The sequence below is a fragment of the Mercurialis annua genome, linkage group LG6 (assembly GCF_937616625.2).
Source record: "Mercurialis annua linkage group LG6, ddMerAnnu1.2, whole genome shotgun sequence".
NCBI classification, from domain to species: Eukaryota; Viridiplantae; Streptophyta; class Magnoliopsida; order Malpighiales; family Euphorbiaceae; genus Mercurialis; species Mercurialis annua.
This window is the reverse complement of record NC_065575.1, coordinates 44,048,419-44,118,018: the sequence shown is the minus strand read 5'-3', so window position 1 is coordinate 44,118,018 and position 69,600 is coordinate 44,048,419. Positions and strand designations below refer to the sequence as shown.

Genomic DNA, 69,600 nt, shown 5'->3' with positions numbered 1-69,600 from the left:
TGTGTTGCCTTTATCATTATTAAAACGACTTGAACCAAAATGCATACCTGCCTCAGCTATCCCATCTACTTTGACATTGTTGCCAAAGTCAGAAACAGATTCTGATTTGCCTGGAGCAGACTTTAGATCTCCACTAATTGTTAGCTTTGATTCATCTGATAATCTCCGTACTGCAGGAAGTTCCTCTTCCATTATAATGGAAGTATATCTCTCCTTATTAGGAGCTACAGTACTTGTCCATTCTTTGGTGGAATTGGCACTCATATCACTAGTAATTTTATAGTTTCCTTGATTACTGTTAAAGTTTGCTTTATGATCTAATTTGACAACAGATTGAGGATGCTTTTTAACTTCTGAAGGAAAATGAGCACTGGGGGAAGCATTTGAGTTGCCATCAATACCATTCAAATTAACCTCCTTGCGGTGAATCTTTTTTGAGACTTTTAAAGCCCTCAAAGCTTCATTCTCTTTTACTTCCACAATCATCTCAAGTTCTTGGATCTTCGTCTAAAAAGATACAGTTGGTTCATATAAAAATTATTTTGTGTGCCACAAAGATGAAAGAAATAATGTTTCTCCTAATGACATTTCCTAGAGATACTTGAACAAAGTTCTCAGAGATTTACCTTCAGTTTGCTTATCTTTTCTTTTGCCTTCTCAAGCTTTTTACAATAACGTGCTTCCCCTCTTCCATGTTGATTACATTTGGCCATTAATTCTTTGTAACTCCTATAAAAAGATTAGCAAGTATGGATTTCATCGAAAGCAAAACGCAATAAATAAGAGACATACAAATAGCTAAATTAGTGAAAGAATCAATGGAAAATCCTGAAAAGTTGCATAATAAGCAATTATCATATAGAAGGAGCAGTGACAAGTCTTTATCCATCAACAGATACAAGCAAAAACAAAGTTGCTACTACGAGAAGCCAAAAGGAAAACTAAATATTGCTCGCTTTTTTTTTTGTAAGTTGTATATAAACTAATAAAATTTCATGTAAGAGCCAAAGAATCAAACAATTTTCTATTTCCTCGAAACAATGCCGAAATAATTGGATAGATGGACAACTTACTTATTTCGGATAACCAATGAATTCCTTAGAATGTCTATGGTATCTTTATTATTGGCTTCATTTCCAAAAGATGCAAACTTCAGAATTTCATCCTCTCCCAGGTTCAAATCTGATACTCTGAACATAAACCATTATAATTTATACCACATTAGTAACCAGAAATCATAGCAAGAATATGATAAGCAAACACAAGTTCACTTACAATTTCAAAGCTGCAAGCTCTTTGGCCAATGCCATGTTCCTCTCCTGCAATTTCGAGCAGTCTAACTTCACAGCATCAAGCTCCTACAATTAAATCAACCAAACTTTACGATAAAACACTCCTAACACACCAATTCACCGCAAGGAAAACCAGAAACTAAGATTTGAACAACTACAATAGAAGAATAACACACCTCGAATTTTGAACAAAGCAGCCGCTGAAATGTGGATTTTTGTTCAATTGCATCATTTTTCAATATCACTTCTTTTTTCAATTGGTCCTTACAGCAATACAACTGAAATACACAAACAAAAAAAGTCTAGTAAACCAATACTTAAGTTATACTATATGAAGTTAAAATCAAAGAAATAATTTTCTTCACCTCCTCATTAAGCTGTTTAAGTTCCTTTTCATGACTCTCCAAATTCGTACTGAGACCTGTCACTTTAATCTCCAATCTCTTAACCTCGCCGCGCAAAAGCTCAGGATCGTCCCTGAACTCGGTTACCTTCTGGGACAACAGAGACTCGTTTTGATCCCCTAGGGATTGAAAATAAAGCCGCATCACATCGCTTCCTGTGCAGCTCTGCTTGCACACGGGACAGGTGCACTTCTTTGAATTTGAACAGTACTCGAACCATTGCTGCAAACTAGGGTTTCAAAAACACAAATTAGATTATTAATCTTGAATTAGAAAGTAAATTAAACGAAACAGAAATTATTATGTACCAGAGCTCGTGAAACACGTGGCCGCAAACAGAGATGCCTTGGAGATCTTCAACGATTGGCTTGAGATCTTCGTAGCATATTGAGCATATGGTCTTCGCAAATGAACTTGCATTTGTGACCATCGTTTTTCTTGTCGTTTTTTCGGTTCTTGTTTGAGTGGCCTGTCGTTTTGGCCTCTGCTTTGCATCACTGATTCTTTAGTTAATGGAGAAATGAGAGCGCAAATTGAAGCAGATAAAATTCGTTATAGCGGGAAAATGGAAACCTTCGAAATTTAGAGAGATCACTAATTCGTGCCACGTGTTCGTTTAATCACGTGCAATTCACGTGTAATTGTATCGTTGAGCTATTTGTGCTGAAATTTACGATTTTCTCCCCAAACACAGCACGAAAAATTTTAAAAAACAAAATGAAATGGACACAATACATCTACATTCTGTGGATGACGGAGAGCATAGTAGCGGACCAGCGGTGCTGTGTTCCTTTTGTGGGATCATCAATGGCGTGACCGCAAGAGATTTTGGGCAATATCATGCACCCAGAATTTGTTTTTATTGAATTTTGTTACCATGAAAATGGATAACTTTCAAAATTAACAAAAAAAAAGGCATAAAATGTAGATGCATCCTTCAACTTTTGATGAAATAATATTTATACTTTAAATTTTAATTATGTTCAACTGGATCCTTAAGTTATATATTGGGTACAAATAAACCCCTTATCCAACAACAAAATAAATAAAAGTAGTTTGAAGAACTGATTTGTGTTAATTTTATAAAAATTGAAGGATTGAGTTCCACCGAATTAAAATTTAAAAGTACAAACATTTTTTCATGAAAATTTAACTATGTATCTACATCTTCAACAAATTAAATTAATTAAAAATTAACATTATTTTAAATATAAACAGGAATTGATTATATTGCTGAAATATAATAATTAATTATCTCTAAGTCATTAATAAAAAACAAATCTTAGTGAATCGATTGAATGGATTGGTCTATTTGAAGACTTACTATCTAATTTTAAGAGGTATTTTTGTCAAATACCAAAAAACGATAAAATATTCTCAAAAATACTACCTCAAAATTTATTTTTGAAAAATATAATTTACATTTTAAAAAAAAAATGACTTTTGTTATCCTCAAAAATATTTTTTAAATTTCAAAAATATGATTCTGGTTAATCAATTGTATACTAACAAGTTACCAAACGGTATATTAGAAAACAATTTATGTTTTATATGCATGATTCAAGTTTACTAATAAAAATTATTAACGATGTACTAAAAAATAATTAACTATAAGTTTATCAACGATTTACTCGCAGTTCACTAACGGTATTCTAAAAAACAAATTTACTATCTATCTATCTATCTATACTATATATAAAAGCACGGATGGAGGGGACAGGCAAATTTACTGAATAATCCTTTTTCAGTTTTGTATTAAATAAAGGTCTTATAATTATTAACTAATTAGTTATTTAATTAATCACTATTGTAATTAAAATCCTAATCCTAATTAGAATAGGTAGCTAAATTATCTCCAATTTAGTTTTTAGCTAGTATATGAAAAATAACTAAATTATCTCCAAATTAGTAGGAATACCTATCTTTTAGTTTGATTTAACTACAAAATTAAAATACTATATTTGGTCAATATATTATTATTTAAATTTCTATCTTATTATTTTTAAATATATTATTAATAAAATTAAGTTAATTCTTCAATTATGGTTATTATAAAACCAAAAAAAGAATAAATTCATTATGAAAAAATTTTAATACTAAATATATTATATTTACTTTTACAAAATTTTTTAACTAATTTAATATTAGTTATAAATAAAAAATTGATATAATTATAATAAATTTACTAATATGTACATTACGAGCCACGTGCATAGCACGTAATGCGAAACTAGTTTTTTAAAAAGTATAGTTTGGTTAAAATACACAATTCAAATTTACCAACGGTTAACCCAACGTCTACTAACAGTGTACTAAAAAACAAAGTTATTGGTGTACCATTAGTACACCATCAGTTAACTAGCAACAAAAATAAAATTCAACAACAATTTACTAACGATTTTATCAATGATATATTCAAAATAAATTTTATTACAAGTTAACCAACGGTTTACCCAATATTAACCATTGGTTACCCAACACCCAATATTACAGACATCAAGAGATATTCTCATAAGCATTTCTTCAAACACCTAGAGAACAGGATGTGCAGCACCAAAAAATCGAACCACCACCATATCACCACCGTCGTTCACAAACGAAAAAATAAGAAATGGATTAACCAACACTCAGATTCATCCAAATAACTCCAAATTTAAAAAAATAAACATCAAATCTTATTTTTAATGGAACAACCAAATGATGTGCGATGGTGTACGATGGCGGAGGGCTTGCGACGGCGGCGAACTTGAGGTTGGCGGCGATGAAAAAAAGACGAGAAATACTAGTAGCAAACAGAAAATAGTAGTGAAAAAGTGAGCTATGTTGATCTCTTTAAACCGCTGATCGGAGATGACGAGAGTGTTTTAGTAAGATGAAGATGAATTGCGGTGGAAAAAAGGAGAAAAGGTAGAGAATTGACATGTAAGGTTAGGGTTTAATGTGGTTGTGATTGTAATTGAAAAATATATCGTATTTATCAAAAATAAAAAATATAGAAATCAAAAAGGAAAAGATGAAATCGTAATTATCTAAACTGAAAACAACAGTCGTAGTATTGAGGATATTTTGAGCTAAGCCCGTGTTATTTGTAATTAAGTCTAATTTTAAAGGCTTAATTGCTATTTTTACGGGGATTCAAATAATTATGAGCTTCAACGTGTTTTCTAATTACGGCACGGACTTTAAAACTTGAAAAATTAGTTTATTACTTTTAACTCTAACACTACACGACTGTTTTAATGAAAACACGACACGATATGATTAACATGTTAAAACAAACGAATGAGGTAAACAAATAATACAATTAATACGATTAGCACAACTAACTTGACATATAAAACTATTTAAAGCATAAAAAATATAAATATAAATTTATCGATTTATTCAAATAATAAAATTTAATATAATTCATTTGATTCATATACTAATATAATTATATTTTATTTGTTTTTATTTAATAATTTTAGTTTTGTGTTTTGTAGAAATATAGCCGTTTATTTTTGGCGTCATGGTAAAAACACTATCAACCTTTTAAGCTCTTTTCAATTTCACCCTACCACTTTCGTCAATTGCACACAAATTTATACTTTTGGACTTCGATACCACTCTCAAAATTAAATTGGACTTGTTTTTTTGGAAGAAAAAAAATCATAAAAATCTTTATAAAACACCTATTTGAATTCTTTTACACTGAAAAAAATACGAATGACTTGTTTGAACTTTTCTGAATGAAAAAAAATATGAATTTACTACTTGAAGGTGGAATTGAAATACAAAGGTGTGAATTTCGGTACAATTAATGAAATTGCAACGTCGTGGTGAAATTGAAAAGGAGCTAAAAGGTGAATGATTTTTTTGATTAATAAGCTTTTATTTTAATATATTTACAAATAGTATAATTTGTAAACGGTTTAGACGGATTAGGAAGTCAACTCATAACACGACTTATTTATTGTGTGTAACGGATGAATACATTACATTTTGAATACGAACTCGTTAGACTTCAATCCGAATTTGCTAAAATTCATGTGTTAGCGGATGAAATTACAGTGTCATAATACATTTTGGCATCCTCTAAATTTAAGTAAAACAATATTGAAATTTATCCTATTAGTCAGTCCTATCCTAAAGTTTTTTTTAAAGGAAGTCCTATGCTAAAGTTAAATATTAAAATATTATTATTTAAAATAATAATAATACATAATCCTCTTATTTATATCACTTTCTATATTTCTTCTTACGCGATAATATTAATATTTTATAAGGATTATCAAAAAAATAATAGTTAAATATATAAACTTTTTAATTACCACCTCAAATATTACAATACAAACAATTAAAAAGATGGATTAACTAATATTCCTTTTTTTTTTAAAGAAAAGTTGTTCTTGTTATTTATGCTGGATGATAACATTGTCATTAACAAATAAGTGCATGAAAGAATGTTGAGCTTTTAATTTGATTCGATACAAAACAAAATTACGCAATTCCAAAATTACCCAACCCGACACCCTCCATTTCTACAGCGCCGAGAGACCAAAATCGTAACTCCGTCAATCAATAAAAAATTCGTCATTGTAGTTTTCGTTGAAGAACAGTCTGTTTTGTTCTCTATTTTTCCTTCTCATTCACAGCTCGATCTACCCAAAACCACAACGAACCGCAAAATACACAAAACCAAACTATCATAGTTATTGCCATTAACAGCATCTCCTGCTCATCGAATCAATACTGAGGTAGGCATTTTCACAATTTTGCCCCTCTCGTTTTCATAGCTCGCTGCATTATGTTCTCATTTTTATTCCGTAGATTCGTGATTTTGTTATTGTTCGGTGTAATTTAGCTGAATTTTTGTTTTAATGGACTGATGTTATAGTAATTCCGTCGGTATTTTTGATTGATTGATCTATTTTATTACTGATTTGAGCTGTAATTGAAAGTGAGGGTTAGGTAATTAGTAAGCTTAATTGAATTAGAATATTGTGTTTTATTGCTTCTTTACGGTTATTGAGATGCTAAGAAATGATATCCGTAGAATCATTTTTTATAATTTGGACTGTTAAAACTTGGCTGTGTATATTTCTCTTTTATAAATGATGACTTTAAATGTTAATTATAATCCAGCATAAGTTGTATAGAATAGCATTTGAACTAAATCCAGCAGAAGTTTTATAGAATAGCATATAAACTCGATTACATGAAATATTAGATGAAAGACAGTAAAGACGGCGATAGAATGTCCAAATCTACAGCAGTTGGCGCCCTTCCACTACTTAGTACTGATTGAGCTGTAATTGAGAGTGAGGGTTAGATAATAAGTAAGCTTAATTGAATTAGAATTTTGTATTTTATTGCTTCTTAGGGTTATTGAAATGCAAAAAAATGATATTCATAGAATCATTTTACTTGGATTGTTAAAACTTGGTCTGTGTATCTCTCTTTTATATATGAAGATTTTCAATGTCAATTATAATCCAGCATAGTTTTATAGAATAGAATTTAAACTCAATTATATGAAATATTAGATGAAAGACAGTAGAGATGGTGATAGAGTGTCAAAATCTCCATCAGTTGGCGCCCTTCCACTGATTCTTGATGTCGATGACTTTAAGGTAAAGAAATTGATACAAAAGTTTTTAATTATATTTTTTAATTTGGTTATTCTGTAAAAGCTAAATGAATATTTGAAATTTGAATTGAATTCCTAGGGCGAATTCTCGTTTGATGCATTATTTGGCAACTTAGTGAATGAACTGCTCCCATCTTTCCAAGAAGAAGAAGCAGATTCAGCAGAAGGGCATGGGAATATTGGCGGGAATGATGTTTTAGCAAATGGACATAATAGAGTGCCTTCCGATGCTGGAAAATTTTCACAAGGGCATTCACCTTTATTTCCTGAAGTAGATTCTCTCTTATCCTTGTTTAGAGATTCTTGTAGAGAGTTAATTGATCTTCGAAAACAGGTAGGAGATCTATACTATTCTCTTCGAGCTCATTGATTGGTCTTTCTCTTATGGGGGCTTTGTTTGGCTTGAAGGTTGATGGAAAGCTTTCTAATCTAAGAAAGGATGTTTCTGTCCAAGATTCTAAGCATCGTAAGACACTTGCTGAAGTAAGTTAGAGTGTTTATGTTTAACTTTTGAATTATTTAGACGCTGGATCAAGAATTTATTATAATGGTAATTATTAATCCCGGGGAAAAGAATTTTGGTTGCTCTTCTTTGAGACGTAGTCTTTCTATCAATTTTTGGGTGGGATAGGAAGAGTACCAGTGCTGATACAATGCTATTTATAGAAGAACATGGAAATTGAGACAATTTTCTTATTCTTGCTATACTACAAGTGACATGTGAGTTCAAATCTGATATTGTGTTTTTCTCAGCTGGAAAAAGGTGTAGATGGGTTGTTCGATAGCTTTGCAAGGTTGGATTCACGTATTTCAAGTGTTGGACAGACTGCTGCAAAAATTGGAGACCATTTGCAGGTAAATTTTGCAACTGATGGTAAGTATTTACTTTATCTTAACATATTTTTTGTTATATCATTGGTTCATTTGTGCTCTTATCAGAGTGCAGATGCTCAGCGGGACACAGCCAGCCAAACAATGGAGCTCATAAAGGTATGTTGGTGAAATTAGTTAGTAGGTTTTCCTTGGTTAAAACATGCTAACATCTTGCTATTTGAACACCTGCAGTACTTGATGGAGTTCAATGGAAGTCCAGGCGATTTAATGGAACTTTCGCCTTTGTTTTCAGATGACAGCCGTGTTGCTGAGGCTGCCACAATTGCGCAGAAATTACGTAAGATGACAATATTCTCCATAAAGCTATGTAGTTGCAAAACTTAACTGGGCCAACTTCTTGTCCTTTTGGATGAGTTGGATGATTGTTGCACTAAACTCACTGTTTATGCTAACTGGTTTTTTGAGGTCCATTTTGAATAACCTCTAATTAAGTGGCAGTCCATGCTCTTTATCAATTAGCACCTGTTTTGAACCACATGCGCTGGTTCGTATGAATCCAATGTCATTGCCTCTTTCTGTATGTCTATTGTTGTTGTATTACAAATGCATCTGAAGGCATCTACAACTATGGCAAGGAAAATTAAATGAACTTGAACTTATCCTACTTCTTAAAGTTCAGGAACAGGTACAATACAGGAGAATTTTTCGTTTAAATTGTCCTCTTATATATATATATATATATATATATATATATATATATATATAATTTTTTAGGATTATATATCATTCTTAGCAAGCTAGAAATGGTGGGACATCTATTCTGATGGAGTAGGAATGTTATATTGATAATTTAAACGTGTCGACTTAATTCTGGAACAAGTAAAAAGCAATAAATAATTGATGCATTTATTGACTCACAGGGAACAAGGATGTTTTGCATGCTGATCTTACAATATTCAATGAATTGTTTCAATAATATGTGCGTTTTGTTGCTTTTATTTTCATTATTTTCAGGCCAAAATGAGTGATCATACTATTTCTGGTGGATTTTAGGTTCCTTCGCTGAGGAGGATATTGGAAGACAAGGCATTTCTGTAGCATCGGATATGGGGAATGCAACTGCCAGCAGAGGATTAGAAGTTGCAGTTGCTAATCTTCAGGATTACTGCAATGGTAGGGTATTTTAAGTGCCTTGTTATTAAGGATTCTGTATTCTCATGTATTTGTTGTCCAGATATTAGCCCAATGAGTGTGTAGCATTTGCATTATTAGGTCTTATCGTTTAAAGTAGTCTACGTACTAATTCATTAATATTTAGCAACTCAAAAGAAAAAAAAAAGTTTTTTTCACTCTTCGCTTTTCGATGTTGAACTGATGATTTTTATCTCTGTGATATATTTCTTTTTTATGTAGAATTGGAGAATAGATTGTTGGCTCGTTTTGATGCAGCATCACAGAGAAGAGAGTTATCTACCATGGCAGAATGTGCTAAAATTTTATCTCAGGTGAATTTTGTTTCCCATGTGATTAGACATAGTCCATCTGTCATTGACATTCAACTTATGGCTGTACTGATTTTCAGTATCATCTTTTAGTTTCCTTTGTTTATTTTTGGTATTTTCATTTTACAATGTGAATTTATTAATCACTGAGGATATATTGCACGTTATTGCTAATTGTTATCTATAATAGGCATTTATGTATGCTTATGTTCAGTTAGCTGATAAAAAAGGAAAAGTTGGCTCTATAGATGGGTTCTTATATCCTTATGAAATGGCTCGAAATGATGGAAGAGCAAAAAAGGTTTAGTTGAGTTGAGTTATAAATGGGTTCATATCAGCTCATCAAGTTGAGTGCCCAACGAGATCCTTCTCTTTTGGGTCATTTGTCATTTGTCATTATGATTATAATCATTACCACCTTGTATTTGGACTTCCAGACCTGTTTCATTATTAACATGGTGTAGCCTTCTTGGGTCACCATTTTATTTCAGTTTGGCTTATGCACCTACTGTGCCTTCTGATTATAATTTATGTATGCATTATTTCTGGTCCGTAGAGTAGCTTTGTGAAGATTAACTGAAGTATAAGTTTGTTGCGTATTATGGTTGTTTAGGGTTTTCTTCCCAATTATTCACCTGGCTGTGATACCTGCATGGCTGGGAAATCATATTTTTTATGTAATGTTCGTAGTGATCTTATTCTTGAGTTGAACTATCAAATCCTAGTTTGTGATACATAAAATATGTTACTTAGGGGATGCTTGAAATATTTATTTGATTAAAATTTGTAGTATGTCTATTAATGTTGGGAACATTCTTGTTAAGCGCCTATTACGAAGCTAAAAGGTCCAATACTGTTGTAGGAATTAGGAAGTGATGTGAGAATGGCCGCATAACTGGTCTTTTGTTTTGATGTGTTTATGAGATAATAGGGTGTAGCTTCAATTGTACATATCTTTGCTATTTCCTTTTTCAGGAATTCACTTTTTATGATGTTTTTCATTCTTTTTTAAAATCGCAGTGGCTAGTGGGTTTCTGTCTTCAAGGCAAGGGAGTGGAGGATCTTTTTCTAATTATTGTCATTGGCTTGCCTTTTCCTTGCAGTTCAACAGGGGCACCAGTGCTATGCAACATTATGTTGCGACACGTCCGATGTTCATTGATGTGGAAGTTATGAATGCAGACACCAGATTGGTTCTCGGTGACCAGGGTTCTCAAGCAAGCCCCAGTAATGTTGCTCGTGGTCTTTCTTCATTGTACAAAGAAATTACAGGTTTAACAAATAGTAACTCATGCTAATGCAATTATAAGGGAATGAAAGCTTCAGTGCTCTTTTTAAACTTCTCTTTTGTTGAACAGATATTGTTCGTAAAGAAGCAGCCATGATTACAGCAGTATTTCCTTCTCCTAATGATGTCATGTCAATTTTAGTCCAGGTACTATGGGATGCAGTTTAGTTTTCACTTGTTTTATGTAGCTGAATATATTGGCATGCTAAAATTCTGTTTGTGAACTCATTACAATGACTAGTTTTTCTATTATGCAGAGAGTTTTAGAGCAGCGAGTTACAGCTCTCTTGGACAAATTATTAGTAAAACCGTCTCTCATGAATTTACCTCCATTGGAAGAAGGCGGACTTCTATTAGTAAGTGGAGCCATTTTCCCCTACGTTAGTGTCAGTAGCAAGTGATTTTAAATATCCTGATTGAATTTACAATTGACTTGTGAAACTTCAGTATCTTAGAATGTTAGCAGTGGCATATGAAAAGACTCAAGAACTTGCTAGAGACCTACGAGCTGTGGGGTGTGGTGACTTGGATGTTGAGGGTAATAAAGCAACTTTTGATCTATAAATTTTAGTTGCAGAAATTAGAATTCCTTGCAAACAATTTAGAACTATGACTTTACAGCAAGTCAGCAACCTTGTTTATTTTTTGTGAAACAAACTAAATGTACGCATGCCTTTCTTATAACTGTATGTTTTTGTGTATTGATTATTAATTGATTATGCATGTGGTAACTTTGGGCCATTGATCTGCAAAACTGGGGCAAAGGGTTTTAATGCTGAATGGGGGATGATTTATAAGCCATAGCTGGTTTAATTGTAACTTCTTCTGTTGATACAGGTCTCACAGAATCTCTGTTTTCTTCTCATAAGGATGATTATCCTGAACAGGAACAGGCTTCTCTTAGACAGCTATATCGAGCAAAGGTTGGCAATTGTTGCATCATCTTGACCACATTTACAAAACATACTTTTACCTGATAGCAATATTTTGCATCACGCATTGCAGATGGAAGAATTGCGTGCTGAGAGCCAGCAGCTCTCTGAGTCAACAGGGACAATTGGACGATCCAAAGGAGCTTCTGTAGCATCTTCCCACCAACAGATATCTGTTACTGTTGTGACAGAATTTGTGCGTTGGAATGAAGAAGCAATATCAAGATGCACTCTCTTCTCATCTCAAGTAATATTTGGATACATTTGCAATTCAAGTCAGTTGCAAACTTATGATGCTTATTTAGTGTCTTAGCTTCAATTGTATAACACATCTAACTGGTATTTGTCCTTTTCACCGTAATGAATCATTATTGTCGGCTTTGTTAAGGTTTTGTCATACATGTAACTGCTTTTTCTGGTGGGTAGAAAGTGGTGAAACCAAAATGCTTCAAATGAGATTGGCAAGCTGCAGTAGAAATGTATGATAAACAAAAGGTTATCCAAGTCTTGTACTTGCAAATGGAGCATAAGAATATTAGTATAAAATCAGTCTATTAATCATCATGTAAAATCTTCTATTCTCTTGTCTATCTTCCTAGGTCTGCAAGCAGTGATGTCCTTAAGAGTCTTAGGCTGCCCTATTAGCACCTTTAGAATTACTGTTATTCTTTCCATGGTAGTTAAGCCCTTAAACACTTGCTGCCTATGGAAATTTTACTCTTGGTTCGGCCTGGTTGAGGTGGTAGATACATGGCTTGAGTGAAAATTGAATTGAATTCCAAAAGCAAATTGAGTTTGCATCATATGTAAATCTGGAATAACAAGATCATGGTGGCTTAGTGAGATGGGAGTCTGAGAAAAAGTATTTTTTTCATTATTATTATTCTTCTTAAAGATGAATGTGCACTAACTTTCATTTTAGTATTTTTACTAAGATTCGCGTCAATTGATCATCACATTCATTTCTGCAGCCCACTACTCTTGCAGCCAATGTAAAGTCGGTGTTCACTTGCTTGCTAGACCAAGTAAGTGCTTTTTTAAATTCACAGATTTGGCAACTTATTTGAGGAATACTCAGCATTTCCCATTTTGCAGGTTGGGCAATACATAACAGAAGGTCTTGAACGGGCTAGAGACAGCCTGACTGAAGCTGCAGCTTTGAGGGAAAGGTTTGTTCTGGGAACAATTGTTAGTAGAAGGGTGGCTGCTGCAGCTGCTTCCGCTGTAATTTCTTAATCATGTGCCTTTCTTAGTATTTTAAGTTCTAGAATTTTTGTTATCAAGTGTTTATTAACTTTTATTTAGCCTAGAATAGCTGATGCAAATGAGATGAGATTGTTATGTAGGCAGAAGCTGCTGCTGCTGCTGGTGAGAGCAGTTTCCGATCTTTCATGGTTGCTGTACAACGGTGTGGAAGTAGCGTGGCTATAGTTCAGCAAGTATGTTTAATTACTTTGCAGTGTTGCACGATTACTGAATTACATTTTAGGAATATAATATGATTTTGGCTTTTACATGTAGTATTTTGCAAATTCTATATCGAGACTCTTGCTACCTGTTGATGGTGCACATGCAGCTTCTTGTGAAGAAATGGCAACAGCTATGTCCAGTGCAGAGGGTGCTGCTTATAAAGGGCTTCAACAATGCATTGAAACTGTCATGGCCGAGGTAGGTTCTTAAGTTCCTATCTTTTGCAATCTATATTTGGGTGGACATGCAGGTATTTCCATCATTTTTTTTCCAGTGGGATTGAAATGCTGTGCAAATGAATGTTTCACTTCCCCCTTTTCTTCTTATGTTTCCACTTTCCACATTTGTACATTTACCTACTCACTGTTTTTTGTTTTCATCATGTTTTATTTGTGAAACTCTTCCATAGGTGGAGAGATTGCTATCAGCTGAACAGAAGGCAACAGATTACCGGTCACCTGATGATGGAATTGCTCCAGATCATCGACCTACAACTGCTTGCACAAGGTACATCTAACTATCTAAGCTTTAACTATGTTGAACTAATGTTTGGATTCCTCGTGATTAAGAAATGAATAACTGTCTTCCCACTTCCATATGTTGACTAATTAATCACTAAAATGCTCTATTCAGTAACTACACCCTTGTGGTAAAAGTACACAGCAATGGACCTCCTCATTTTTTTAATGATGAAAACAGTTTGTTTTAATGTATTTTAATGTTCTATTGTCAAAGAAATATATTTCTTGGAAGTTGACATTTTCTTTTCTTCTCCTGGCTAGAGTTGTGGCATATCTTTCACGTGTGCTTGAGACGGCATTCACTGCATTAGAGGGTCTTAACAAACAAGCGTTCCTGTCTGAATTGGTAAAATAGTTTAACTTCTGAGACTCTGACCCTTGTGTTAGCAACCCAACTGTCTCGGTGTTGCTACTCATGATTGGTCAATTGCAAATTGACTAGTTTGTTTCTGTTAGCGATCTGAAGATAGAATATCTTTTCCACACAAATTTAACATGTGAATGTTATTTATTAGGGGAATCGCTTGCATAAAGGGCTGCTTACACATTGGCAGAAATTCACTTTTAACCCCAGGTAATTCATCTCTCTAAAGATTCAACTTAATTATCTTTGTAAAAATAGAAAGAGAAGTCAGTTCCACTAGCAACTGCATGTGTGTGTTGTCTGTAAGTCCAGGATATTGTGGATAGAATAAATTGTCTAAAATCTAAAGGTTGAAGACCTTTTTAACCATATTTGGAATTTTGTTATTGATTTTGTGAATTCATTCTCATAGTCATTTTTAGTATTTGGCAGAAGAAATCATTATACTAGTTTCTTCTTTTCTATTTGTGTTTAGTGGAGGACTGCGGCTGAAACGTGACATAACTGAGTATGGAGAATTTGTCCGGAGTTTTAATGCTCCTTCTGTTGATGAGAAATTTGAATTGCTGGGCATGTAAGTTGCAGGATGTTTTAAACAGTTATATAGTATTATTTTCTTTTTCATCTGCACTGACCTAAGTTTTTTTCTCCAGAACGGCTAATGTATTTATTGTAGCGCCTGAAAGTCTCTCCACTTTGTTTGAGGGTACCCCCAGCATCCGTAAAGATGCTCAAAGGTTTCATATGCATCTCTCTTTTTTTGTACTTCACAGTATGAAGAAGTAGTTTCAAGCTTAAGCGTCAGTTCTTATATTCATAATGCACAAGCTAGAGAACTGATCCCAAATCTAGTAGGCCTTGAAAACTGGAATTCTCCATTCTCTGCTTTCTAATTTGTTTTCTCGTTTAAATGTCCATGGAGAAATAGAGACTGCATTATATACTTTTTTGAGCCGGGAACAAGGATAAAGAAAGAAGAAATTCACTTTATTGAGGAGTTGACATAATTATGACCCTGCCCCCTTTTTTTCCTCCGTCTCCGTCTTGATCTCGTTTGTTTTGTGCTTTTACTCTATCAATGTCGCATTTTTCTGCTGGCTGAACATCAATTTGACTTCCAATTCAGGTTTATTCAGCTTAGAGAGGACTACAAGAGTGCAAAACTTGCATCCAAGCTTAGCGCCATGCTGACATAAGTAACTTACCTCATTCCTTAAATTTCTTGACCAATATAGTATATAAATATATTTTACGTCAAGCTGCTACGATAGTGAGAGAGCTATTCATTGGTTTGATTGTTTTGTCAACTTTCAGGTGCAAATATCAAATGCATTCAACGCCATGTAGACTTGGACAGAAAATCGGTTAGAGAAAGGTTCTCTTTGAATTTCTTTTTTAAATTTTTTTTTTTATTATTATTTTTTATTGTATATTTTAAAGGCAAAGATGTTAGAGTTGTATCTTTACTGCCCCATAGTTGATTTTAGGTTTGCATTTTTGATTGGCCCATCATAAGGAAGAATCTGATGTCCTTTGTATTCTTGTAAATGATACCTAGGAACTAATAGTGACACAGTAGGGGTGATATTATTGCATTGAATTACGCATATTTGATTGTTTGATGTATTCTTGAATATTGATGATATAACGTATGTTCACATTTTGTTGGCTCAACTCATCTGAAAGTCTTTGCACTATGAGCTTTTATTTTATTTGATCTTTGCCAAGTTTTTCAATTTAAAGAGTCCCTTTACAAATAATTTTGTATACTCATGGTTTTTCTTTACATGAAATGTCGTCGTGATAGGCGTCGTATGCCGTCCAAAAAGTGACCATGGGTATACTAAATTAACATTAAAAGGATTCTTGAAAACCAAATTTTTTTAATAAGGTCCAAATATAATAAAAGAATAATATAAGGACTTTTAGATGAGTTTAGCTTATTTTATTATTTAAAAATAGTCGACTATATTTCTCCATAGGGTTCAACCATCAAAAATTGACAAACATCACTTCCCAAGTATAGTTTGTTAATCTAGAATATATCTACTCAACTCATTTGATAATTACATGTATTACTATTTCATGTTTTTGCCCTTCTTATAAAAAAAAAATTATGGGCCACCTTTGTGTCTTAGTACATTAGCATGGAGAATCATCCAAGTGGCAGTCTAGAAGTCATTCAAGTTATAGGCGAAGTGGTTCCATTATGCAAGTTGTTTCCATGCAAAAGTTTACGTCTTATCGATCTAATCTAAGGACTCTTTACATTACCAAAAGGCCGCAATATCCTCTAATGATGGAGCTAGCACAAATGAAGGCTCAAAATGCTAGCATTGCTTTTACCTTCAATAAAGGTTTATTTTGCCAAACCAATTTGACAAAAAGGATCAAAAGCGTTAAAACTTTGTTAATTTTGAGTCAATTTTGTTCTTGAATGTGTAAATTGTTCTAAATTAATAAGTTGTGGGTGTTTTTGTTTAAAATTTAAAACTACTTTTTCCATCTATTGTGTCCAACTAAGTTGGAAGGGTGAAATGAAACCTAAGTTCATGAATCACACAAATATGAGAATAAAAAAAGATAATTATGGTGATTAAGGATAGACACTTGGCATTGCCTCTAATTTTGGTGGGCTTCCCCTATTCTTACTAGTGTAGCACTACTAGCTATGGAATGAGAGAAGATGAAGAAATTTTGAGTGGGAAGTTGGGTTACTTATGGGTGGTTATCTTCTTTGATAGCAAAGGCATCTATCTATTTATCTATCTATCAATGACATGTCCTTGTGCCAAACCCATGATTTGATAATTCCCCTTTGGTCCTCTAAATCTAGATAATCCACAAAATTCTTAGATATTTATGACCCCACAATTTTCCACTATTTTGTGTTATTGTGGGTAACATGTTACCATCCATACATCCATACCCCTCCAATCTATTCTGAAAAGTTTGTAATTGAAATTTCTAGTTCAATACAAATGCCAAATCCTAACTAGATGGAATTAGAATTCAAAAGAGACATTTTTTGAGTGCAAATGTTTGACCAATTGAAATCTAAAGTCTATAAATACAATTTGGACAAGGATAATTGTAGTCTCTATATTTGTGCACAAGGGTCAATTAACTCACACCAGTGATAATACTCTTTAATTTTAGTTCAATTAATCTCCAAATTGGATCATCATGACCTACGAACACCCTCACTTTGTATAATTTGAGTGTTAATTGATCTAAAATTAGAAAGTATTGTCCTTAATTAATTTAAATTTCTTACAGTGAGTTAATTAACTGTGATACACAAGTTTAAGGATAGAAATGACCCCTTGTTCACTACAATTAAAGATAGAAGAGATGCAAATATGGCAACCAAACCAGATCCATTCCCCACCTAAGTCTACAATAGAGTGTGCTTCACAACTCTTAATCAATACCTTGAGTCAGAAAAGTTACAAAATAAAAATGAAATAATATAATAAAAAAATGATTTTAAGTTATTTTCAAAAAAAAGGTGTACGTTTGTGGTTTTGGTAGTGGTGGTGGACCAATTTGGATATATTTTTTTCTCTCTTCTTGATTGTGCATTATCCTGATTGGATTGTTTAAATAGTTAATCTTGCTGTTAAAAACAACAAAGACCGTTAAGTTCCAATTCTATGGTTCCATTCTTGAATCAAGATTGACTTTTTGTGGATTGATGGCATTACTGTAGAACAGTTATGTTGAAAGGGATTATCATTAACTACAACTCCAAGTAGGCACAAGTTCATTAAGATGAAAAATTTCAATAATTGAGGGATTTCATTCTCTCTCTAGAAAACCCTCCTCCTTTTCAATAAAAACCTTCCTCTCATCTTGATTTTTTAAAGGGTGAGAGAAGATGATTTTCGATCTAATCGGAAAACCATATTCTCTTCGCTTAAACTATTACTTATCTCTATTATATTTTTTTTACTAAATAAATCTCTCTATTTATAATTTTTTTTGTGTTTCAATGAAGTCATTTTGAGATGTGCTTGATCTATTTTTGTAAGGTTTATTGAAGATGAAAATCGGAAGGTTAGAATTCAAAGGATCAAGTGGATTGTACTAGAATCTATATTAAAGACACGACTTGAAGAGTTTGAAGATTCAAGATTCAAAACGGTTTTAAAATCGTATTTTCAATATCTGAATCATATATGCATTTGGGTAATCTTTTGATGGTTGAAAATGCCCTATTCGATAGCTGTATTAACAGCTCTTATCATTATCTTATAATAGTTCTTTCAATTTGTTGACAAACTGTTCATATTTATAATTTTTATTATTTTCAATGGAAGCTTTAGCCTTTAAAAAAAATTAATAATAATTAAAAAATGAAATTGTAGTTTTTGCCCGACAAATGCAGAAACACGTAATTGGTCTTTTCATCAATTGACGATTGCTCTAATTCAGAGCTGCCTCATAGGCGTAGTCCAATTAATAAGCTATTTTTTGTGGAGTCTCTGACCGGCATAGATGGCAACCGCCTACACTTACACCCGGAACCCGCTCTGATTGGAAACTAAATTCTATTTCGAATATATGTTGAAGATATACTACATTCCGTCATGAAATAAATTTAGTTTCTTTTTTTTCAAAAATTTCTGCATTCCTAACAAATTTAAGAGAGAATATTTGTATTGCATAGTAAGAACAAAAATTCGGTGCTTATTTAATGAAAATAAAAATGGCCAATTTAGATAAATTTCCTCTCATTCTTGATTGTGCATTATCCTCATCACTACCTATCCTGCCTCTATTGGGATTGTTTAATTAGTTTATCTTGCTCTTAAAACAACAAAGATCCGTTATGGTTCCATTTTTGAATCAAGATTGACTTTTGTTGATTGATGGTAGTAGAACATTTATATTGAAATGGATTATCATTATCATTAACTACAACTACAAGTACGTAGGGACAAGCACAATTAAGATGAAAAGGTATTTGTAGTCGTCAACTCACTCAACTCCCAACAACACTCATTGTGAACATAGACGAACCATAAATTATAGTCGGGGCGAAATTTAGTTAGGCCGGATAATATGTCGTTCATTAAGTCAAACATTATAGATGATCAATCACTTAAAATCTTCCCGTTGATAAAAGAGAGGTAAAATTGCTCATCAAATGATAATCCAATCATTGAACTATCCAATATGGATTCTATTGCGGGAGGCGGCCGCCATCTTCCTCTTCTGAGTCTGCCGCTGATCGTAATTTGAATTATACTTTAAACAAATCCTAAAGATTTATTATATTTGTTTAGTATATAAATTTAATTAAATTTTTCTTAATAATTTATGAATTTCTAACAAATTTAAGAGAGAATTTGTATACCATAGTAAGAGCAAAATTTGGGTGCTTATTAAATAAAACAATATGAAAGAAACCATATGTATCGAATTACCTCATAAAGTCATCATAAGTGATGGATAAGATTTGAGTGCATATCTTAATATAATATGAGTAATAAGTTAATTAAAAAGGACAGTCACATGCATTGTCTTTTTGCCTCTTTTTCCATTGTTTTTGGCTGCGTCCATTGTCTTTCTATAATATTTGCTTCATTTTCACCATCCACACATTACTACTAGTACTATTGTTTTGTTATTAACTTATTAATCACTCATTATTTCATGTCTTTTTTTTAATATTTTCTGACATTACTTGAAGATTGACAACATGTTAGTATAATTTTGTAAGCCAACTTCACATTTAATGTTACTTGATTTTAAAATTGAATCTATTATGGGTTTATTGATTAAATTTGTACATATTTGACTCACTGCACGATATTATTGATTTTTAAACAGAATTTATTACATCCAAATAAATTTAAGTAATATAAATGTATGTACTATATTTTTTTTATTAAACTAATAAAATAGTCTATAATAGGCCAAAAAGTTTAGATATTTTTGACTTTATATAATTCTCATCAAAACTTTAAAACTTCACAATATTAGTCCAATTTCAGACATTCAGATAGATTAAAGCTAATTGTTCGAAGTGAACTATAATTATAAAAATTTAAAACTTTAGTTAGAATTGCAAAAGAACAAAAAAAAGTCAATAAATTTTACATGAACCTATATTTTTTACAATCTGGAGGCCACATGAAATAAATACACGCTATTAAATCGATTGTGGCGAATTAACGAATATAGATGCGAAGGTTTGGAATTGAACTATTTTTTTGAAATTTAGCTAAATTTATAAAAATTAAAAAGATATAATTTTTTGGGTTCATTAGGCCATTAAAAATTCAAATCAAAGAAATTTCACATATTTATAATTAATTGGGATAATATTTGACTTATTGACATTTAAATTTTAATATTTCCAATTTGTAGTGATTTAATAACAGCATTTAAAATATTGCATCACATATTTTATTTTAATTTTTTTTGACATTCATTTTTTTTCGCCGTTTCAATACACATTTTATAATTTCATATTTTATAAAAATAATTATAGATTACACACTGTTAAAAATTAAAAAGATATGATGTGTGACGAATAAAATTAGGATCTAATAAGAAAATAATCCTAATTATTCTTTTACAAAAACTAATAGGACAAAACCTTAACTACTATCTATAATTTGTATGAAAAAAATTAAATGATTCCTTTTACATATTTTAAGAAGGGTCAGCCAAATAAATTATTTTTTTGAGATCTATTCTAGTTACTATTATTTAAATTCAAACCCACTTAGTCATAGTATTATATACACATGAGTAAATATGACCCCACACGCTTACAATTCAATGCCCTCGTGCCACCCACGTCTTTCATTTTCCGTTTCCCTTACACACTTACGTGCTAATAATATACAATGAACAAAGGATCAATTCACCCCCTCAACTTGGCACGAAATATCAAAAGAGTCATTTTGAACGTTTTTGGGTCAAACAAACCCGCAACTTGCGTTTTTCGCTCAAATCAGGCCTTCTGACACAAAAAAACCCCAAAAAGAGAGTGAGATTGCTAAACCCAAAAATTAATTCTAATTAATTACGATTTAATTCTAATTAAACACAATTAAAATTATAATTAACACTAATTAAACTTAATTATTCTAATTTAACACCTAATCAACAATAATCAACTAAAAAAAAAACTAATTAAACCTAGACTCAAGTTCCGCCTCCGCCGCCGCCGCAGTTCCTTCCATCCCTCGCCGAGCAGCCAAACTGGATCAACCTAACCTAATTAACAACTAGAACTACCCACCATTGCCGCCACCACTGCTCTCATTTTCCAAACTAAACTACCGCCTGCCTCTATGATTCATAGCAAAAGGATCAATAAAAGAAGAGCAAAATTATTGTTTCATTTCAACAAATCAATAAAATTGAAACAAAAAAAACAACAAACCAATTCCCAGTAAATCAAACCAATTCAAAGAAGAAAAACAAGCGACGATAAATGGCGATAAAGCAACGATCTTTAAAAGTCGATGAGCAGTTGCAGGTGATGGCGACGCTGGTTGCTAGAAGAAAACGACGGTTGCTGCTCGACAAGGATGACGAACAATCGAAAATGGCGGAGGCGATAGCAGACGAATTACGGCTAGCGAGAACGAGATTCTCAGGAAGCCAAAGGAGTAGTTTTGCTTCGTCCAACGAGATGCAATCGTATAGTCACAATCGCCTGAGTAAGGTTCTTAAGAAGGTCGGCAGCGGTGGCTATTTGTGATGGAGGTGGCGGCGGAGTGAATTTGAGAAGATGATCAAGGTTAGGTCATATAAAAATTTGGTTTCGTTAAAAATGTAAAAAGTGCAATAAGTTTCCTATATTTTTATATAAAATTTTAAATGATATATGAAGTTTTTATATTATATGAATTAAATAGATAATTAAAAATTGTTAAGTATTAAATAAACGAATTTGATTAATGTTAAGGATCATTTTTAGCTTTTTTCCATTTTCTAATGGAAAGTGTGTTTCAAACGCAGAGGTGAGAGTGGGGGAGGGTGTGTTTGATCCGGTTTGGCATAGTTACGGGTTAGTTTAATCCAAAAATTCCGAAAATGACTTTTTTGATATTTCGTGCCAAGTTGAGGGGGTGAAATGATCCTTTATTCAATATACAATTATATTCCTGTCTAAGCGCATCAGAACCGTTAAAAAAGAGCCAACAAAATATTTATGCTGTTGGAGTGTTTTCGAAGTTATTCTCTACCGTTAGATCCCCTTATCATAGGATTCGCAGTAAAAAGTACACCAAATTATTCTCAAATTTTCACATATTTATAATTTATAATTCGATCCCTCTTATTTAAAAATCAAACAGTTTGGTCTTTCATTTTTATTTCCGTTAACGATTTAATTTTTATGTTTATTTTTGGTTTTAGTCAACCGAGTTAAAGAATTAAATAAAAAATCAATTAATTTTTAAAAAATAATTTGGTCCTCCACTTTTATTTTTGCCTACGATTTTATTTTCAAATTTAAAATTAATTTATCATTCAATCTTTTGACTTGTTTGACTAATAGTAAAAATAGACAAAGGAATTTAAACTGTTGACAAAATTAAAAATAAAGAATTAAACTGTTTTATTATTAAATAAAAAGGATTAAAGTGAAATTATGACAAATACGAGGACTTTAAAGTATTTGTTGTAAAAGTATAGAAATCACGAGGCATTCCCTATTCTTTTGCCACTTTGCTGATGGGCCCAGTGAAATCTGCCAGCTGCCAGCTGTGAAATGCCACATCACCTTATCTCCCGTGCACCTTCACGCGCTAAGATTCTTACACCAATTTCTAGAAGACACACATAATTCAATTGTTGGAACTCCACTCCCACTTTTTAACGTTAGATCTCGTCCGTTTGTTGCTAACTAAAAGTCAGCGTGACTCGTTCGAGTAAGTATTTGGAAACTACTCGCTGGTCTGAGCTGACACGTGTACGAGTTATTGGGTTTTTTTTACTGGTTCCAGTTAAGGTGCACCTCGAGAGAAGAATATGTGAGTGGATGCAGTGAAATTGGGAGTGCTTTTGGTATGGCACGTGTGAGAAACACTAACTCAGTGTATTGCAGTCTCATATTCTGCTGCTATTTTGTGCTTCTAAATTTATCTCTGTAGTTTCAGAAAAAAAAATACGAAAATGAAAACGAATATTTATTGATTTCAAAAGAAACAAACAAATATTTATCAATAAATTATAACTCAAATAATATAAATACTAGATAACAATATACTAGATTTAATTTCTTCCACAAACGTTTTTTCTTTTTAATTATAAAAAAGTATAGCAAATATTTCTATTTTAAATTGTTTTATAATAAAAAAGTTTTATATTTAAATACTTCTTCCGTCCACAAAAGATAGGTTTATTTCTATAAATTATAGCTTATTTCTATTTTTAGAAAGTAGTTAACTAGATAAATATCTAAAACACTCTTAATTGAATTTGTTTGGAAAAAGGGTCATTCATGCCCCTAAAATTTGGGGTTTTGATCAACTAAGTCCTCAACGTTCGGAAAGGTTCACCCATACCCCCAATGTTTGTAAAAATGAACAATCAGACCCCCTCAGTTTAACACTGTTTCACTGCTCCTAAGACTCTATTAGTGTGATCCTACGTGTCAGATATAAAAGGATCATTTATGCCTCCAAGGTTTGGGTCCGGAATCAAATGAGCCCTCAACATTTGAAAAAGGTTCACTTATGCCTCTAATGTTTGAAACGGTTCAATTATGCCCCCAACGTTTGAAAAAATGACAATTAGGCCCCAGTTTAACACTATATCATTGTTTACCAAACTCCATTAGTGCGATCCTATGTGGCTAATTTTTAGTGTTTTCCATTAATCCAACCATAGACGACCAGTGTCGAACAATTAATCGGTAATAATTGTCCGCTATCATTGGAGACGATTAAACGTATATTATAAAAAAATCAGTTTATTCATCTTCTTTATGTGTTTCGATTCGACATTTATGTTCCTCCAAAAATTAGAAACCGACAATTATATAAAAAAAATTAACTAAAAGGATAGAGATTGTATTTCTTTTTATTTTGCGTTTTCGTCTAGTTTCATCCAATAAAATACTGATTAATGAAGAGAATTTTTTATTCCATTGTTGGATAAGGACTGTCGATTTAGCGCGACCTTGTAATTAAATGACTTTGCAATGACAGACTATTGTTGTTAAGAAATAGACCATCGCCGTAGAGAAAAATTTGACGGTAAAAATTAGTCAGTAGGATCACGCTAACGGAGTCTGAGAAGCAAAGAGACAGTGTTAAACTGAGGGCATAACTGTTCATTTTTCAAACGTTGGGGGCATAAGTGAACCTTTTCAAACGTTAGGGGCATAAGTGAATCTTTTTCAAATGTTGAGGGCTCATTTGATCCCAGACCCAAACCTTAGGGGCATAAACGATTCTTTTATCTCTGTCACGTAGGATCACACTAACGGAGTCTTAGGAGCAGTGAAACGGCGTTAAACCGAGGGATCTGACTGTTCATTCTTACAAACGTTGGGGACATGAGTGAACCTTTCTGGTCGTTGAGGGCTTACTTGATCCAAACCCCAAACCTTAGGGGCATGAATGACCCTTTTCCCAATTAGTTTTAGTCAACTAAATTACAGTGATAATGGCTTTGATAATAACAATAATTAATGTTTTTTTATTGTTTCAATATTAAAAGTAATTTTATACTTCCTCCGTCCAAATAGAGTTGTCCACTTTGATAAATTTTTTTGTCCTAAAACTCTTGTCCACTTTCAAAAAAATAACTACTACCTCCGTTCTTTTTTAGTTGTCCATTTAGTCAATATTGCACATACCAAGATAGTGCTTCTTTTGCCTTAACTTATAAAGAGGAATACTAATATAGCCCTATTAGTTAATAAAGGCTTTTAAAATTAAACCATATAGTCATTTATTAGGTATGGGTAAATTTGGAAGATAATAGCTAAAAACATATTGAAATTCTAAATGGACAACTAATTAGAGACAAATATGTTTTGCTAAATGGACAATTAAAAAAGAACGGAGGGAGTAACTTTTATACTCAATTTTTCTATATCATCTCTATTTACAATTCACTAATGAGTAAATTGAAAGTAAATTGCAAGTGGATCCATATTAAATACTGAATGATAAGAAAAGTAAGGAAGTTTTACAGAACCCATAAACAATAATTGTTTTTTTTTTAAACTGTGTGTTAAAGGTAAAATTGACAACTCTATTGAAACAAAAGAAGTATATATTTTATGAGTGATTTTGAATTATTAATCAATAAAAATTACATTGAAAAAAAAACGCATTGCCTATTTGATAAGGGTATTATAGAGTTAGTATTATTCTAACTAATTAAATTAAATTTTTTAATATGTGTGTAAATTAAATAAGTCTATCTTTTGTGGACAGAGAGAGTATTTCTTAACTATATTTATTTAAATTTTTGACAAAAATATTAGTATCTATTTATTTAGTTATTAACAATTATAAACTAATATTTATAGTTCTAATAAAAATTAATTATAACCAATTAAAATATATTAAATGGATAAATTTAAGGATTAATTTTGAAATATGATAAAGATACATATGTGACATTAAAGATATTCTTAGTAAATAGTCCATGTATAAGTAAAAATTGGCAATTTTTTCCAATAATTATGGGATAGAGAAAGTAATACTATTCAGTAAAATCAATATTTTACATTTTAAAATTAAATAGTTTATATATTTTATATATTTTATTTTTATGTTGAAAATAAATAAGTCTAAAATAAGTAATAAATTTGATGCATAAGTTGTGAATAATGTCTTTTCCCAGTTCCCATGGTGGATATTTTTATGTGAATTGTATTTTAAAAAGATCATAATAATAGTGTCTAAATGTTTTTATAATATGTAAATTAATATTTTTGAAAATTATTTTGTTTAAGAAATCATCTGATACATAATGATAACCATTATTTATGTGCTATATAGATAAAAATATAACATCTACTAATAATATCTGTAAATAGATTGTTTATATATAATCTAAATCGATATTTATATATTAAAAAATTTATTTATTTTAAAAAATAATAGTCCGGTGAATAAAATAATTAAAATATTGAGCTAAACAATTTTGTTCCTGTTTTTACATATTCTTCATGGATTGTCGCTAGTTGGTGTCCATTGAGTTGCCAAGGTTGAAAATATACTGGAACGCTATTGCTCTATTGGGAAAAAATTATGTTGACATTAATATTCATCTTGATTATTATTATAAAAGATTAATTGTTTATTTCCTACACATGATTTTAATATTTTAATTTTTGCTTAATAGGGTTAAATATTATGTTTTGGTAGGTTAGTAAGAATGAGGTTTGAGCTTATTCCAGACAAGAAGCACCCATAAATTTGTGGAATACTTTGCCCGTACAGACTTAATATACGACGATTATTCTACAGCTAATGACTATGAAAAATCCTCACTACAGAATTTAACTATTTTTTTCTATATTAGAATATCAGTTTGTTTTATATTAGAATTAATTAAAAAAATTATACCAATAAAATATAACTCAAATGGTACAAGCATTAAGTAACAAGTCGTGGATTCGATTCCTCCCACAAGCGCTCCCCTTCCCAAATTATATATATAAAAAAAATTATATGGTCAAAATCAAACTCAATTATTTTTTATAATATCACATGATATTTAATTCACTTTGGTTTTTGCATATTTCCATTTATTTTTATATATATATTTATTGAACCAAATAATATATATAGAAATAACTATTTTCATTTATGATTTTTTAATCTCATTCTCATTTTCAAGTACATTTTTAATTTTGAACCAGACTTTCATTTAATTTACTAATCCATCAATAATAATGGCATCAATCAGTTGAACTAATTTTTCATAAAATTGTATTTTTTTTAAAAGGCTAAAATTTTCATTAATAATAATAAAAATTACATAAACGGTTTCTCAACACACTGAGTAAACTATTCTAGAGAAGATGATGAGAGCTGTAAAAATACAGTCATCGAATAGGGCTACAATAACCATCAAGGGTCACCCAAATACACTAATAATAAAATAAAAATTACAAATCTAAAAAATTACAACATAAAATTCATAGATCTATAACAATATAAATTCAATAATAAGTTGCAACCATTTAGATCTATAATTTTTAGCTTCCAACGATCCAGAAATGCTGAAGCAGAAAACAAAGATGCCGAAAAGTCGTCGAAGAGTAGATCTAACCGAATCACACAAAATCAGAAAATAAATTTTAAAAATAGACCAAAAAGATCAATAAAACTTGAGATAAACTAAGATAATATTAAATATAAGTTAAATATATGAGTTTATGAGGGTGGGGAGGTGATTTTTAGCCTAAAAAAGGCTAAAAATCACCTCTCATGGAAGAAATGAAGGTTGTGGTTCTTGAAGAAGAGAGAAGGAAGAGAAAAATATTTGTTGAGAGAGAGACAATCACTATGTTTGTGTGTAAAATTGTAGTTATCTTTCTCGGCAGAATGTACACAATATCTTTTAAGTTATTAAAAAACACATTTATTTTTCAATTTTTTAGCCACTTTGGATTCTTGACTTTTTTAAATAGCGTAAATAAATTTTGATGTAAAAAAAAAATCACAAAAAACACTAAACATGTGGAAGGTTAAACCAAAAAAAAATATACACTGAAATAATTTAAGTATTCTTTTTAAAACAATTAAAGAGTTGTTTTCAGTGTTCAAAATATTGAGAGATTAAATGCTCAAAATAATTTTAAAAGAAGTTATGTGTTCTTTTTTAATATTTTAAAGGCATAATGCTTTAAAAAAAATCACCTTTTAGCTTCTTTTTGGTTCTACTCCGATATTGAAAAATCACCAATTTTATTATATTTGGCATATTTTACTTTCAATTGTATCTTTAATTTTTAATTGATACCTATTTTTTTACTTTGAAGATGAAATTATTCAAATAACTAAACCTAAGATAAAATTATATTGCTTTCCATTCAAAAAGATACAAATAAATATTTCATCTTTAAAAACTAATTAAAAATTATAATTAAATTACAATAAATGTGAATTTTTAATTAATTTAACTAAATCTAAATAAATGTATATAAAATTAATAATTTATTAATTTTATTAAAAATATAAAAGCTGATAAAACTCATCCCAACATTAATACGCCTCCGACCACCCCGCAACCGTCTGCCTGTGACCCTAGAGCCGCACACCTCCCATTTAAAACCGATTCGTTTTTTCCATGTTATATCTTTCAAGGGAAGACGAATCCATATATGGGTCGTCTTATATGAGAAAGATGAACGGATTTCGTCTTTCTCATAGGAAAGACAAATGGATTTCATCCTTTCTATGGAAAAGATGAACTGGTTGTTGGTCGTAGGCAGGCGTTTTTCCGAAGTCAGAGGATCGTAGTCAGAGGCGATTTAGTGACGGGAACGCTTATAAAAAAGCAGTGGTGTCAAATAATATTAAATTAATTTTTTCTTCTAAATATTATTATTTAAATCTGTGGGGTTTGTTTATAGTAACATTTAATTTTATTTGGAATATATTCTAAATGTGGAAAATATTTTTAAATTTTTTAAATGAAAAAAAGATAAATTTAATATTTTATAATATAATTAAAAGTATAATATATTAAATAGGATAAAATTAATGATTTTTCAACGTCGAAATAGAATAGAAAAGAGTTAAAAGAATAGGCAGGGCCGATTTTAGGCCTATCTTAAAGGAATTTTATTTTTGTTTTTGAACATAAATTATACTCACTCCGTCCCACTTTAGAAGTCCCATTTGACTTTACACACAGATTAAGAAAACATTAATTATTCTTGTCTTTTCATGTTTTTTCATGTTTTGCCCCTATTAATGATAGTGGAATTTTCCATAGAACTCTTTTAAGATAACTAAAATAAGGGTGAAATAGGGTATTCAATGGAAAAGTATTTTAAAAATAGTAATGAGACTTTTTAAATGGGACATCGCAAAATAGAATATGGGATTTTTTAAACGGGACGGAGGGAGTATTAGAAAGAAACAAAGTGATAAAAAGAAGGCTTAATTGCACTAAAAATCACCAACTTTCGCGTGTTTTTGGTATTTAACATAATCTTTTTTTCTTGGCATAAAAAATCATCAACTTTCATTTTTTGGCATATTTGTCCACATAACCGTTTTCTTTGAAAAATTAAGTTTAAAACGACGCCGTTTTAGCGCAAAACGGCGCCGTTCTACATTCAAAACGGCGACGTTTCACATCCCGTGGACAAATATGCTAAAAAATGAAAGTTGGTGATTTTTTATGCCAAGAAAAAAAGATTATGTTAAATACCAAAAACACGTGAAAGTTGGTGATTTTTTATGCAATTAAGCCTAAAAAGAATGAAAGAAATGGAAAATAAAGTATTTTAGAAAGAGTTGCATCCAATATTTTGATAGGAGCGCCCAGCCGAAAATTAATAACTGGCCACCGCTTTTACTTTAACAACCCTTTTTTGTCGGTAATTCGATTTTCCCCATCAAGCGTGTGGACTTTTCAATTCTCCAAAACCCCTTTGACATTTCTTAAAGTCAGCCCGGTAAATTACCAAAAACCCCAAACTCAAAAACAGCCTTCGTTTTCAAAATTTCTGACTAAAATAATGAAATTACACAAACAAGACAAAGCAGCATTGAGATACCCAAATGCCAACTTTCTTCACTTCTCTCTCTAAAACCCCACTCTTTCTCTCTCTAACATTTTAATTTCCCCTATATATTATTGTTTGCCTTACTCATTACCATCCCCCCTCTCTCTCTCTCTCTCTATCTTTTTACTTCTCTCTCTACAAAAGTCAGCGCCTTCTTTTGTCTTCTCTCTAAAACATTAGTTACAGAATTCGAAAGGTACAGATTCACACACAGACAGACATTGTTTTCTTGGTCTGAAACCATGGATGATGACTGGGATCTTCAGGCTGTGGTCAGAAGTTGCACCACCGCTGCTTCCTCCTCCTCAACCACCACCAGCGCCGCCGTGGCGGCTTCTGGTTTCCCGAAGAAAGGAGGGTTTTATAGCTTTTCTTGTTTGGGGAGTGAATCTGCAGCTTCTGGGTCTCTTTTTAGTACTTCGGATCCTTTTGAAACAAGAAATGTTAACGTTGTCGGAGAATTACACGAGCTTTTTAAACCGTTTTATCCGAAATCTCATCATCAGATCAGTAATATTATTACCACTTCTACTGCTTCGTCTTCTTCCTCTCTGTACTCTCCACAAAGTGCACCGATTTCTCCTATTGTTTCTAAAGAATTTACGCAGATTAAACAGCTACAACAGAATAAACAGACTCTTACTGCTAATTCTGTGAATTCTAGTGCAAATTCTCATGCTCCTCGATCTAAAAGAAGGTAAATTTATCATTTATTTATCTTTTTAACTTTGAAAAAGAAAAAAAAGTTCATTTCTTTTTTACTAACAGTTTATCTGTTGATGTTATTACAGGAAGAATCAGTTAAAGAAAATATGTCAGGTTCCGGCAGAGGCTCTTTCTTCTGATGTATGGGCTTGGAGAAAATACGGGCAAAAACCCATTAAAGGCTCTCCATATCCAAGGTATAATATTTTTCTTTGATCGAACTCACTATCTAACTAACAGATTATTGTTTAACGCCTATACCATTGTAGCTCGTTGTTACGTAATTAATCGATTTAGTTCTGTTTTCTTAAATTTGTTTTTTTGTTTATATGAATAAACAGGGGATATTACAGATGTAGTAGTTCAAAGGGTTGTTTGGCCCGGAAACAAGTGGAGCGAAACAGATCCGACCCGGGAATGTTCATAGTAACGTACACAGGGGAGCACAACCACCCAGCACCCACCCACAGAAACTCTCTCGCCGGAAGCACCAGGCAAAAAACCACCGCCTCACAAACTGCAACCGCCAGTGACTCTAACCAGCCATCTCCGGCGAAGCCCACGTGCTCCTCTCCGGCCATCTCTTTAGACGATGAGCTTTTACCACAGAGCACAAATACTGATCAAAGCAGAGAAGAAAAAGATACAATGGAAGATGACGACGACGATGAGTTTGGTGGGTTCTCCGACATGGCCGTCGGAGATGATTTCTTTTCCGGTTTGGATGAGCTTGCTTATCCCGACGCCGGTGACCGGTTCGGTGATCATTTCGGTGTGAATTTTGGTCTGCCTTGGATAGCTAACAATGCTGCCACTGCAGCTAGTAGTCTTTAAAATAGAAAAATTATTTTTTTGTTTTAATTTGTTTTTTTGATTATAGTTTTTTTATTTTTATGTATACACTCACTTGTATTATTTTGGAAGTAGAATCTTTAAAGGCATCAATATGTGAGATGGGTTGTAGAGTTAGAAAAAGGAAATTCCATTTCTTAAAATTGTACTGATATTAATGTTAAATTAAATCTTTGTTTAATTGTTGACTAATTACAAGGAATAATTATGGTTGAGATGAAATTAATGGTGATGCAAGTGAGAGACATGTAGCATGGGAAGTAGACAGGAATCTGAATAAAAAACTGGTGGTACTCCATAAGGTATAAATGGGCCTATTCTATGCTACCTTACCTCTTCATAGAGTAGAAGGAATTATCTATGGTATAGATAGGGTGTAGGTAATAGATTGTTGAGTATACATTAGTAGGGGTGTAAGATGTTCATGTTCTTGTTTTGACTAATATACGAGCCAGCTCACGAGCTCATGTATGAGTCACTCGTCAACGTAAACATGCCGAACACTGTAAACTTCAGACTCGGTTTGTTTAAATAAATGAATATAAATTAGAAGTCGAGCTCGTTTACTTAGGCTAACGAATGAGCTCCTGCAGAACAAGCGGATCGGTTCTTTTGCAGCCCTAGTAACCTTAACCATTTAGCAAAATGAAAAAAAAAAGACTATTCTGATAGAAAAGTAGTTTTACAGAGACTATATTGAGCGATTTAATTCTCACTGCTTGAAGCATATAAATTTTAACCCTGCAATTACGAATGGCGATATACAGTAATGCAAGATATAGCATTGGACAACACCGTAGAGAACAGCTCTAAAGCTTTTGATGCATTATTAATGATCTAAGGTGCAATCCGAATAAGCACTTAAGGTTAAGGTTAAGGAAACCGACGCTGACAAACTCGTACCAAATGAAGAAGAACAACAATGGCTTCCTGGAGACTTTTCAGTATACAAATCTAGCTTTACAATTATGTTTATTCGGTTCGATTGGAAATTAAAGATAAATGAAAAAGGTTATTAGAGAGCATCTCAAATTGCAGCCCTTCTTTTTCATTTTCTTCTTTCTGAATATACACATCTCAAATAGTAAAAACAGCGTCCATCGACACTATAGGAACATCTAAGAACATAATTAACAGGGTTTTCCCAGAACATATATTAATCCTGATAAAACACGAGTGAATTTATTCAAATTGTACCAAATTTTACCTTTGAAGAAGTCCATAGATTGAAGGGTTCATAATGAGCCTGCTCCTGCATTAGTATATAGCAATCCACCTTGTTCGTTGAAGCTTATTCCTGCCAGGGACAGTTGCATAGGCTGTAGAACTCCTGGTAAGCACATTGGATGCAAACTCAGCCCATGTCTCATAGTTAACATCTGCAAAAACCAATCACAATGAACCAATTTATGATTCTGCGATAATAATTTCAAATTTCATGATCTCCCTTGCTGAAGCCAGTCTCTGCTGTAGAAGCTGAAAACTCATATCCTCGAGCAAAGCTCCGTAGCTTCTCTGTTTCACCAGCATCAGACAGCCATTCTGTCAGTATCTCCATGGTAATGTAATCGGGATCACAACACTCCGCTGTCATCCTATCCATCAGTTCAAAGGCCCGCTTCAGCCATTTTCTCTCCCTAAGGCCTTTGAAAATGGCATTATATGTTAGTGTGTTGGGTTTCACCCACTTAACTCTCATATCATCCATCAACGAAAGAGCATACTCTACATTATTATTCTTACACAAGGAGTCTATCAGGATATTGTATATCACGGTATTGGGTGCTATCCTTGAAGCATCCTCGTTCATGTCTTCAAATATTTTCATTGCTTTATCGATATTCCCACTTAAGCAATATGAATGTATAAGAGATCCGTATGTAGCAACCGTAGGTTGTAGACCTTCCTGCGTCATCTTTCTCATCATCTTATGAGCAACTTTGAAATCTCCAATCTTGCCAAAGTAAGAAATTAAAGAGTTGTATGTGATGCTGTCAGGTTTCACTCCAGCTTCCTCCATATCATTGAGCATCTCATGTGCTTTGTCCAAATCGTTCTTGTTGCAAAATCCAGCAATCAAACCATTATAGCACACAACATCAGGACAGAACCCTGCTTCTTTCATCTTTGATAGGATAGAAACGGCGTCGTCCATCCGTCTAGCCTGGGTTAAGCCATAAATCAAGTTATAGTAAACCATTGCATCTGGAGTATATCCATCAATCAACATTTGATCAAATATTTGCATTGCCTTCCCGATATTGTTCACATTACAAAAAGCATTAATCAGCGATGAAAAAGCAAAAGCGTTGCCTTTCAAGCCTTTACTTTGCATCTCCTCCAAAAATTGAACCGCACTGTTTGTTCTCCCGTGTTTGCACATACCATCAACCAAAGTATTAACGGTGATTGCATTAGGGACAACTCCTTCTCTATGCATCTCATCAAACAACTCCAATCCTCTCTCTATCTCGCCAGCTTTACAATATCCGTCAATCAAGCAATTATAGGTAACAGTAGTAGGAGCACACCCTTGCAATTTCATCTTTTGCATCAAATCCAAACCTTCTTCTTGCCTCCCCACTTTACAATGTCCATCAATCAGAGTGTTGAATATAACTGCATCCGGTTCAATTAAAAACCCATCACTCTCTTTACCTTCACTCATACTCCGAAACACATCTAAAGCCTCATCAACTCTCCTAAACTTGCAAAGGTGATTAATAAGAATTCCAAAAGTAACAACATTTGGTTTAATTTCCATTTCCTTCATTTTTGCCATAACCTTATTCATTTTATCAAAATCACTACATCTACCCAATCCTGTCAATAGTGCATTACAAGGAATCGCTTCTACAGCCGCCCCTAGCGTCATCAATTCAATCAAAAGATCATAAGCTACATTCGTCTTCCCATTTCGACATAGTTTTCCAATCATCTGAGTAAGCCAAAACGCATTCGGAAAAGTACCGAATCCACCCAATTTCAACACCACTTCCACACTCTCTTCCGCACTCACAACCCTCCCTAAATTCTCATTTCTAATCAACCAAGAAAACACAATATCACCAGTAACATCATCAGGGCGAGAATCCGACTCCGCCTCTGGTTGAAGCATTTCGTCGAGCACCTTAACTGCATAATCAAACCGGCCACCTTTCAACAGCCCACCAATCATAACATTACAAACATGGGTATTCTTATGCCCAAGTTCATCAAACAGAACAACCGATTCTTCCACCAACCCAGCTCTTCCAAAGCAGCGAAGTAGAAGCGTGGCAGAATTGATCGTAAGTGGAATATTCCACTCCTTTGACAACTTATAAAGGTCGTGAAGATTCTTTCCCGGGCCATCTCGTTCGCGACTAGCGAGCTCGAAGATGGCCTGAAAAGCGGAGGAAAAATGCTGGGTATTTGATAATGACGGTGGGGAATTGTGTTGGAGATAACGGAGGAATTCGAGGGCTTGTGAGGAGGAGGGTAAGCGGCGGGTGATTTGGAAGAGGAGACGAGGAGAAGGAGAGGAGTCGGAGAATATGAGTTGGTTGAGGTGGGTGAGGTTCCATTCATTGTGTGGGATTTGAAGAAGCTGGACGGCTTGGTTTATTATTGAGTCGTTGGTTTGTTGTTGCGGCGGGGTTTGTAGGGTGCATTCGGTGGATATGTAACGGAGGTGAAGGGAGGATTTAATGAGGTTCAGGTTTTTGGGTGTTGATCGAGTGATGCTCATTTTTTATACAAGTGAAAGTGATGAAGGCGAGCGGGAAATTTTTGAGATGCGCAGGTTTTCTATTCAAATTGTAAGGGAGATGTAAGTATTTTGGAGGCTTCAATCGTATAGTATGAAAGGTTAAATAAACCCTTCAAGTTATTCAAAAAGAGCTTATAAACTCTTCTAGTTTATTTATGGACATTTAAACCTTTAATGATTTTTAAATGGTTTAAAAAAACCCACATAATCACACAAATAACTAAAAAAACGAGAAGGTGTGTGACAATAAAGTAAATAAAGAGGGTTTAAATGCTTTTTTTTAGAAATTTAAATGATTTTGTAAACTATTTAAAAATATTGAGAGCTTAAAAGGTTAAAATAATTAAAAAAACATATGTGCTCAATATGAATAAATTTAAAGGTTTTTTTTTTATATACTTTTAGTCGATCATAGAGTTTCGGACCTCAACAACTAATACTAACAACTGACATGATTAAATTTTACCTCTAAGAAAAAAATATACATAAATATATTAGTTAATATTAAAATACTTATATAAAAGTGTTAATTTTTAAAAAAAAAAATTAACTCAATACTTATGTGCTGCAGTTCTCTTTAAGTTGCATCATGCAAGAAAAACAGTACCATAAAACTTGAATTTGCTATCTGATTATTGGTTAAACATAGCTACTCACAGGTTTATGTAATCTAAGTTCCTAAACAGCTTTTATTGCATTACAGAATGAAATTCTAAGACCACTTGCAACATAATTTCCGGCATATCTTCTCAAAATATGACAAATTTAGTTATTCTCTTCTTACTGATTAAAACTGAAACAAAACTGCCTAGAAGAACATGAGATTCGCTCGATTAGTTCATCCTCGGTCATTTGCTGAACTCGATTATTCAATCAATTCAGCAGTTGCCATTTTGGCAACAGCTGCAGCTGCTGATGTTGCTGCCTCGTCCAAACCTAACTTTTGTAGTCCGGTCAAGAAACCATTCATATCAGCTGCATTTATCTTATATGGACTGTGTGCAGCTCCTGGAAATGAACCATTTGTTACTTCTTCCTTGTACTCGAGCAGAGCTTTGTTTATTACATCCCCCACTTGCGCAAACTGCTTACAGAACTTTGGAGTAACCTGTGGAAGATAAAACAATCTTTGTCTTAGGAAAAATAATCAGGTCGGAACAAATCAATAATACCGGAAAACAATGAAGGAATCGACCTTGGCGTGATGTGGATGTTGCATCATGCCCAAGAGATCATGATAAACCAACACCTGCATAAGTAAAAAGATTGTTACAAAACGAAATTTCCCAAGTCAATATAAGCAAAACAGCTGAATAAACAATATAAAAGATTCAAATGGTTCATTCATTTTAATATTATCTCCTGTCAACCATCCTCCACTTCTTGAGATCATCTTTGGTTGCACTATTTAATATATTAACAAAAATAGTGATGAATCAATACCCAAGTGCCACTGAACTCCAAAGAAAGCAAGTATAAATGGATTTAATCAATTTTGGTGCCTGTGAATAGAAAAAAATTTCAAGAAGTGCAACATTATTCTGCACTTCCAAATCTGAAGTATTGATAGCCAAAGGCTCGGAAGACACTAATTGGCAGTGCCATGCAATACTGGGATTGCATCGATCATGTAATGGTCTCTAGCCACTGTAATTGTTGCTGCTTTGTCTAGGAATCTGAAAAGTGGAAGTGAAATTCCGCTTCTATAGCAGCATCCTTGTCTTTGATATTTTCACACAGTTCTGAACTTCTGATCTTCAGGAATTTGAAGTTTCTGCTGCAATGTAAAGCTATACAATTTCAACAATAATACTTGATCCTTGTACAGGTTGAATACGATGGGTAATCCAGCAAAAAATATGACCAGATCCAAAATCATTGCGAGAGAACTGATAAAAAATCCTCAATAACATTCTTTCTTATCTTGCATCCAAACTAAAAGTGTTAAGCTAATAGCACCACCAACACACACTAGTAGCAATAGATAGTTGAAGAAGCTTGACATGTGCAGCTTGGATCCCTCAACTGCTGAGAGCAACAAAATAGACCTATGAATAGCATCAAGGCATTGGTACCTCCAACTAGACGTGGGATCAAAGACATTACAAAGAGGAGGTTTGAGGTTTGGGTAGTGTGCTTGAACAGCAGTACTAGTCCCAAAAGCTCAAGAAATCCTGAAACTATAACAAATTTCCATCTGCCAATAAAAGTGGCAGCAACAAAGCCACGGGACGAGAATGGTGAGGATATAGCTAGCACCCGTGAAATTGGTCAGCTGATTAGCTGCATCTGCTATTTCAAAGTGCATAAGCCCATTGAAATATGTCACCAAGTTCACCGCTAATGTAATAGTTTCTGATTTTTTTTGGGATAAATGATTAGTAGATTAGCACTTCCACAAAAGAGTGGAAGGCAAAAGGGCTAAAAAAAGCTTACAAAGCTAAGAGTTATTACAGAAAAAATCTATCGAACGAAACACATCATTTCCTGTATAGGAAAAATCCCTATTTTGAACTCTATAGTACTGCACTGCATTACAAATGCTCGAGAAGACCAAAGAGTGAATATCAACCGACTCATCTTGAAAGATCCGTTTATTCCACAAATTCTGATTGCTCTATGGAAAGGCCCTGCTCTTATGGATATGGCACCTATGGAAAGGTGCTGCTCTAATGCTTAAGAAGCTTTCTCATATATTCCATTAACCACTAAACACAACCTGTTCCTACTAAGTTCTGTATATTATTTGCAGAATTTTTTTTTCATACATTTCAGCGTTTGAACCCAAAATGGCAACAACAACATATATTTAGGCATACTTCTATATGGGCAATTAACATAGAAAAACAATTATCTAATTTAAAAAAAACCTGGCCACTGCAAAAAGGTCCGGCTCCAATGCCAATAGTAGGAATCCGAAGAGCAGCAGTCGCTGCAGCGGCTACAGCAGGAGGTACACACTCCAAAACAACAGAAAAACACCCTGCTTCCTGCAATTGCAATGCAGTCTCCACAACCTACAGTACAAGAACACAAATCTAATTCTACAAACAAACACAAACTTTGATATATAAATAAATTAATAACAACACATTCCGTCAAAAACCACAGACCTTAATAGCACTAGAAATATCCTTGCCTTGAGGTCTAAATCCACCAAGAACACTAATAGCTTGAGGAGTAAGTCCAACATGACCCATAACTGCAATTCCACCTTCAACAATAGATTTAGCAGCACTAATTCTCGAACTCGAACCTCCTTCCAACTTAATTGCATCCATTCCTCCTTCTTTCAAAACCCTGATCGCCGTATCAACTGCCTGCACTTCATAATTTAAACCCCCGCGTCACATCACCAACCAAATTTAATAGTATTTTTTTTATAACGAGTACTCACTCCCCTGAATCGAAGCTCAAGATCACTGTCAAACCCCGGAATATGGACCGCCCGCAAGCCCACATGTCTGTTAAATTCAGGCTATAATAGCCAGCACCTCAGTCTCAACTACTCCATTTATTGGAAAGAGGATAGCCGAGGTTTGAACCATTGACTATGGCGCCCAGACGACTGAGACGGGCAATTCAATATTATTATTCATGTCATCATTTCCCCCCAAATTTTCCATAATTCAATATTAACATACCTGCATGGCGCTCGATTCGTATGTACCAAAAGGTAAGTCACCGACGAGAAGCGGTCTCTTAGCGCCGCGAGCCACGGCGCGGCAGTGGACGAGCATTTCATCGAGAGAGATAGGCAGAGTGGTGTCGTGACCGTGAACCACCATAGCAGCTGAATCCCCGACCAAACAAATGTCAATTCCGGCGGTATCGAGGTGGACGGCGGAGGGATAGTCATAAGCGGTGACAACAGTGATTGGCTCACCTTTTTTATGTTTTTGCTTCAAGGTGTTTAGAGTTACTCGTTGGTTTGGATTCTGCGGCTTAGGGCCGCCGTAGACAGTGTTTTCCGGTATGTTGCTCATGCAGCGGAGGCGGTGGACGAGAGAATTGAGGGTGATCGTGTGGGTGCGTTTGGAAAGCTTGGTGAACAGCGACATTTTTTATTTTTGGAGAGTGAACAGAGAGCTTGCTTGATGTCGGAGACAGTCTTTAGAAAATTTTAATAAAAAATAAAATTTATATATTTGAACTTTGAAGTGTGGGATGAGATTATGTATAGGTTGCACTGCATTTTGTCATGATGCTAATATCCAGATTACATTTCTGTTGTAATTTACTGGTCAAAAATAATGAACAAAAAATCAATTCAGCCCCTTGACTTAGACACGAAATATTAAAAGAGTCATTTTGAAAGTTTTTGGATCAAATTAACTCGTAATTTGTATTTTCGTATCAAAAACACTCAAAAAGAGTGGGGTGGGGATATCGCCCCTCTAAACTATGTAAAACCGGATCAATTCACCCTTTTATTCCCATCGGAAACCGTTTCATTCCCTCGCCGCACCCACCGGAAACTGCCGCCGAAATTATTTTTTATCATAATTATATTTTCTAACAGATCTTTTTTTCCATTGAAAAATTGGATATGCTCCTTTATCGAGCAAACCCAGATGGGTCTGCTCGGTTTCAAAAATGAATTTGTGGGAAAAAAAGAATTTCGACGGTGAATGTCGAAGTGGACGACGGTTTTTGATGAATAGAGTAGTCCTAAATTTATAAAAAAAAAAATCTTCAAGTACTAATTTAAAAAATAGAAAAAATATGAATAATTATTTTAAATTATTTACCAATTATTTTATGGAGAGTGTGTTTCAAACGCGGGTTGAGAGTGAGCGAGATGAGGGAGGGGCTGATTTCATGCATTTTGACATAGTTGCGGTTTAGTTTGACCTAAGGGTGTAACCGAGTCGAGTTGAAACACTCGCAAATTTGAGCTCGGCTCGAACTCGATCGAGTTTCATTTTATAGCTCGAGCTCAAAATCAATAGAATAATTGAGATTTGAGCTCGACTCGATTATCTATCTAAATATTAAAATATTATATTTTAATATTAAAATAAAAAAATTATTATAAATATATATAAATATAAAAGGTAAAAAGGTAAATTAATGGAAGCTCGATTAAGTTCGCGGGCTCATCGAGTTAAGTATTTTGGAGCTCGAACTCGACTCGATAATTAACTCGAGTAGCTCGAACTCAAACTCGACTCGATATGAGTCGAGTCAATTTTAAGTATTTTTGAGTCAATTCTGAGTAGCTCGCGAGTTAGTTCGATTAGGTTATTCCCCTAGTTTGACCCCCAAAATTAATACTTTCTGTCGAGTTGAGGGGGTGAATTGATCCTTTGTTTCAAAAGTAATTAACTCAAATTTATTTGATAATTGAATTCTAATAAGACATCTTCATACTTTCTATATAGGATATCATATCCACTCTTCTTTAAATTTGTCGTTTTCTCGTCCCAGCACGCCTCAAGTCATGTCTCATACTACACTCAAGTGTTGTGATTTACCAGCGCTGTTTTTCTTTCAGGTCGACACACTATAAAGCATATGAGTCGGCTACGATATCAACTATAACATACTGAATTCAACCAATACAAATCAATCCACTAATTCAAAATAATTAGTTCAAATTTATTTGATAGTTGAATATCAAACATTGATATATTCCAAAATAATAAGCACTAGTGTGGATGAAAGAGGAGTAGATTTATTCACGAGTTTGGATGTCCGCTCAGACCTGCTGGGCTTAGACAATAACTTTTTGTCCCAAACCCGGCCCGAAGCCAAATCAGAAAAAGTTCGCTGTTTTATGGTGGCTCGATCTTTCATTTGTATATAATTCTTCATATAAATTTGAAAAAGCTCGGCTCAAACTCGCATATATATAAAGTGTAAGGGTCGGAATTAGGTAGGAAATATGACACCCAAATCGGACTTCAAACGAGTTCAAGTTTACATAAAAACTTAATAAGACTAACGGATTCTGGCCGAACCCGGCCCATGAGCATATATAAAGAGAAGTATTCAACAATGAATTATTATAAAAGCTAATATAGAAAGGGAAATTAGCATTTTTCAAGTTCATTTGAACTTGAGGAGGTCAAGTTCACAATTTTAGTAAAAAAATAGACTTTCATGGGTCCGGTGGCTCTTTGGTGTGCCTGAAAATGTGATTGAGAAATCAGGTGAACCAAAAAAATTTGGATAGAGCCGGATCGAAATGTTGGCTAGGTAAGCGTCATGTAGTCAGAGGTCGTCTTTCATATCGAGCCATTGAAGCAGCGCGTCGGGCAATAATAGGACAATTCGTGACAATGAGTTTATTATTTTGATTAATTACTTGTTTTGTTACTAAATTTTTATTGATGTTTTTCTCGTTTGTTGAATCTTTTTCATGGCTCGATAGATAATTTGATAAGCCAGTGATTTTTTCCGTGTTTTAGAATACAGTTAACCAACATGTTAACTAATCGATTACGATAAATTAGATCGGATTTTTCAGTTTTGTTCAAAAAAACTCCATGGCTATCCTTCGAGATGTGGTCTTGTGTTATGATGTGTAAGAAATGTCTGCAATTTCAAATATTTCAAAAAAAATCTATTAAACTTTTTTTTGGATCGTGTGTGAACTTGCAGTGGATGTATCGGGTTTGAAAGTCTCTCTTTCTCATGCCCTATAAATCCTCCGAAACTCAAATAACTCAATTTTCTCCCATGAACTATTTGTGTCAATGGATTAGTTCGATCAAAAACTTACCATTCATTATAAAAATGAACGGTGCAGAGTAATTTACATAAAATTATACTTTTTTATCTACATCATCCATTTAATAATAAGTGGTATAAGTTCATTGAACTTGACACCTCAAGTTTAAATGAATTTGATATACTCCCATTTATAGAAAGAGAAAAAAGCAAAATCTTCATTTTTTTTCCTTTTCATTATTTGTTATTTATTCTACGACTTTTAATTTTACAAATTTATTTAACATTACCTCATTAATTGATACACTACAGTTCTTTTTTAGCGGTGGTAACTAATACTAATTAAAATTCTTTAGTTTACATGTAAAAGTTAATACCGTGTTAAAATCAATAAGCAAAACTTTAATTTTTTCTTTTTTATTATTTGTTACTTATTTTACAATTCTTTATTTCATGAAAAATGCTATTCAACACGAGATTATTAGTACACGAAATAGTCTACTTTAAAAGTGGTGGCAAGTGATACCAAGTGGTTAATTTTTTTTAGGCTTATATGTAAAAGTTGGTACTGTGTTAAAACCGAGAGACAAAATCTTCAATTTATTTCTTTTTATTATTTGGCTCTTTATTTATTTCTTTGTTTATTATATATTAATCGTTTATTTTATGCCTTTACTACAAGGTTTTTTAAAAAAATTATTTTAAGATGTTTATATGGAGTTTTGCAAATTTTTCTGCCTCTGTCTGAAACTGATGTCATTTTTTCAAAATTTAATTAAAACATCTATATTAACTAATGTTAAAATAAATATATTATAAGATTCAATAATTAGATAACTAAGCGAAATGTTTGTTTAGCAAGAATTTAACATTTTCAAATAATAATTTTTTAGAAACTGAGAATTAAAGTATCATAGAACAAAAGAATCACAGTGCAAAATGATGTTTTTCCTAAAATGATCAAAATAATACACATTTGGCATTCTTTTGCCAATTAGCAAAAATATGAATAATTGTACATCAAGAGTATAATGACTAAATATCAACTCACAACTTATAGAATAAGTATTAAACAAAGGGTCAATTCATCCCTATTAACTTGGCACGAAATATCAAAATAGTAATTTTAGACGTTTTTGGGTCAAAAAAACCCGTAATTATGTCAAAGTGCATTAAATAAGTTCCTATTATTTTTCCACTCTCTATTTGAAACACACTCTTCTGATTAAAAATTTGAAATAATCTCTATCATTTTTAAAAATTACAAATTAATACCAAATATTTGATTTTTTTTTAATTTTTAAGGAGAAATAACTGCTCCTCCTCAGCTTCTCCGGCACTCCTCAACGAAGATCAACGAGGAGCACTGCTCCTCCACGATGGAGGAGCAGACCCAAATGGAGGTGCAGACCCAGATGGGTTTTCTCCGGTGAAGGGTCTGCTCCTCCATCGTGAAGGAGCAGATCCATATGGGTCTGCTACTATACGTGAAGGAGGAAACTCAGATGGGTCTGTTGTTCATCGTGGAGGAGCAGACCCAGATGGGTCTGTTCCGGCGATTTTAAAAAAAAATGGTGAAAAAAAATTCGAGGTGGTTTCCGGTGAATGCAGTGGTCGGCGGTGGAATAAAGCAGTTTCCGATGAAAAATAAGGGGTGAAATGATTTGGTTTTACAAAGTTTAGTGGGGTGATATTCCTACTCTCTTTGCGGAATTTTTTGACCCAAAACCGTTCAAAATGCCTCTTTTGATATTTCGTGTCAAGTTGAGAGGGTGAATTGATCCTTTGTTCATAAGTAAATATATAACATTTTTGTTGAATATGTTTTATAGTTCACTTAAATTTCATCTTCACGAAAACCTATTGCTACAGTTCATTCATAAAACTTCCAACTTCCTCCAAATATATTTAGAAATAAACATTCAATCAAATAAAACAAAAACAACGTTTTTGTGTGTTTCTCCCAGCACACGTTAAGAGTCTCTTTCTAACTTACGCCAATTCTAAAAAATGGGGATGAAACCTAAGAAGACAGTCAAGCTGGAGAATAATAAGGTGTTTGATCTGAAGTTGAAATTGATAGATGAAGTTTTAGAAAATGAATTGCAGCATGGCGAGGTTGAGGAGATGCTTCGAGAATTCATTATGGAGCTTAATAAAGCGACTAGTGCAAGGTTGAATGTTAACTGACAAAATAAAAATAGATATGAATCGGAAAGAGAATGTGAGGAAGGTGTTAAATTTGGGTATAGTGAGAAGAGTTCAAACAAAATGGAACTGATTGTGGTGCAATCTAAATTTTTTGAGGAGATTCAAAATAAGGGATTAGCCAAAGTAGGGGAGAAAAATATATCGTAGAGATCTTTATTTGCATCCAACCGAGGGAAAAATAATGGTGCTAAATTTGAATACCACATTTTAATATTGCATAATCTTTCGTATTAAGAGTATTTTTATTTATTTCATGCGCTTTTTCAATATTGAGAATGATTTTGTATTTTCCATGTGCATAAGAAAGTCAAATTCAAATTCTACATTAAAACCGAAAGAAAAAAAACTAATGATAAAAATTAAAATATATAAAATAAAATATAAATTATATCGTACCCAAAGCTTTGATGACGATCTATTTTTCTGAATGTGGCCGTCCATAGATTATGTAAATATAGATAATAAATTATCATTTCTTAACAGGGGTGGATCCAAATGTGGGGCGAGCTGCGGCGGCCGTCTCGCATGACTTGAGGAAGTTTATATAGAGGATCAGATCTTCCGACTGTAACCGCCCTAGCTTAATACGTCGTGCGTCGTTGCGAGAAAGAAGAAAATATCTACAAATGTGAGGTCTAAAAGAGCCTTGATAAATTTTTTAAAACTTTATATTGATTTTTTCTAACGTTTAAAAATGTTACGGATTACGTGGCCTAAAAAAAACTAGTCAGCTTATGCGATTTTTTTGTATAATTTGAAGAGTGTTTTCGTACCTTTATTCTAATAAACAATAAGAAGAAAACATAATAAATAACATTTAAAAATAATGTTGAACTACTTACAGTTTCAGTCAAATTGGTATTCAAGTGTTGTCTACAATTCCTCCAGAAACGAATTGAATCCACTCACCTTCATTTTTTTATAATTGTTGTATTATTTTGAATTTCCCTTCAAGTAGAACTAGTGAATTTGCATCTCAAGATGACTTAAAAACTAATTTAAAATATATTTGAATTACTTGTCCTTGTTCATTCATAGTAAATCATACATACTCTCCAAGAAATATTCTATTTTATGATCCCAGAAATATGGGGTATAAAAACATTAATATTCTAATTATTATAAAAAATAGTTAAAATAATAAACATTAAAAACAATTAATAGAAAACCAAAATATATACAATTCGATCGAATCACATAAACATCCAAGATAATCTGAAAGTTCTTCAGAATCGTATTGAAAATATAGGTCTGAACTTGTGTAAGCATGTTTAGACTTGATTTTTCATTTTGCAGCCTTGCTGTTGAACTCAAATTATTTTTATCAACATAAACATTATGATATTGAACAAACTTTTCAAATCATTAACATAATTTCCGTTTCCTTCTTCGTATGACAAAAAAAACAATCATTAGCTTAAAAATAAATCAAATACTACAACTTGAAAAAAAATTCGGTTCATTAACAGATTAATACGTACCAGTCATATTATATAGCTTTCCTTAACCATCCATAATTGTCATTCCATTCACTCAGTTGTCATGTGAATTATAGATGCTCATATACCATATACATAAATTAGATATCATTTCCTCAAGTACGATTGAGCATTTATTAATGAAAATTATCTTGAAAGCATGCTCGACTAGATCATCTGATACCAACAACTGATAATATGCAATGGTATCGTAAGAAACCTCTAATAAGCTGCAAAATTTATCTTTTTTAATCTCGCCATTTTCCCATGCTAATTTTAGAAATTTTGTTGAATAAACCCCATAACTTCCTTTCCTCTGATATTCAAATTCATAACTACAGCGTCTCGTCTCATAACAAAGTTAAATAAGTGAAAAAAAATAAAGGCTAGTAAGTATGAAAAATTATGAAGAACGATCGCCAAATATAACCTTAAAAAGATAGAATAACTTCTTATGCATGCTAAATATATTATTCTTAAAATGAGGAAAGTAATAATGCTCTAAAGTTGACTAACAAGAGCGGATCCAAGGTGAAGCGACTTGCGGCGGCGGCCCACCTGACGGGAGGAAGTTTTTTGGGATCCGATCTTCCGACTGTAACCGTCCTAACTTGCTGCGCCATCCGTCGTTACAAGAAAGAAGAGAAATTGTATTTTTTCACTAGTCTATTATTGATATTTTTTATTTTTTTATTAGGTTTTTTGAATTTTATTGCGTCATATATCATGTTAAATCTTGATAATGAGAAAAAAAACATGTTGGAAAAGAAGATAATTAGTGGGTTTGTTTTTTTAACGGGGGATTTTGTAAAATAGTTGACTCTAGTGGATTTTCTTTGATATAATCATTTCTGAAACTATTTTAACAAATAAATAATCTAGATTTTTGTAGGATTATTTATTAAAAAAATTAAATTTTAAATTATTAAATTCTTTAAATTAAAATAAATAAATCATATACTGTCATTAATGAACATAAATTATTTTTTATGAATAATTTTATTTGATTAATTTCTTTAATTATATATATTATTTATAATATAAGATTAACTATAACTAGTACGAAACCCCCGCGTCGCTTCGGAAAAAAAATAAAAAAAAAATTTAATTTTTATTATATTATATAAGAATTTTTTGGCAAATATTTAGAGAAAACAACAAAAATGCCAAAAATTGGACTCCAATTACACTGATTGCCATTTAACTCATTTATTTTACATTCATATCACAAAATATCAAAACTTCACATTCATGCCATTCCAATAAGAAGAAGACACGTGGTCACGTTTTCTCTCCCATGTGTCCTCTTTCTCTCTTTCTTATCACGTGGTCCTCCCCTTATTTTTCTCTCTTTTTTATCCTTTTCTCTCTCATGTGTTTCTCTTTCTCTCTTTCTCTTTCCATCTCTTGCCACGTGGTCCCCTTTTTTCATAAACACACATCATATGCCTAAATAATTCATTTATATAACATAAATTTTAAAAATAATATTATTTTTAATTTTAAAAACTTAAAGTTATTAAATTTTAAAAAATATACAAATAATACAATTTTTATAAATTACTTAATTTTTAAGCCATGTATACTTATATATTATTTTGTATCAATCATGTATAAATATATATCATGATGTATCTATAAAGTACATTTAAAAAAATGTATCTATCATGTATAAAATATGTATCGGAAAATGTATAAATATATAAATGAACCTATCAAATTAGTCGGTTCATTCAATTAAATCGATAAAAATTAAAAAGTTTAATTAATTTGGTTAATTAAACTCCAATTTACTATATAATTCACTTTCTCGATCAAAAGATTTTGAAAAAGATAAATTAATCCACCTACGCGTCTTTTAACTATTTTTTTAAATAATAATAATTATCTGATATACCTGATATAAAATGAATCAAATATGTATCAAAAATAAATCAAATATGTATAAAAAATGAATCAAATATGTATCAAAAATGAATCAAATATGTATCGGAAATGTATCAAATATATATATATATACACATATATACGTAACAAAACGAAAAAATATATAAAAACAAGAAAAAATATTTGGAATGATCGAATATATATCAAATATGTATCAAAGATGCATTAAATATGTACTGAGAAGTATCGAAGATGTATCAAATATGTATCAGAAATGTAGGTTTCGCAAATGTATCAAATATGTATCAGAGCTGTATCATATATATCTCCACCATTTTTGTAAATATTTTTTCTAATATCTTGAATGATTTTTAATTTTTTGACAGTACTTTTATACATATTTTTTTGAATAGTTTAAAAAACTTATATTCAATAATAAATGGAAAATTAAGGTACTAGATAAATAGAAAAATATAAAATTAAAAAATTAGATAAAAAATGTAAAATTAAGTGACCATGTAGACAAAATAAAAATTCGAGAATCGGATAGATAAAAAAATATAAAATTAATAAATTAGATAAAACCAATTAAAAATTTAAAAAATAAATGAACAAAACTCATAAAGATTAAAATGGATTAACTTGAATTTATTAGTCATTAAGTTTATATATGATTTTCTTGAAGAGAAATTCAATCATATATTTTGAAGTAGAGAATGTGAGGCATGGTTGGTTGGTCAACTGAAAAATGCCAAGCTGTGAAATGGATGGCTAAAAAAAGTTGGGAAAATTGCACGTGGATGTTCAACTTGAAGGTTAGAACTTAGAAGAGCAGCTTGAAGTGTTGGGATGAAAATCATGTCACGCGCGGGAGCAAATATGAGCAAATTAGTTAATAAGGGTGGAGATTTGGACACATGTAAGCTTGAGAAAGATGGCAGTAAATGAAAATTAAATGGATTTTGTGCTATTAATTGAAACAATAATGATAACAAAGAAATAACTCTAGTTAAGATGGCAATTGTTGAAAAGCAATTGTAATTTATGACTTTTCTTATTATTTTCTCAAATATTTAATAAGTTTATTTTCATTAATGAAAGTTAAGAAGCACTTGAATGTATCATTACAAATCATAATCATATATTTAACTTTAAAATTTATTCAACAATCTGCAAAGAATGTTCAATATGATTTTTTCTAAACATTATGTTTTATGCCAGATAAGTAAAATTTGTTCGTAATTTATTTAAGTTCTTTTTTTATTATATATATGTTTTCATATTAAAAACAATTATAGTTAAATTTGGTGGTAGATTCAAATATATAAGATAGAAAAAAAATTATGATTTTTATGTAGATATAGAATTTCAGAAAGATACTATAATTTGATAAAGGTTGACAAAATTCAAAATTTAAATGAAAAACATTTTATTGTTACATTCATTTTAATGATATTATTCGAAATCTAAATTTATAAGGTGCACAAATATCACTATATGCTATATTCAGACATTCTATGATTAAATTAAATAAATTTTAATTCACAATAATAATAGCAACAGAAATATTTATTTTTAATTCAGTTTTATCCTACAAATCAAATTATAATGATTTTTCTTTGATGTAATGTATTGTAGTATTTAACATGCATATTTTAAAAAGTAGTATATAATTAGGGTGTTCATTATATATTTTTTAAAATGCATAATCGGTATTATCTAAAATAAATAAGTTGAAAAAAATTATGTTAACATATAAATAAATAAGTTGAAAGAACAAAAAAAAAATATTTAATGTATAAATTTTTAAGGTTTTTTTACTTAGTAAATTTTAAATTAAGTTAAAAGAAACACTTTAACTTCTGATAGATATAAAAGAGCTTAATAAATTTGTTTACTGATTGTTCTTTTACAAAAAGGGCAATCGAATTTTAGTTGAGCATAAAAGACAAACAGGGTTAGTAAAGAAATGATACGTGTGATTAACAAAAACTTTAACTTTCCATGGATAGGGGTGTAAATGAACCGAGTTTGAGCCGAGTTTTGTAGTGTTCATGTTCGGCTCGTTTAGCGAACAAGGTGTTCATGTTCGGTTCATGTTCAGTCGAGCTTTGAACGGGAGTGTTCATGTTCGGTTTGTTTAGATTTTATAGTGTTCATGTTCGGTTCGTGTTCAGTTCGTGTTCGTTCGTTTAGCTGCTAAACGAACAAGTTCGCGAACGAGCTCACGAACAACGAGCTCGATAAGTACTAAACGAACTCGTTCGCGAGCCCGCTCGTTTAGCGGATAAACGAACGAACACGAGGTGTTATACAGACAAACATGAATACGAGCTGAATAAATTAAAAACAAATTAATCGAGCTCGTTCACGAATATGAGCTGAATAAATTAGAAATATAATTATATAAATTAATTTAAATATGAATTAGTTCGCGAACACCTAATCGAGTTTCTAAACGAGGTTGTTCGTGACGAGCTCGTTCACGAACTATTAATCGAGCTTGTTCACGAAATCTTATTCGAGCTGTTCGTGAACGTCAACGAGCCGAACACCACTATGTTCATGTTCGACTCGTTTATATTGACGAACATAAAATCAAGCTCGAACTCGGTTCGTTTAGAATACGAACATACATGAATCGAGCTCTTATCGAGTCAAACACTGAGCTGCTCGTGAACGGCTCGGTTCGTTTACACCCCTATCCATGGAGAACATAAGGTGTAAGTCAATTAATTATTTCTCAACAGCATAAAGTGTAGGGGTATTAAAGGCATGTACATATTTTTGGTTCAATTTTGTACTATAGATATACTATAGATATATAGATAATATTCCATCTACCATAGTTGTTAATTAGAGTTATTCTTTTTTATTTTTAAAATAAAATCCTATTCTTTTTTTTTTAGAATCAATCCTATTCTTTTTCCAATTATTCAATTTTCTTAATAATACACATATTTACATTATAATTGTTCTATTCTTTTACATACATACTTTTTTTTTAAGCAAAGATAGAACTACTCTATGTTAGTTGTTAGCAGGGGTCAGCGGGAATTAATTAGAACCATTTTTCATTTTTTAAACAGGCAAACCACGGCCTGAGAGTATTGGGGGCGAACCCCCGACCTCGTGCAACATTAAGGACCTGGCCATTAGGCGAAGTCCTTATGTGCACATACATACCTTTCAAAATAATAAAATAAATACGATTTTTTTTTATTTTTTATTTTTGATTTTTAATTTAAATTTAATTTTTAATTGGATAATTTTTTAGATAAATTCAGTGTAACACATCATTCGTGAACTAACCTATCATATTATATCATTAAAATAGTGATATTATTATAATTTTAGTTATTATTTTTTTACATTTTTGAATACTAATAATATGATAGTATCATTATTTTAAGGGTTAAATGCAAATTCATACACCAACTTTGACTTAATTTACAATTACAACATAAACTTTGAAACTTGGCAATGTCAGTAACCAACTTTACACTTTTGGCAAATCGATACACCAAACCCAAAAAACACTAACGTGGACATTGTAATAAACCGCCATTTGTCGTTTTATGATTGGTCGCTGTACCAATTTACCAAGAAATGAAAGTTGGTTACCGACATTGTCAAGTTTAAAAGTTTATGTTGTAATTGCAAATTAGGTTAAAGTTGGTGTATGAATTTGCATTTAACCCTTATTTTAATGATAGTGTCATAATTTAATAGATTTAGTCTATAAATAATGTGGTTTTGCCGTGGTCTTGTTCCAACCTGTCAAGAAAGAATAGGTTAGAAGGCTTTGCCTTGGTCTAGAATCTAGATGATCTTTATTGATGATGTGTTAATAGCCGGATGATGATGTGTTATTTACACCTGGCAGAATATTGACGTGGCAGGTGTCATAACATTTCCATCGGGGCACCACATCACTTGAACTCTCACACACTGTCCCCGAAATGCTAGCAGTTAACGCACCACGCTCGTTTATATCGCCACTCCTCTTTTTGACCTCATCGACTTCACTTTCATCTCCTCCGCTCCGTACGACTTCGCCCCTCTCAGTTTCAAAGCTTCTCTTCTTCCACTCTCGCCTGAGCTCACTCCACAGACACCGTGCAATGTGCGAAGCAAATGAAACGACTTCCACGCCGGAGCACGTTGCCGGAACTTGGTACTCCGTGCCAGACCTCCGGCTTCGCGACCATCGGTTTACAGTTCCTCTTGATTACCGCAATAACCAGAATGCCTCTCCTAAGATCTCAATTTTTATTCGCGAAGTCGTCGCCGGTACTACTATTACTACTAGTTCTGATTCAATTTAATAATTTAAACAAAAAAATTCACAATCGATTGCATAATGCGACTTTCTTTGATGTCGTTTACTAATTTGATTACACGTGTCCGTAATTCAACTATCTGGTTAAGCCCAGCAATTTGAAGTTTTTTTATTTTATTTTTTTGAAATTTTGATTTTCTGTTTGAATTGTGGTGATATTATATTGTTCTATCTGAATTGCTTGCGAAAAATTATAAAACAAAAAACGTTGCGCCATGTTATTCGTGGAACACTCTAATAATGTGTTAGTCATGCGAATATTGAATGATAAAAAAATAAGTAGTAATTAATCGATTTCCTATGCAAATGCTGGCATTTTGTAAATATGATACGGCGCAACGGTTGTGTGAGATAAACTTTCAGTTCGCAGCAAAGAGTTTCGAAAGAAAACTTTTGCTGATTCAAATTGTGTGTTATGTTGCAGTTGGGAAAGAAGAACAGCTACTGCCTTACTTATTATTTCTACAGGGTGGACCTGGCTTCGAGTGTCCACGGCCAACTGAAGGCAGTGGATGGATAAACAAAGCTTGTGAAGAATTCCGTGTAATTTTGATGGACCAGGCAAGGTTTTTAGACGCAGCTCTCTTTGTTAAGTGTAATCTTGATGAATTTAGTTTTGCTAATGTATTTTCTTGCAGCGAGGAACAGGTTTATCGACTCCTTTGACACCATCATCATTGTCACAACTGGATTCTGCAGAGAAGATGGCTGAATACTTGAAGTTTTTTCGTGCTGACAATATAGTGAATGATGCTGAGTTTATCCGAGTTCGTCTTGTTCCTAATGCTGAACCTTGGACAATCTTGGGTCAGGTACTCATTTCTACTAACCTGTCTTAATTTTATTACTTAATGTGTATGCTATTCTTGGATATTTGTTAATATATATTTATGTTGTGCTTGGTGCAATCAAATTGGTTTAGGCCTAATGACCGATCAAATCCAAACTTTAGCGAGAATATCAATTATATTGAAACATTTCATTTGTATCAACTATAGTCGATTTTAATCTATTTTGTTTCAAATGTAGCTAATTCCATTCAAACGTTTGGTTTTATTTTGTTACAGTCGGCTACGATTGAAACAAAATATATCAAAATTGGCTATAATTGATACCGAGATTCTCGCTTAACATTTGGATTTATTTGGTCATTAAGTCGATTGGTCATTGGTTATGTTCTTTTCAATATTCAGTCATTTTCCAGTTTAATGTTGAAATTGGTTTGCATTTAAATTTTGATTTCCTTGCGCTCTTTAACTTTTCAGAGTTATGGTGGATTTTGTGCTGTAACCTATTTGAGTTTTGCGGCACATGGACTAAAACAAGTCCTTATAACTGGAGGAATTCCTCCAATAAAAAATGGGTGCACTGCAGATACAGTTTATAGAGCATGCCGTGAACAGGTTATTTGCCAAAATGAAAAGTACTACAAGAGATTCCCTCAAGATGTTGAAGTTGTTCGAGAAGTTGTGAACCATTTGGCAGAATCTGAAAGAGGCGGGGTTCGGTTCTTCCCCATACAGTTTTTGAACTATATCCGTGAATATTCTTACTTGTAATTGATATTTATCTCCCATCGCTTTTCCTCTCTGTATAGGTGCCTCTTCCATCTGGAGGAATCTTAACACCAAGAGGACTACAAGCTCTTGGTCTTTCTGGTTTAGGATTCAGTGCAGGTTTTGAACGTCTTCATTACATGTAAGAGTCAGCATACACTTTCCGTCCCCAACTTTGTATTTCTCTGTTCTTATTTCTTATTTATTCATTCCTTAATTTTTTTAAATCTTTCTACAACTTGTGTAGGTTTGAGAGGGTGTGGGATCCAATCATAGTTCCTGGATCACAAATGAAAATTAGCCACTATTTTTTAAAAGCTGTAAGAATGTTATGCATGTACGTGATTACTGATCGTAGGCTCTTTCAATGTCAATCTTAAGCCATTTCACATGTGCAGTTTGAAAATTGGTTGGATTTTGATTCAAACCCCCTGTATGCTCTCCTACATGAGTCCATATACTGTCAGGTATAATTCACCATTGCCAGAATTGTTTGACTATGAGAATTTCTTCAACTTTCTTAGTCTTTTTATCTTTATTCTCCACATTTTATGTTAAGGGTGCTTCATCAAAGTGGGCTGCTCACAGAATTATGGCCGAAGACAATGGTCAATTTAATGCAATAAAGGCTGCCAAAGAAGGTCGGCCAGTATTTTTCACTGGAGAGGTCTGTATACGTTTTAATGCTGCTATTACAAATATACAACAAATAAAGTTTCTATATCCACTTACTGGATTCTGTTAACTATAAACCGGCAGATACTATTGGGATGCTATAAATAAAAGAGATTTTTTTTCTGAATTGAAATGTCAAAGTTACTTTTAGCTAAATGATTATGTTTCTTCTACACTGCACGATTGTGTTAGAATGAGTTAGTAATGGTATGTGGTTTGTTTGCTTCTGCAGATGGTGTTTCCATGGATGTTCGATGAAATTCATGCATTGAGGCCGTTCAAAGATGCTGCTCACTTATTGTCTGAGAAGAAAGACTGGCCTCCCCTCTATGACATCACCAAGCTAAACAATAACAAGGTCGACTTTATTCCTTATGTTTCTCCGGCTTTTATTCGAAAAGAAGGTGGACTTTACGCTCACCTTCTTTTCGACTGAACGGAATATGGAAGGATTTGAGATTAAGAAACACATTGCTGACTATCTGTTGAGTTTCATTTTTAAACAACAAATTGACACATTTCTATTGGTTTTGGTGATGTACTAAATGGTAGCAGGTACCCGTTGCGGCGGCTCTGTATTACGAAGACATGTATCTGAATTTCAAGGTGGCAATGGAGACAGCTCCTGAGATTGCGGGGATTAGATTATGGATAACTAACGAATACACGCATTCTGGTCTGCGGGATGCAGGAGGACGTGTTTTGGATCATTTATTAGGAATGTTAAATGGGAAGAAGCCTTTGTTTTGATTACAGTTGCACCTCTTCCAAATTTATAATCATTATTTAATAATCTTCTCATTCTATTTTGTATGCATATTTTTCTTCACAAATTATATTAGTATAATAAATTTGTTCTATATATTCTTTGTCTTGCATTAAAAATATAATCTACAAATATATCAATTCAGTAATTATATTTTAAAATTAATTAAATTTATGATTTAATGTTGAATTAATAAAGAGTGAAATTGGAGCAGATTAAAAATAATAATTAGACATAGTAAATAACTTTTGAGATATTTTAAAAAAGTAAAAAATGTTAATAATTTTTTTTTAAAAAGTTACTAGAGATATAATTTATTTATATTTTACTAATTCTAAATTGCTGCAAATTACATTTACAAACAGAAGTGATAATTGAGCTCTCAGCTGCATGTAACAAGTGAACTAAATTTCTAATGGGCCATTATCTTCCGTAACATATGCGGCACCGTTTCAACTAAACTGAAAGTCTGAAACAGAGTGGCATTTTAGACAATTCAGATGCTCACTATCTTCATCACTCTCCTCTTAGCACTTGCAGAAGAATTTCTATGTTTAGGGTTTAAGCGGGGATTTTCCGAACATCTCCATCATCAATACCCACAGTCTGTTATCTTCGGATCCAAATATGCGACGATCGTTAACAGGGTTGGTTCGTTCTCTAGCAGAAACTCCAACGCGGGGGTTTTGCACAAAATCAGAGAAACTCGTAGCTTCCGTGCTGTTCGAGAGGTTACCTGTTGTTATCCCTCAAATCGATCCCATCGTCTACGCATTTCAAGAGTTCTCGTGAGTTTTATTTCTGCCTTTTAATTGAAACAGTTTTTATTTAATTAAAAGAACACATTTCTCATTACACACAGTTTTGAATGCTTGATGGGAGATTATGCAGGGCCTGTGCTATTTTTGTTAATTATTTATTCTTGTCGAGTTAATTTTGAGAATATTGTGATTTGAATTACTTGTGATTGGTGTGCGTAGGTTTCGTTGGCAACAGCAATATCGACGGAGATATCCAGATGAGTTTTTAGATAAGGCTAATGCAAGGTGGGTTCTATTGTTATTGTAGTTCAATTCAAGCCTGTGAAACCTGACTTCTTTGAATCCACGTATTGTTTAGATTATTGCTAATTAGTTACAAAATTTTGTTGTGGATGCACTTTCCTGATGTGAAGTAGAAGATTTGTGCATTCTGCGTTCAGTTGCGAACTGAATTTTTAATTTGCATTTATGGTGTTACATAGCGTTTTAATTTTTTATTTAAGCTTATTAGATATGCGCATTTGTCGTTGATAATTAGGTACTTTTATATAAGTGTTTTTGTTGTATCTACTCTATTGCAGAGTCGCTAACTCATGCATGAATGTAACTATTTATGATTGTGAAAGTCGATTGCGTTTACATTTATGGTTGCAAGTTTCAGCTATTATCTAAATGTTTTCATTTTATTCTCTTGCCACCAGGGGAAAGGGTGATTACCAAATTGACTATCAACCGGCTCCACGCATCACTGAAGCTGACAAAACTAATGATAGAAAGTAAGTTACGAAGAAGAGGATATTGTTTTTTTTCTTTCCACTAATCATTGTTTATATTTGCATTACTACTTAGGACAGTTAGATGGGCTATATTGACAATTTATAATTCAGTTCTGGTAATAATATTGTAGTAGCAAATGACTTATAGTATGTTTGTTAGAAGTATTGGCAATCATGATTTCATTCACATGTCTGGATATTAACTAGGAATTAGATCCGATGCAGGCCCTAATGGTGGTTGAGAGCTTTCATGTGTTGTTTGAACATAGAGAAGATTCTCTCGATGAGTCTAATTGTAACACTTGTTTTGTGCACTTTAGTTTTATGCTAAATATGTTTTCTAGTATTTGGATTTTCTCCGATGATATATAGCATGCAATTGTATCTTAATTTAATTACATGATACACTATTGATATATGAACAGCAAAGGAGAACTTATCCAGAAATTGTATGCTTTTGGAGTGGTATGGAGCTTGTTTTTCTGTTCAATTTTGCTGCTTTTGAGTATTTGCAGTACAGGATCTGTTGACCTTAGATTGACATTATGTCAACATTGGATTTCTAGTTTAAAATAGTTTGTTTTGCTTTGGAACCTGAAAAGTTCATAGAATTTTTTTTTACTAATCTGTATTCTTCTGGTTGATCTTTCTACTGCATACCAAAATGCCTCTCTTGTATTGTACGGAATGAGTTTTACATTCGGTTTAATCCATTTTGACATCATGCTTCTAGGATTTAAATTTGGAGCTGATTTTTTTTTTTTTGAGAAATTTCAACTGTTTTAGAATTTTACGAAATTTACATTTGTCTATTCAGGTCTCTACAAAGGGCACTTGACAGAAGACTTTACCTTCTTTTATATGGAAATGCATATGGATCTCCTAGTAACAAGCCTGTCTGGCATTTTCCGGAGAAGGTTTATGAGGCAGAGGAAACAATGCGCAAGGTCAATATTGCTGTTTGATCTTTTCTCTCCTTCTGCCTTATCTCTTCTCATTTGAACTCCAAAATTTTGCAGTGTGCAGAGTCTGCTTTGCAGTCCGTCTTAGGTGACCTTTCCCACACATATTTTGTTGGAAATGCTCCTATGGGTCATATGGCCATACAGCCAGCAGATAATGTATCAGATGCTGGTTATAAGGTAAACTCGACATTTGCCCATGTAATCTCCTGGTTGGTAAACATAAAACAGAAAATGTGGGGTACAGAGAAATAAGTAGTTTTATTTTGATAATGTATGTCATCTCCATTTTAAGTTCCAATTTTTTTTTGCCAAAACTTGATTATGTGCTTCAGTGGGTTGCTTTATTTCTGATTGGTGACAGTGAGATAGTATATATTGAACGCCATATGTGTGCTAATGTCATGAAATTATGTTATTTGTTTTTCAATCGGATTTCTTTTCCTCCCTTTTATTGTGCAGCAATTCTTCTTTAAGTCACAAGTGATTGCAACAAACAAGCTTAAAATAGGAAAGTGTGAGGATTTTGTTTGGGTGACCAAGGATGAGTTACTGGAGTATTTTCCCGAGCAAGCCGAATTTCTCAAGAAGATGATCATCAGCTGATACAGAAGTTCAATTTTGATGCCTAAAATGCAAAGTCTTTCTTGGAACCATTTGTGCAGCTTATAATGAATGTATTTTCCATTCATTACTTGCCACTCAATCAGCACAGTGAATTTTGAAAGTTCAGAGAAAAAGACAAATCCTGCAATGGAGAAATGTCTACAATTCCTAGGAGACTTCCCAGGTCTTTATAGAAACCGTAGGTTAAATAGTTCCGATTTTGGTATTTTCATGGATACGGAATGCATGATTAACTGTATAATTAATCTAAAAATCTGGATATTCCAGTAATGTCATTTTCTGATTTAAGATTTGGTCAATAAGGCATGGTTTGGTTCTGAAATGAAAGGCGGGGTTGATTATATAAACTATGTTATAGTGCTTGTAAGTTTGTTGTGTGCCACAATCTGATCGCACATGAGAGGAGAAATTGTATGAATTTACTTCTCTAGGTAAGATTATGAATCAGAAGGGTCTTTATGAATAGATTCAAGATGCATTTTTTTTTATATAAGTTGCATTATTTAGAAAGATACAATGTAATTTAAGTTCTAATTTAGAAACCCTTCTCCATTCTGACTAATAATAGTTTTGAAATAGAGTCAGGGCTCAGGGGCTGGTCCTGAGTCTCATTTGCACGAAAACGAGGCTGGACTTGTGGATCAGGAGGAGGCCCTCTTAAGCCATCTAACACGGTCACATTCTTACTGTGAATTTTACTCATAAAAATGAATAGGTAACTCAAAAGTGTATAAATTAAATTGAAATAAACGTCGCTCATTTTCATGTACATATAATTTTATGAAGGGTGTAAATTAAATAAACACGATCTCTCATACACATAATTAAAAATTAAACGTTATTCATTGTTATTAGAATTTGAGAGCATAGCAATCCTTAATTATTTATAGACATAATTTAAAAATCTGTATCTTCTCATGGGAAAAGGTCGGTTCAGCTGCACCAAATATGAAATCAAAAGCATATTACATATATTAATCTTCTTTATAAAAGAAAACTTGAGCAAAACACTTGTAATTTTCTGTTTCATAAAACATTACGTAAAAGATTTAGCTAAAACATGGGAATTGTGAAGATGAAGCTGGTGAATCCCAGAGGCTTGTATTACAATTTAGTTGGTAAACAGTATCATATACACACGTTGTTGTTATTAAACTAAGCAGCCATTCATAATTATATATACGGATAATAAATTTGATAAAGGTGACGGAAATGCATCGGTGATAACGATGGAAATATTGGGTACGTTTCCTTTTTACTTAAGGGCAGTTGAACAGAAGTAGGTGAAATGTAGTTGGCTTTACCCTTTGATCCAACACATTTACATTTCTATTCTATCTGGAGTATATATTTCAAACATCTCCAGTTAAATCCTGTCGTATTATTCTCTCTGAAATGGACGAACAAACCCATCAACTGCAACCCCAAAACTCATCCTACGAGCTATTGACACCTGCACCTTCATTTCTTCCACTGCATCCTCAGTTACCAGTCGATGATATTGACTGGATTTCTCTTCTTTCGGGTCAAGTGGGCGATCAGAATAATAGGCCGATGATGATGGGAAGTGGTTCTGATGGAAAAGGAGCCGATCAAGAGAAAGAAAAGGGGAATGATAAGCCTAGAAAGAGTAGCAGAATGATGAAACGTAGCAGCAGGCCGAGGTTCGCTTTTCAAACAAGAAGTGCTGATGATATTCTTGACGATGGCTATCGTTGGAGAAAATATGGCCAGAAAGCTGTCAAGAACACCTCTTTTCCCAGGTTCATTATTATCTTGCTTATTTATATGCTGATCATTTCCATCACTATATATATATAATTCCATTTGATGATAGCCATAGTAACAATGGATCATCTTGAGTACGCTTGCATGCATGACACATTAATTCCATCTCTTATGATAAAAAGAAAATTACATCTTCATATATAGGATTAAATGTCTAAGTGGTATTTAAACTGTATAATTTGTTTTAAATTGATGATGAAACTTCAACTCTTATCTTTTGATACCATATATTAAGTTTTTACTTCAACTGTTCTACCACGTCAACTTAATTTGATCGTATGTAATATGTTGAGACACTTTCTTAAAACAAAAGTTGAAAAGGAAATACTAAGATGATATAAATTGGAATTTTGATACCAATTTAAAATATTTGGCAAATTTTAGGTGAAACTCAACTTTTTAACCTATATATATTTACACATGTACATGGTGATCAATTTTATGGTAATGTTAGTCAAGGTTAAGGTGTATTAAATTTAGGTGAACTAATCAAACACATATTCTCCAACTATTTAAACTTTTGAAATCGTGTCTCTGGAGTTGAAATTTGTTTGACATGTTTTTCTTTTTAACCTCCAAAAAAATCAGAGATATATATCATTATGTTGCTACTTAATAAGTTAATTTTAAAATGATCTTTAGCGGATAATTATGGTGGTAAACAATCAACTGCTGCTACTATACAAGAAACCATGCAGACTGGTTAAGGATAGGGTTACAGTCTTTTTTCTTCGTCATATTTTGAACTAACTCTTTTAGATTATTAGGTTATGTTTTCACATTTCAATAAGACAAAGTAACAATTTACTTTTAAAATGAGAGCTATTTTGCATAATAGATCTCAATCTTTTGCATTTGTTGAGATTTAAACATAATGTTTAAAATTGGACATAAAAAACTCAACTTTTTTTTTTGATGAATACTCAACTTTTTATTCTTTGGACGTTTTACAGCATCAAATTACATTTCACTTCACTAAATGATGTTTTTTTGGCAGTTTTTATAATAACTGAAACGATGTATTGCATTGAAATTGGATGGTAAAGTACTAAAAAAATATTAAACTTTTTTTTATATCAAACTAAACGTTCGAGGAAAAAACACGGCAATATTCTAGTCGCCTAAAAGCTTTGGCGATTCGTTTATTAGCAACAAACTTTACTTTTATTTAAGATTTTACACTCTGGTATTAGCTAGATATATATTTTTTTTCCAATCTGATATAGTAAAAAAAAAATATGCAGGAGTTACTATAGGTGCACATACCACACATGCAACGTGAAGAAGCAAGTGCAGAGGCTATCGAAGGACACAAGCATTGTAGTCACCACTTACGATGGCATTCATAACCATCCCTGTGAGAAGCTCATGGAAACCCTAACTCCTCTACTCAAGCAAATGCAGTTTCTTGTAAGGTTCTAACAAATATATAAGTCCATAAATATATAATCATCTAATATTATGTTTCAACAACAAATCAGGTCATATTATATGTTGTTAATACTCTATTCAATTCTACGCATTTGTCAAAATTCAATATGTAAATCTATATGTAAAAATAGATGTAAATGCCATTAAAAGGCGACAAACTTCTTATACTACCTTGTTTATACTATTCTGACACGATGACTTGATCTATACGTTTCACTTATTCTGTTCATATGCCTGCTTTTACTGTGATGAAATCAATAAAATCCCACAACATACCATACCAGCTGAAAATTTTGACATTTGCACCACGAAGAAATTTAATTTCTTGCAGAACTATATACAAGTTGCTCAAAAGCTTTTGTTTTTTTTTCCTTTCAAAAAAGTCGTTTCCATTGCATTAAGGAGCTTTATGCAAAAGTGTACTATACAACTTACCCCACCTCACTGAGGAATTGTCGGGTGCTTGGATGGATTTGTAGCTGCCTGAGAAGGTTGAATAGGTCGAGTCACAAATTGCTTATATGCAGCATAAGCCTGTCCTGTTAGACTTCCCCTCATTTTTCCAGTGGGCCGCCATTTATCGGTGGATGCCGATTTACCAGAAGTTTCAACCACCGAGTCTGTTGGCTGGGGAATCCCAACTGCATCCCTCCGCTTGCCGGTTGTCATGTGAGGCTGAGTAACAATGCCTTGAGTCAATGGGGAACTTGTTCCAGATGGTCCAAGATAAACTGGTGCAAACAATGCCGTTTTTGGTACATGGGGTGTTGACTGTGGCGTTGTCTTTTGTGGAAGTTGATCGTCAGTTGCAGCACCTGAGACTTGATTGGCACTGCCACTTAGCTGGAGCTGATGAATCACTTGTGCGTCAGTAGATGGATTTACCGTGTGTTGAATATGTGGTGCCGCTCTAGTGTTGCTGGGGTACACTGGAGCTTCGGTCATGTTTTGAGGTTGGGGAGCAGCTTGTGAAGTTCTCATGCTAGCAAACTGGTGTTGTTGAGCTTGGATCAAGTCTTGAGATGGTGCTGGAGCTTGAGTCACCTTCATGCCAGAAAGATTGGGTTCTTCGATCAAGTTTTGAGATGGGAATGCAGCTTGAGCAGTCCTCATTCTGAAAAGGCTGGAGTATTGTTGTGGTTGGACCAAGTCTTGAGGCGTTATTGCAGCTTGGTTAGTCCTCATTCCAGAACGGTTGGAGTTCTGAGGAGCCTGGAACGTGTTCTGAGACTGAATTGCAGCTTGGGCAGCCAACATGCCAGAAAAAGTGGCACTCCATGGGGTGTTGAACATGTTTTTAGATCGAGGGCGCCTCAAGGGCACCACAGGAGTATGAATCTGTTGACCTCCTTGGTCCTGTCAAAACATAATTAAAACAGAAGAAAAAAAATAAAACAAAAACTCTGTCCCATAAGAAAAGAAAATAAAACTGAATTATCTACTGTTTGGCTAAAGAATGAAATTCACAGAATGACACAACAGAACATGAAAATTATCCAAAAGTAAATCAAGTAATAGAAGCATAGAAGTTTAAACAAAGAACGAATAATCTAAGCATAGCAATGCTACCCGTGCATGTAAAAGCTGCTGAACAAAAATATAATATAAACTACTTGAGATGTGAATCCCATTAAGAGAGAAAATAAAATAATTGCTTACTTGTGTCAATAAACGATTTTGTGTGGAAGGCGATGCCGTATCTGCGACTGGCATAACATTCATAGACACTCTACCAAGCTGTTGACTACTTTCTGTACTCGCATTGCCAGCAATTCTACCATCAGGTGACGCAAAAGGCATGCTGTGGGAAGAGTCTCGATTTGGCACCCTCAAATTTAAACCGCTTGAAATTTCAGATAGCATTGGATTTTGGGACTGAGTTGTGCTTGAAACTCTACCCTCATTTCCCCCGTGTTCAGTATTTGCAGTAGCGGTACAGTCAGCCATACTTGTAGCAGGGACTGCAGAAGTACAACCAGATGCAGTAGAAGACGTATTTTTTCCTGTTTGGACAGCGACATTCTGGAGTACATTCTTATTATTGCTTACTTGTGTCGATAAATGATTTTGTGCGGAGGGTGATGCTATATCTGCAACTGGTAAAACATTCATAGACACTCTACCAAGCTGTTGACTATTTTCTGTGCTAGCATTGCCAGCAATTCTACCATCAAGTGCCGCAAAAGGCAAGCTGTGGGAAAAGTCTCCATTTGACACCAAAAAATTTACACCACTTGATATTTCTAGTATTGGATACTGGGACCCAGTTGTGCTTGAAACTCTACTTGTGTTTTCCTCGTGTTCAGTATTAGCAGCAGAGGTACAGTCAGCCATACTTGTATCAGGGGTTGCCAAAGTACAACCTGCAGTAAAATGCATATCTTCTTCTGTTTGGACAGCAACATTCCGGAGGAACTTCTTATTATTATCATCACCTATAATATCTGCATCGGATGGTGCAAGATTTTCAGCGAGAAGAGAATTGCGAGGATTATCTTGGTGTCTCCTGGCTTCACTGTCCGAGATACTTATACCTTGAGCAGAATCAGCCTCTTCTGCTGTAAGATCAATGACATTGGCAGGGCGAGACATTTTTCCACCAGAGTCATGCTGTTCAGGCCTCTCTCTTTGACAACCCTTCATTCTCTTATATGGTGGATCTGCATCGTCATTACTCTCTAAGATAACCTTCCAAGAGCCATTTGCCGAGATTACCACATAAAGAGCATTATCTCCCACTTCTTTCAAGATCTGGAAGTTAAAAAACATTTTTGTTTAGTTCGACATTTGGTGATTGATAGTAACAACATAAAATTTACTTGCCTTGGCTGTGTCCTGATCAATGCGTATGTCAGGGTAGCAGACAGACTGGTTACAAACAGGGCAACGCCATGAAGGCCGCTTTGAGTTTGACATCATGAAACTCTCGAAATCAAAACACTGCCACCAATACGAGTCAGACAAATTTTGAAAAGAGGATTACACATAAGGATATCAAAGGCACTTATTTGCAATCATGATTCAAACTCTGACCTGATAATGATTACAGCAATGTCCTTTGACAGGAGTTCTTATACGCGTCTTGCTGTTAGATAAGGGAAGTAAAAAGATACATCAATCATCATGACATCGACGTACACCAATTTAAGGGACAATGTTAATTTTATTAAAGATTGAAAGAAGGTGGACCTGAAAAGAAGTTTTTCTACCTTATAGGGCAGTTTAGAGAAACCTGTGTTGGCTCAAGAATAACATCAGAACCTAAAAAATTGAATACACGCAATGAATTGGGTTAGTATTGCATCTAATGTCCAAGGATATTATCCAAATCATTGTAGTTCAGTTCATTTATCTTACAGGAATCAGATGAAGTAACCGGCTTTATATAATCTGGTATCATTATAGAATCAAAAGCTGACAGCTCATGCATGTAGGCTATAGCAACGATGTAGTCGTCTGTAGAATTGTTTGATCAGAATTACGAAATGAAGTGCAGGCTTATGAATGGAATTCTACAAATTAGACATACCATCAAACTGACCAACAGCTTGTAAAAGATTCATTCCCTGCTCAAGCATTGCGGTAACATTTGTTGGAAGTTGTGGTTCGCAGTCCTGATTTAGGAAGGCAATCAATGAGCAATAATGAAGTTATATTTCCGGAAATAATTCACAAAAATACTTTTAACCCCCAAAGTAAGTTGATCAAACCATGGAACAATTAGTCCTGCCCTCTACTCCCTTCCCATTTAACAAAAAACTGCAGAGGAAGTGAGATAATATTTAATCAGAAGGAAATAAATGAGCTTAAGTTTAATATGCATGGTACGAGATTGAAAAGGGAAGCATACTTTGCTTGAGGTGGAGTCACAATACAAGAGGATGTGTTTACATCATTTAGTTTAGCAACAAAAAGACCCTGATTGAAACAAATACGAACAAAATTCATTAATTTAGTTATGTCTCATTTCATATGCTCACATGAAACAGAACATTGTCACACAAAGTTAATCTACATATCGATAACACACTTACAATTTCTTCTTGCACAGGAGTTGTCTTATTTGAGATGTTGAAGTCGGCCGTAAAAGCTCTAAATCCAGGCTACCAAGAGACGGAAAAATGAACAAGATAAGTATTCAAAAACATGCACACTGGCTCAATTTTTATGCGACTACTTATTCAAATAAGCTACCTTGACTTTAAGAAACGCAAGCATGTTGCCCAATTTTATTTTTGGATAGAACCTGTAAACATATGCAACACAGAGTAACCGATAAGCTTCCATCAATGAAACAAGTGAAGATTTAAATACTTACATTTCTATTTTATACAGCAACATGAAGATATTCTAAGAGAATTTCATACCTATTTACGATTTTTGTTATAACAGGAAACTCATCGGTTGGTACAGCATTCACATCGTCGACATTGCTGAAAAGATTTGCAGCCTAAGCACAAATAATGTCAGAAAGGAAGAAATATGTTAAATTGCTTATCCCTCCTAGGCTCCTATACAAGAAAATTTTTGGAAATAAATGAATAAATCTTAACGTACAGACCTGCTCGGCCAATATAAGAAGGTTAACCGTATCCTCAACTGGAAACCATCCATTCTTGCAAGCGTTCTGATGAATGCATTTTCAGCATTTGGAAGTGAAAAAGACGGCCAAAATGAACAATCAGAATGGATGAATTTCAAAATTAAATCATTCCGGTTCTTTGAGCAACTTAGATTTATTGTCTAACTTTACCATAAATCAATTAGCCTACTAAAAAGACCCTCATGTTTATCGATTTAAGTCTGTCAGATAGAAAGTTCTTCAGAAGCATGTCAAATTATATTACAACCAAATAATCCATATAAATACACCTAAGAGGCGATCTTAAATTTGTCGGCCGAACTAAAATGATCATAAATTCCACAATTGACACACATAAATATCTAACACTTAATTTTCCATTCCATTGCAAGCTATAAAATAATTAGCTCAAAAAAAAAACATACCTTGACAGAAATCATAAGCACCATGACAGCAGCTTGAACGGAGGCATCAATATCATCATTACTATATTGACAAACCTACATCAATTTTAACGTAATTTTTAAAATTCATTGATCATAAATTCAGACAACGAACTATTAAAAAAAACGGGAACCTGTTTGAGCAACAGCGGCAGTTGTTGAACTCTTGACGGTACCTCGTCGCATGCAACTGCATAATCAATAACTCTGTACTTGTCAAAGAAAAAACACATTTAAATCACTTTGTTCAAGTAATTTTCAGAACATGCATAGACTTAAATTCAATTATAAAGCCAAAATTTGAAATGTTAAACTTAAAAACTAAAGAAAAATAAACAGACCTGGCTAGACAACGACACAGAGATGTCAAGAAAGTAGGGTTTGCGGGTTGCTGATCAGAACTTCGTATTTCTGTTGCAAGTAAATCAATCACTTCCGCTAACAAAACTGAAGCTTCGATTCCACTTGTTGTTCTTCCTTCCATTTTTTTAACTTTTTTTTTCTCTGGAAATTTTTTATTGTTCTTTTTAAATATATTTTTGCAAGAAATAAAACAAGACTTTTTATTTTATCCGGTTGGTCACACGAAAGAAACTAAAGTTTTCTAACGAAGTACAGACAGAGTAGTTATGGTTTGGTTTGGAGTTTGTTTTGGCTTATTACACGATCAGTCTTTAAATTACCAGAAGAGTAAAACTGGGACATGGCAAATAATAAAATGTGTGGGGTAAAATTGGTAAAGTTTGATTTCGTTTTTTGGAGGGTAATTAAGTTGTGACGGTTGACAGGCTCTAATTCAGCTTTTTGCAGTAGAAATGATTTTGGAAATATTCTGTCAGATAGATTAGCCTCAGTTGCACCGTAATTTTGTCAAAGTGAAGTGAATGAGCACTAATTTCAATGCTGACTGCAATTACTGCATGGCTAAATTTAGCAACTATGATGACGTATTCAAATAGGTTTAAGCCCAGTAAGAACTCAACTAGCAAGATTTGTTAGGTCGCTAATGCATTTCTTCTGCAACAACATCTAAAAGTGGTCTTTTCAATATCAAAATAAATTTTCAAAATTCTTTTATTAATTTTGAGTAGTTATAAATATAAAATATTTTATTTTAATATAAAATAAGTTGATTTTGCCATTTTGGTGAACCCGTTTTCAGGTTCTATTTCAAGTTGGGAAAAGGTGCAAAAATGACCCTGATGTTTTACCCGTGTCTCCCATATGCCACTAATGTTTTTTTCGTCTCAAAAATGACCTTAACGTTTCCAAAAGAGAACACTTCAACCATTCCGTTAATATAAATTTATAACAGTGTTAACTCAATCTGATGTGGCAACAAAACATATAAATAATTTAATTTTTAATACAAATAAATGCCACGTGGCCAACAATAAACAATTAAAAGTAAAAAATTAAATCTATCTCATCATCATCTTCTTCTTCTTCTTCTTCTTCTTGTTCATTTATCTCTTTATACCAAACTTAAACAAATATACACTGTTCAACTAACATCAATTTACAAAAATCATAAACCAACTGAACATGAATAAATATTATTTTGGTAATAAATTTCCACGAAAGCTAAATTATTTGTTAATTAATGAATGATTTCATAGGGAAAGCACCATTAACGCATAATTTTGGTAGCAGCCTGCTGGATTATGCAGAGAAGCCATTTCTTTACATGCAAAACTCCACTTTGCTTCTATACATCCACACTTATTCACTTTTCCTCATCTTTTTAAAGCATGTGACAAACTTAACTCCCATCTCTAAGCCCAAATTATTCAAACCCATCTCATTAAATCTGGCTTTTACTTAAATATATACACAGCCACTGCACTGACCGACATGTACATGAAACTCGACCTTTTACAATATGCTATGAAGGTGTTCGACGAAATGCATGACCGAAACTTGATCTCTTTGCTACCATTTCTGGAATTTCTCAAAATGAGTATTGTATGGTACCGTTTTTGGTGTTCAGAGAGATAGGGTTCTGTGGGTTTAGCCTTGATTCAGTTACTATAGTCAAAATGACATGATTTAAAAAAGAAAAAAATATATTTCTAACATCTTTGCTGCATTTAAGCAACCATGGCCTCTCAAAACAAAAAAACTAACTAAACAGAACATAATATAACACTATAATTATTGGATTTCTACACTTTGTAAACAAACATGTAAATTATGCCTCTGGGTCTTTAGTAGCAGAAAAAAATCGTATCCAATATAAATAACAACTATGAGCTTTTTCTTATGTTTGGAATTATGAATAAAAATGGTGAAAAAGAAAATGAAACAAACAGAGAATTGTTAGAAACAATGGAAAAGAGAATGATGAGAGGAGTGAAGATTTGATATTTGTTTGAGTTTGGTGTTGATAAAGAGAAGAAGAAAAGAAAAAGAAGAAGATGATGATGATGATGAGGTGGATTTAATTTTTTACTTTTAATTGTTTATTATTGGCCATATGGCATTTATATATATTAAAATTAATTAATTTATATGTTTTGTTGCCACATTATATTGAGTTAACACTGTTATAAATTTATGTTGACAGAATGGTTAAAGTGCTCCCTTTTGGAAACGTTGAGGTCATTTTTGAGATGAAAAATACATTAGTGGCATATGTGAGACACTGACAAAACATTAGGGTCATTTTTGCATCTTTTCCCTTTCAAGTTTCAACTACTATCTCAGTAGAAATGATTTTGGAAAGTTTATGCCAGCCTACTCGCACTCTAATTTTCTCAAAGTAAAGCAAACGTCACTAATTTAAATCTCTGACTGCAAATACTGCATGGCTAAATTTTGCAACTACAAAATTTAGTAGGATGACGTATTCAAATAAATCGGCCCAAGTACAATACAAACAGCCCAGTAAGTACTGAACTAGCAACACTACTTGGTTTTGGGCAATATCAACTTTTATCCGATAATTAATATATGGGTAAATTACTAAACCACCCCTGTGTTTTAATAAAATACACTAACTTACCCCCTGATTTTTGTAAATCTATTATAGCACCCCTCATCTTTAGATATATTATACTATTACACTCATCTGTTAACTTTCCCGTTAATCAACTCGGTCAAAGGTTTAGATTTGACCCTTAGACTTATTTTTTTGTCTAGTTTCATCCGAAAATTATCAAAAAAATTAAAATTAATTATTTATTTTTCTAAAATAATCATAAATTTAATAAAAGTAATTAAAATACGATGTAACAATTTAATAAAAGTTATTTATAAATTCTATGAAAAATTATATAAAAAAACATTTCAAAGAGTAAATTATTAAAATGTGATTGATTATAATTCCTATTGAATATGAATATATTAGATAAATTT

At 32.9% G+C, this 69,600-nt stretch overlaps 9 protein-coding genes across 13 annotated transcripts in view; 5 read left to right on the top strand and 4 right to left on the bottom strand.

Annotated features, from left to right (window-relative positions):
* LOC126685702 (uncharacterized) overlaps positions 1-2,503 on the bottom strand; it is a 4,292-nt gene extending 1,789 nt beyond the window's left edge. For 4 of the 5 annotated variants that reach the window (XM_050379630.2, XM_056106416.1, XM_050379632.2 and 1 more), the window contains exons 1-7: positions 2,005-2,503; positions 1,658-1,925; positions 1,469-1,570; positions 1,276-1,358; positions 1,074-1,190; positions 627-729; positions 1-507 (exon numbers count right to left, since the gene is read on the bottom strand). The exon at positions 1-507 is cut by the window's left edge and continues 115 nt beyond it. In XM_050379630.2, the coding sequence (XP_050235587.1) occupies positions 1-507; positions 627-729; positions 1,074-1,190; positions 1,276-1,358; positions 1,469-1,570; positions 1,658-1,925; positions 2,005-2,126 (1,302 nt within the window). In that variant the 5' untranslated portion in view covers positions 2,127-2,503. The remainder of the gene's footprint in view (positions 508-626; positions 730-1,073; positions 1,191-1,275; positions 1,359-1,468; positions 1,571-1,657; positions 1,926-2,004) is intronic. The other variant, XM_050379629.2, reaches the window with a different exon arrangement.
* Positions 2,504-6,186: 3,683 nt separating this feature from the next.
* LOC126687003 (exocyst complex component SEC10b) lies at positions 6,187-15,910 on the top strand. The gene is made up of 26 exons (XM_050381347.2): positions 6,187-6,432; positions 7,222-7,308; positions 7,405-7,659; positions 7,734-7,808; positions 8,079-8,180; positions 8,265-8,315; positions 8,391-8,496; positions 9,213-9,332; positions 9,573-9,664; positions 10,765-10,933; positions 11,020-11,096; positions 11,207-11,305; positions 11,397-11,487; positions 11,787-11,872; positions 11,955-12,128; positions 12,853-12,906; positions 12,977-13,105; positions 13,228-13,320; positions 13,403-13,549; positions 13,761-13,858; positions 14,134-14,218; positions 14,388-14,446; positions 14,712-14,810; positions 14,890-14,973; positions 15,363-15,432; positions 15,551-15,910. The coding sequence occupies exons 2-25, from the start codon at positions 7,222-7,224 to the stop codon at positions 15,430-15,432; spliced, it is 2,502 nt and encodes an 833-aa protein (XP_050237304.1). The 5' UTR covers positions 6,187-6,432; the 3' UTR covers positions 15,551-15,910.
* A 14,062-nt stretch (positions 15,911-29,972) lies between these two features.
* On the top strand, positions 29,973-31,724 carry LOC126688003 (WRKY transcription factor 22-like). Its single transcript, XM_050382559.2, has 3 exons — positions 29,973-30,672; positions 30,767-30,877; positions 31,022-31,724. The coding sequence occupies exons 1-3, from the start codon at positions 30,218-30,220 to the stop codon at positions 31,512-31,514; spliced, it is 1,059 nt and encodes a 352-aa protein (XP_050238516.1). The 5' UTR covers positions 29,973-30,217; the 3' UTR covers positions 31,515-31,724.
* Positions 31,725-32,439: 715 nt separating this feature from the next.
* LOC126688002 (pentatricopeptide repeat-containing protein At3g61520, mitochondrial) lies at positions 32,440-35,348 on the bottom strand. Its single transcript, XM_050382558.2, has one exon. The coding sequence runs from the start codon at positions 35,260-35,262 to the stop codon at positions 32,962-32,964; it is 2,301 nt and encodes a 766-aa protein (XP_050238515.1). The 5' UTR covers positions 35,263-35,348; the 3' UTR covers positions 32,440-32,961.
* Positions 35,349-35,892: 544 nt separating this feature from the next.
* LOC126654040 (3-methyl-2-oxobutanoate hydroxymethyltransferase 1, mitochondrial-like) lies at positions 35,893-39,466 on the bottom strand. The gene is made up of 5 exons (XM_050348077.2): positions 38,928-39,466; positions 38,397-38,603; positions 38,154-38,300; positions 36,479-36,532; positions 35,893-36,391 (listed from the first exon to the last, which is right to left on the bottom strand). Exons 1-5 carry the CDS (start codon positions 39,342-39,344, stop codon positions 36,149-36,151), a joined length of 1,068 nt encoding a protein of 355 aa, XP_050204034.1. The 5' UTR covers positions 39,345-39,466; the 3' UTR covers positions 35,893-36,148.
* An 11,988-nt stretch (positions 39,467-51,454) lies between these two features.
* LOC126685718 (uncharacterized) lies at positions 51,455-54,969 on the top strand. The gene is made up of 10 exons (XM_050379644.2): positions 51,455-51,827; positions 52,301-52,437; positions 52,515-52,688; positions 53,142-53,378; positions 53,474-53,574; positions 53,680-53,752; positions 53,831-53,899; positions 53,992-54,099; positions 54,340-54,465; positions 54,663-54,969. Exons 1-10 carry the CDS (start codon positions 51,497-51,499, stop codon positions 54,855-54,857), a joined length of 1,551 nt encoding a protein of 516 aa, XP_050235601.1. The 5' UTR covers positions 51,455-51,496; the 3' UTR covers positions 54,858-54,969.
* A 409-nt stretch (positions 54,970-55,378) lies between these two features.
* LOC126685881 (uncharacterized) lies at positions 55,379-58,346 on the top strand. Its single transcript, XM_050379867.2, has 6 exons — positions 55,379-55,661; positions 55,854-55,919; positions 56,336-56,410; positions 57,228-57,357; positions 57,430-57,552; positions 57,835-58,346. Exons 1-6 carry the CDS (start codon positions 55,501-55,503, stop codon positions 57,976-57,978), a joined length of 699 nt encoding a protein of 232 aa, XP_050235824.1. The 5' UTR covers positions 55,379-55,500; the 3' UTR covers positions 57,979-58,346.
* A 1,016-nt stretch (positions 58,347-59,362) lies between these two features.
* On the top strand, positions 59,363-61,427 carry LOC126685856 (probable WRKY transcription factor 43). The gene is made up of 2 exons (XM_050379832.2): positions 59,363-59,762; positions 61,032-61,427. The coding sequence occupies exons 1-2, from the start codon at positions 59,395-59,397 to the stop codon at positions 61,207-61,209; spliced, it is 546 nt and encodes a 181-aa protein (XP_050235789.1). The 5' UTR covers positions 59,363-59,394; the 3' UTR covers positions 61,210-61,427.
* Positions 61,428-61,467: 40 nt separating this feature from the next.
* On the bottom strand, positions 61,468-66,736 carry LOC126685855 (E4 SUMO-protein ligase PIAL2-like). The gene is made up of 16 exons (XM_050379831.2): positions 66,585-66,736; positions 66,378-66,450; positions 66,226-66,300; positions 65,780-65,845; positions 65,586-65,668; positions 65,413-65,464; positions 65,253-65,321; positions 65,069-65,136; positions 64,929-64,977; positions 64,748-64,832; positions 64,576-64,674; positions 64,428-64,479; positions 64,252-64,303; positions 64,042-64,158; positions 62,878-63,969; positions 61,468-62,574 (listed from the first exon to the last, which is right to left on the bottom strand). The coding sequence occupies exons 1-16, from the start codon at positions 66,725-66,727 to the stop codon at positions 61,660-61,662; spliced, it is 3,090 nt and encodes a 1,029-aa protein (XP_050235788.1). The 5' UTR covers positions 66,728-66,736; the 3' UTR covers positions 61,468-61,659.
* Positions 66,737-69,600: the final 2,864 nt, after the last annotated feature.

What these genes read in the sequence shown, in the direction of transcription:
- LOC126685856 (XM_050379832.2), top strand. Translation starts at nt 59,395, where the DNA reads ATGGACGAACAAACCCATCAACTGCAACCCCAAAACTCATCCTACGAG. An exon ending in AAGAACACCTCTTTTCCCAG is followed by an intron (nt 59,763 to 61,031) that starts GTTCATTATTAT and finishes AAAAATATGCAG; the next exon opens with GAGTTACTATAGGTGCACAT.
- LOC126685718 (XM_050379644.2), top strand. Translation starts at nt 51,497, where the DNA reads ATGCTAGCAGTTAACGCACCACGCTCGTTTATATCGCCACTCCTCTTT. An exon ending in GCCACTATTTTTTAAAAGCT is followed by an intron (nt 53,753 to 53,830) that starts GTAAGAATGTTA and finishes TCACATGTGCAG; the next exon opens with TTTGAAAATTGGTTGGATTT. An exon ending in CAGTATTTTTCACTGGAGAG is followed by an intron (nt 54,100 to 54,339) that starts GTCTGTATACGT and finishes TTGCTTCTGCAG; the next exon opens with ATGGTGTTTCCATGGATGTT.
- LOC126654040 (XM_050348077.2), bottom strand. Translation starts at nt 39,344, where the DNA reads ATGTCGCTGTTCACCAAGCTTTCCAAACGCACCCACACGATCACCCTC. An exon ending in ACGAATCGAGCGCCATGCAG is followed by an intron (nt 38,604 to 38,927) that starts GTATGTTAATAT and finishes TATGAAGTGCAG; the next exon opens with GCAGTTGATACGGCGATCAG. An exon ending in AACATCCACATCACGCCAAG is followed by an intron (nt 36,392 to 36,478) that starts GTCGATTCCTTC and finishes TATCTTCCACAG; the next exon opens with GTTACTCCAAAGTTCTGTAA.
- LOC126685855 (XM_050379831.2), bottom strand. Translation starts at nt 66,727, where the DNA reads ATGGAAGGAAGAACAACAAGTGGAATCGAAGCTTCAGTTTTGTTAGCG. An exon ending in TCTCTAAACTGCCCTATAAG is followed by an intron (nt 64,304 to 64,427) that starts GTAGAAAAACTT and finishes CTTATCTAACAG; the next exon opens with CAAGACGCGTATAAGAACTC. An exon ending in AAAATCGTTTATTGACACAA is followed by an intron (nt 62,575 to 62,877) that starts GTAAGCAATTAT and finishes ATGTTTTGACAG; the next exon opens with GACCAAGGAGGTCAACAGAT.
- LOC126688002 (XM_050382558.2), bottom strand. Translation starts at nt 35,262, where the DNA reads ATGAGCATCACTCGATCAACACCCAAAAACCTGAACCTCATTAAATCC.
- LOC126687003 (XM_050381347.2), top strand. Translation starts at nt 7,222, where the DNA reads ATGAAAGACAGTAGAGATGGTGATAGAGTGTCAAAATCTCCATCAGTT. An exon ending in TCACTTGCTTGCTAGACCAA is followed by an intron (nt 12,907 to 12,976) that starts GTAAGTGCTTTT and finishes CCCATTTTGCAG; the next exon opens with GTTGGGCAATACATAACAGA. An exon ending in ATCCGTAAAGATGCTCAAAG is followed by an intron (nt 14,974 to 15,362) that starts GTTTCATATGCA and finishes CTTCCAATTCAG; the next exon opens with GTTTATTCAGCTTAGAGAGG.
- LOC126688003 (XM_050382559.2), top strand. Translation starts at nt 30,218, where the DNA reads ATGGATGATGACTGGGATCTTCAGGCTGTGGTCAGAAGTTGCACCACC. An exon ending in GCTCCTCGATCTAAAAGAAG is followed by an intron (nt 30,673 to 30,766) that starts GTAAATTTATCA and finishes ATGTTATTACAG; the next exon opens with GAAGAATCAGTTAAAGAAAA. An exon ending in AAAGGCTCTCCATATCCAAG is followed by an intron (nt 30,878 to 31,021) that starts GTATAATATTTT and finishes ATGAATAAACAG; the next exon opens with GGGATATTACAGATGTAGTA.
- LOC126685881 (XM_050379867.2), top strand. Translation starts at nt 55,501, where the DNA reads ATGCGACGATCGTTAACAGGGTTGGTTCGTTCTCTAGCAGAAACTCCA. An exon ending in GACAAAACTAATGATAGAAA is followed by an intron (nt 56,411 to 57,227) that starts GTAAGTTACGAA and finishes TTGTCTATTCAG; the next exon opens with GTCTCTACAAAGGGCACTTG. An exon ending in TATCAGATGCTGGTTATAAG is followed by an intron (nt 57,553 to 57,834) that starts GTAAACTCGACA and finishes TTTATTGTGCAG; the next exon opens with CAATTCTTCTTTAAGTCACA.